Source organism: Nelumbo lutea, chromosome 5 (genome assembly GCF_056320005.1).
Source record: "Nelumbo lutea isolate HS-2025 chromosome 5, American lotus-T2T, whole genome shotgun sequence".
Classification (NCBI taxonomy): Eukaryota; Viridiplantae; Streptophyta; class Magnoliopsida; order Proteales; family Nelumbonaceae; genus Nelumbo; species Nelumbo lutea.
In genome coordinates, this window is record NC_142688.1 from 66,513,193 (window position 1) to 66,585,281 (window position 72,089).

Genomic DNA, 72,089 nt, shown 5'->3' on the forward strand with positions numbered 1-72,089 from the left:
GATGCATCGATCTCCTCCTCCCTGTTTGATTGTGCCGTATATTCCAGCTCATCGTCCATGTCCTCCTCTTGCACAACCAAATTGATAGTATCAATAGAACAGATCGAATGACACTCACTAGGATATTTTGGTCCATGTCCTCCTCGACGGAGAGGGTACCCTCGTCCACATCTATTTTGGTCTTGGCCATTTTCATGAATGGCTGACCTAATAGAAGAGGGGCTGAACTCGTGGTTGTGTCTTCTTCCATCTTTAGGATGTAAAAATCAGCTGGAAAGATCAAATCGTTAACCTACACTAATACATCCTCAACAATCCCTTCTGGGTATGCATTAGAATGATCAGCCAATTGAATAACAACTCTAGTCTCTTTTAAAGGACCTAGTCTCAATGCATAGTAAATCGAGTATGGCATGACATTAATAGATGCACCTAAGTCCAGTATGGCATGCTCGATTCGTTTATTGCCAATCATACAGGGTAGGGTAAACATACCTGGATCAGCACGCTTTTCTGGCAGGGTCCTCTTGATTATGGCTGAAACGTTCTCTCCCACTCTTACCTTTTCATCAATTCGCAGCCTCCTCTTGTTAGTGCATAACTCTTTAAAAAATTTTGCATATTCAGGGATTTGTTTTATTGCATCTAGCAAGGGAATGTTGATCTCCACCTTCTTGAAGGTTTCTAACACTTCTTGTTCATATTCCACTTTCTTTGAACTTGCCAACCTGTTAGGAAAAGGTGGTACAACATTAGTAACCTTAGGGAGAGGGGGGTCCGATTTTACCTCAATGGGGCTGTTGTTTGACCCTTGTCCTTCCTCTTCCTTGGCTGCCTTCGATGGTGAACTTGGTTGGGACTGCAACTCTCTTCCACTCCTCAACACCACCGCACTTGCATTCTCTTTCGGATTAACTACCGTTTGTGAGGGTAGTTTCCCAGAGTTCTGCGCATCCAACTTGCTGATAGAAGTGGCAAGTTGGCTAATCTGGTTCCCCAAATTCTGAATGCTAGCTCTCGTTTCCTGCTGAAATTGCTGAGTATTAGTAGCGAGAGCCTTAACTATATCATCCAAAGACATACCTGAATTCGAGGGTTGGCCTTGCATTGTGATGAGTGTTGAAAACTAGGGCTGTTGACTGAAATACTGGGGATGATATTTCTGCTGTCCTCCTTGGTTCCCGTAGCTTAGATTTGGATGATCTCTCCACCCCGGATTGTAATGATTGGAGTAAGGATCATACTTTCGTTGGGGCTGGCCCGGGAATCCTCCCACGACATTGACTTACTGCATCGGGCCATCTTGTAGTGATGGACACATGTCCGTAGGATGTCCAGGGATTGAACAAATACCACACACCCTGGTAGTTTGTAATTGTCCTGTTGCGAGCTGCTTAACTAAATCAAAAATCTGGTTTTCTAAATTTGCATGGCTTACCTCGTTAACCCTTCTAATGGTACCTTTTGTCCTTGTACCGAATTGCTGAGAATTTTCGGCCATATTGGAGATTAATTCCCTAACCGTTTCAGGTGTCTTGTTCACTAGATCTCCTCCACTGGCTGCATCGACCATACTTCTATCCATGGGCTGAAGCCCTTCATAGAAGTATTGGATTAACAATTGTTCAGGAATTTGGTGGTGGGGATAACTAGCAACAAGTTGCTTAAACCTTTCCCAATATTCATATAATGTCTCACCACCAAACTGCCAAACTCCACATATTTCTTTTCTTATATTCACAGCCCGGGACGCAGGAAAATATTTATCTAAAAATATCTTATTCATTTTATCCCATGTGCGTACTGAACCGGGAGGGAGAATATACAACCAATCCTTTGCTTTATGTCTTAAAGTAAATGGAAAAGCTATGAGTTTTACCTGGTCCTCAGTCATACCGTGGGGTTTCATGCTTGAACAGACGACATGAAATTACTTTAGATGTTTGTGAGGATCCTCACCTGGGAAACCATGAAACAGAGGCAATAGTTGAATCAAACTTGATTTGAGTTCAAAGGCTACCTCAAGAGTGGGGTACGTGATGCATAAGGGTTGTTGGTTCATAATCGGTGCAGCCAACTCCCTCAATGTCCTCTTTCTATCAGCCATTTTTTCTCCTTCTTCGAAGATAGGAAAATCACAAGTGGGCAATTCGCAATCTGAGTTCACCCTTTTTGGTGAACAATCCTTCCTTTGCTTCGAATCCCACAGGGAGAAATTCAGTAATCTCTTAGCTGAATGGATAAAGTAATTGTGTGGGAAAATTTAATACTAAAATTAGAAGAATAACAACTAAGCAAACAAGAGAAAAATCAGTCTTACCAAATTCTAGTTCAAGGGTTCGGGTTGAATCGATTGGCCATCGATCCTAGGTACAATTCAGCATTCTTGCAATTCAAGCATTTAACTTTAGATTTACTATGATAGCCATAATAAACCTTGTATTTTCCTAAATCAGTTGACCAAACCCAGCATTCGATCAACACTTATCACCACTCAACTGGGTACAATAGCGTTCCATGTTAAACAATGATAGCATTAAGATTTGTGAAAACAGTTAAACCAAAATAACAATAATTGAGATAGCTGCAATTATTGAATTTTGTTCCATTGATTCTTTTAGGTTGAACCATGATAAAACATTGGTCAAAGGTTGTCATGAACAATTGACCCAAAAAGATATCAACCTAATTGCTACTTGTACCATTATTCGTGACAATTACGGTTCACCGAAATCATGGATAGCAATAGGAAAATCAAAATTAATTCAGTTTGTCAAACTAATTAACATCAACATCCAATAGAAATATGCATAAGAATCAATGGATACTTGAATTAGAAATCAGGAAAATAAAATAACTACAGAACCTCACAATGACACAATCAAACCTCCCCCCTTGAACCAGAAAAAGAAGCTTAGGTACTCATGATCTGCGCAATCTCCATGTCTTTCTTCTCCATAGCCAAACTGCTTCCTTGATCTTCTTGGCCTCTTGATGATCTCTTGGATCTTGGAATGAGTGATTGCTAGAGCTGGTTCACCCCCCTCTTTATATAGCCAAAGGAGAGGGCTGTTTTCCAATTCCTTCTAGGAGATCATCTTATCTTTAGGGAGTCTTGATCCTATCCTATCTCTTATCTAATCCCCAACCTTCTTATCCTTATAGGATTACATTCAAAGTGTAGATCTAATAATACTCTCTCTCTCTTGGGAGATTACATTCGAATTAGGACTCTAGACTCTTGCATCCGAGTTGGGCTTCTCTGCTACTTGGGCTGCTTCCTGGTTCTTCTGCGAGTTGGGCTTCAACTGTTAAATGGGCCTGGCTGCGAATTGCCCAATTCGGAGTACGGACCGAATCAATCAAAACCCAAAACATAAAAGATGTGGGCCTTTCTTTTTTCTTTCTAATGCTTTTTGAATTGCCCAATTCGGAGTACGGAATTTTGAGTTAGGCCCAGATCACTAACTGTCGCCGAAATTGTGCAAAATCACCCGAATTGGCCTGTTTCCTTCCAATTGCCCTTTTTATTGCCCTGAATCGAAATACAAGAGTAATGAGTGCATTTATGTGCTAAAGTAGTGTAAAAGGATGAAAAATAGGGTTCTTTTCAGTCTCATCGCAGATCAATATAGGTAGATGGTAGATGCATCATGTGGGGGGCATTTATGAGCAAGAGTGGGAGAATTTTGGAAGACCCATATGAGAAAGAAAGTAAAGAAGAAGAAAAGGAGTACAAAATCCCTAAGTTAGGGGGGGGGGAGAAGAAGAAAGGAAAACCTAGAAAAAGAGCCTAAAGTAAACCAATCTGTAGTCTCCTTTCCTACCGCACTCATAGCTGGGCCATCACAGAAAAAGAAAGAGATTCACAATGAGGAGATTAGGGAACTTTTCAAACAAGTATACATTAACATCCCGCTCCTCGATGCGATTCAACATGTCCCGGCTTATGCAAAATTTCTGAAAGAGCTATGCACCCATAAGAAGGAGACACGATCGGCCCCACAAAATGTGATGCTCTCAGCAGATGTGAGTGTGGTCCTCCTGAACCAACTTCCCCCAGAAATGAAAGACTCGGGTGCTCCTCTTATTAGTTGTATAATTTCTGGAATCACCTTTGATAGGTCCCTATTATATATAGGGGCTAGTGTGAACCTACTTCCGTCTATTATTTATGAAAGGTTTAGGGTCAGCGAGTTGAAACCTACCCTAATAATTCTGCAACTCGTTGATCGGTCGGTTAAGACACCTTGATGTTTCATCGAGGATGTCATTGTTAGGATAGAAAACTGTTATTTCCCTATAGATTTTGTTGTCCTAGACATGACCCCAACCGAAGAAGTGAACCACAACCCGATAATCTTAGGATGACCATTTTTAGCAACGATTAATGCAAATATCAATTGTAAATTGGGGAAAATGAACAACTCATTTAGGGAGAAGAAGGTCCAATTGAATGTTTTTAATGCCTCTAAGAATCCAAACCTAGGGTAAGATGAAGGCAGTGTGGACATAGTGGACAATCTCGTGAATGACCTACCTACCCCTTGGTTAGCCCGATCTGGTCCTGGTTGGTATGAAAATGAAAGTGAGTATGATAGTTTAGATGAGAGAGATGAATAGTTGCATCTGACTAAAGACGTTAAACTTAGCGCTGGTTGGGAGACAACCCAACGTAATTTTTTTCAGTTAGTTTTAGGATTAGAGTTTTTTTCTTGATTCAAGACCAGGTGGCATACCTTGAACCCCTCAAGAAAACCCTGCACATTGTTCCCTTTGGCCTATATCTTCTTTGCATCATTCTAGTCATGCCATTAGGGACAATGCATTTAAGTTGGGGGGGTGAGGAAAGAGAGAGAAAAATTGAAAAAAAAATTGTGAAGCTAATCCTTTAAAGATGCAAAATTAAAATTTCACTAAAATTTTTAAAATTTTCCATTAAAAGAGATTCCCAAACAGAAAAAGTTAAGGAAACTGATAAAAGAATATTGAATTCTGTAGAAATTGGTAGTAAGTGACAGGAGTCAAAATGGGTCCTATTTGAATATTGTCGAAACCATTTAGAAATCGGAAAATACTCCCAAATTTGCCCCTGTCAAAATAAGAAGAGAAAGATTGAGAAATTAAACAAAAAATTCTTCAAATTGTTAAGAGACAATGGACTACACTAAACAATTCTGCAAAAAAGAAAGAGGGAGAATAAAAGGTCAATGGACACCCTAGACTTAGTAACCGAGTCTCTTCACCTAAGTCAAGTGTCGAGATTGACGTAAAACGGTGAAAGGTAACAATAAAAATAAGTTCAGGGGTAGAAATCCGCTGTTAGAAATAATAAGAAGAATACCTGTTTGATTTTAAAATCAATCTCATCTTATCAAGACAGTTTCCAAACGGTAGGGTAAATATGATTTTTAAGCCACATTTTTGTAATATTCAAAATAAGACAGTTTTACCCCTAAAGCCCAATATCAATCTAAACAGAGTTTGAGAATGTTAGAATCAAGATGCTTGATTAATTATATTAGGGATGGCCTTGTAATGGGAAAGATCTATATACTCAATGTAATTTTATGGCTATATTGCTAAAAGACTAGCAATGTTTAAGTTGGGGGTGTGATAACCCTGCATTTTGATGCCTTAAAGGCATCAATTTAGGGGTATTTTCAGCCTTAGAATAGCGAAAGTGTACCCTTTTCACAGTTAAAATTAATTATGTGACCTCTGAGGGTCTCTATGCAAATTATGTAAAAAACTAGGAAGTTTTCTAGGCTGAAGTGCAGTTTTTTGGAAGCTGGTGTGAAGTCCAGCTGAGAGAGGGTTGTTTTGTAAAGAACTGAGAACAAGAGGGCGCCTCCTATCTGCTAAACCCAGTTGTCACCCATTCTATTGTATTACCATTCTCCCCTCTACTTAGCAAACCCTAGGGAGCCTTTTTAACCTAATCTTTTCACTCTTAGCAAACCCTAGCCGCCCCTAGGTGTTTAATCTCCACCCTCCACCTCTTTTAATCTCAACCACTCATTTTAAGGCTCTCCTTTATAGCTTTTAAACCCTAGGGCGCCACCTATTATGCTAATCCTCACCATTCAGCCCCTTACCTCCGAATCTCAGCCACTCCCTCCATCCTATATCCCAACCATTCAATCTAGGACACCACCTATTCTTTTAATCTTAACCCTTCAACCCTAGATGTTCTAATCTACACCCTCCATTTCTTGGTGCCCAAATCTCAACCCTACATAATATTGGGCACACTCTCCTTTTATTTTCAGCCATAGGATCACCCCAAGATCATCTTAGCCATCTATTAGAAACCTAGCGCGTCCCTAACTTTGCTAAATCTCAGCTGTTGCCCCCCATCTTTCTCCCTATTTCCAATTGTGTCCACCCTTCTCTATAAAAAGGGTGTCAGGGGCCCTGTAGAAGGGGTTGGTCAATTCACCCAGGTAAGAAGGAAGGCTGATCTTGAAAAGTTTGAGGGTAGAGGAAGAGGAGGACGCCCAGGCAAGAGGAGGGGTTCCTACTTGTAGTTCGCCAACACCACTACTACAACCTTTGGATTTGAATCCCAACCAATTTTTCTTTAGGTTTGGAATTACTTTTTGTTCTTTAATTTCTAGTTTAATTTTTCCTTCCTGCAAATTTATTTTTATTAGATTTAATTTGTGTTTTATTTCTTTTCTGTAGATCTAACATTTTGCCAGGTAAGACGAAAGGCCTAGCTCCAGAAGTTCGAGGGTCGAAGGAGAGATCTGGAGACTACTACCTCTGATCAGATTCTCAAACATTTTTATTCCATTCCTTTTATTTATTTTTTTGTTATTTATTTATTTTTATGCACTTGTTATTCTCAGTACTATTCAAATTTGGTTTTATTGAATTTTATTTTTTAATTAATTAATTTTATATTTCTACAACTCTCCTTTGTGTTCTCTCTACTGGATCTAAGTACGTAATTATTTTTCCCCTTCTTCCCTGTGGATACGGACCATTCTCATCTCTTTACTGCGTTAGTAATTGTTTAAGAATGGAAAAATTTTATAAATAATTAAACTGATGTTTCAAAGTGATTAACAACATGCTTCCCGACACACCAAAAAGCCCTTCATGGCACTAAAGGTCCTCGTAGCAAAAAACCAATGTTTTACGGATAATTACATTGTGGCATAGCATGACATTTGATAATTACATCACAACTTATCACACATCAAATTTCAAAATCATTTGTTAAAATCATTCATCTAAGTCAGTTTCAAATTCCTTTGTGGCATCAAAGTCCATTGTGGCACCAAAGTTTGTTACAGCATTAAAGTCCTTCATGGCACCAAAGTCCCTCTTGGCAGAATATTGAATTTTTGTAGATAATTGTATCATGGCATAGCATGAAATTTGATAATTACCTCACGGCTTATCATGCATTAGATTTGTTAAAATCATTCATTTGAATTATATCAGTGTCAGAGTCCCTTGCGACATTGAAGTCTGTTATGGCATCTAAAACCCTTCATGGCCCTTCATGGCACCAAAGTCCCTTGCGGCATTAAAGTCCATTATGGCACCAAAGCCCTTCATGGCACTAAAGTTACTCATGGTGGAGTATCAATGTTTCGTGACTTAACGCACATAGACGTTATCTAAATCTTATTTAAATCATACCATTATCAAAGCCCCTCACGGTGTCAAAGTTCCTTGCGGCTTTGAAGTCCATTATCGCATCTAAAGCCCTTCATGGCGCCAAAGTCCCTTGCGGTTTCTAAAGCCCCTCATGGCACTAAAGTCCCTCACGGCACTAAAGTCCCTCACGGCACTAAAGTCTCTCATACAATCAAAGCCCCTTGTGGCAAAGAGGTTAATAATGTTAGACAGTTTTGTATGCCCTTAGCTTCAATCAAATTGATGTACTTTATGAGTTTATTGTAAATGAATAAAAGTGCATATTTGATTCATGTTCCCTTGGTATGTTTCTATGTAATACCCTTAAACTGGACACTTATTGAGACTCGTGTTAGTTTAGAAAGTTCACAGCCAGTGGGTCGGTCTAGGGAGGCCTATCCTGACAAGGCTGACATTGTGGTGCCATCAAGTCGGTTGAGGTGGCTTGTCTCAGCTACCGGGGTGAGACCCCAGGCACATACAGTGTGGGATTAATTGAATCGTTGAACTGGAGCAAATTTCCAGTATTGCCCTGGACCTTGGAGATTGATGGGCAAAACTGGAAAATTACACCCGACCCCAAGACTTGATTATGATACTGCACTAGGTGTCGGATCGGGGTGTCTTTGATGTACCAATCAGTGAGATCCTTAGCGGGGGTCAAAACCTGGGTATGTTGGGACAATCCGAGAATTCATCTGAGTGGGTGATCATAGTGACAGGATCATCCCCTTTGTCGGACAAAGGTAATGATCGGGGATGCGCTCTCACTGTTGGAAACCAAGACTGCCGGCAGCCGATTTCAACCGTTGAAATTTGTTTTTGCGAAGTATATTTTATATGAGATATAAAAGTATATATATTATGGTTTCTAAAATGTTTGCAAAAAGGTTTTAATTCCTGGGATCCATATAAGTGGAGAGTGCAACACTGTTCCTTGCAGCCGAGGGAGAGGTCCTCTCTTGTCGGGCAGTGTATGATCATTAAGGGCTGAGAGGTTAAGTGTAAGACCATTGAGGATAATACCTGATGGGCTAATCTTGCATCTGCCCACAGTCCCTGGGTGTTACAAGGTGGCTTGGCCCAGGGACCACTTAGGGTAAGTGTTGGGCCCATAGAGCCCATTTGATGGGTTTCAGGGGGTGCACTGTCTTAACAGTGTATTCGACCAGGCCTTGTAACAAAGGCTGGGCTGAACCCATGTGGCTGATGTGTAGATCAATGCTTGGATCCCACGCCATACAGGGAAGCCCAACTGGGCAGCAATTAGGAAGGTTAAGTGAGCACATAAGCTTGATGAGCTTGAAGCCCATTTCGAACTGGGCTATTTATTTAGTTAACTAAAGTGGCGAATTCTGAGATGGATTAGCAGATAGGATAGGGTCTTAATCCTATCCACTCAGAGAGTCCAGATCTGAATGTGATTCAGATCTAGAAACCTCCTAATGGGATTAGGATAAAGCTAATCTAATCTACAGATAAGATAAGGGTTTATCCTTATCACTAGAAGAGAAGGCTGATCCAAATATGATTTGGATAAGCACCTCCTAATGGGATTAGGAGCTGATCTTTTCAAGTTAACAAAAAGAAGGAGGGGGCGGCAGCCTAGAGAGAGACCAAGAAACGCATCAGATCCTCTTTAGTGCTGAAATCATGAAGAGAGAATTCTGCACCCTATGAATACTCTCTTGCCACCTCCATGCTCTAGCCGCCCTGTTTGCCAGTTCGATCTCCAGCTGTGGGAGAAGTCAAGATTGGATCTTGACATCAGTTCTTTGAGAAAGGATTGAAAAGGAAGCTGTGCTCATGTTCCATCCTACTGTTTCTTGCGAAGGACAGAGTTCTTGGGGAAGAACACTGCTGATTCTGCTCCATCCTGCACTGCGCTATCTTCAGTTTGAGCAGTCTTTGGATCCTTCCTTGGGCGTGAACACCTTCGTTAGGAGATATTACTTCTCCATATTTGGTATTATTCTCTCCCATTCCTTTTGGTTCAGATCTGGTTCAGTTTAAGGTTCAAGATTGATCCTTGAAAATATGATTTTCTAAATTGGGACAATCTGAGAATTCATTTGAGTGGGTGATCATAGTGACAGGATCAACCCCTTTGTCGGACATAGGTAATGATCGGGGATGCACTCTCACTGTTGGAAACCAAGATTGCCGGCAGCCGATTTCAACCGTTGAAATTTGTTTTTGCGAAGTATATTTTATATGAGATATAAAAGTATATATATTATGGTTTCTAAAATGTTTGCAAAAAGGTTTTAATTCCCGGGATCCATATAAGTGGAGAGTGCAACACTGTTCCTTGCAGCCGAGGGAGAGGTTCTCTCTTGTCGGGCAGTGTATGATCATTAAGGGCTGAGAGGTTAAGTGTAAGACCATTGAGGATAATACCTGATGGACTAATCTTGCATCTGCCTACAATCCCTGGGTGTTACAAGGTGGCTTGGCCCAGGAACCACTTAAGGTAAGTGTTGGACCCATAGAGCCCATTTGATGGGTTTCAGGGGGTGCACTGTCTTAATAGTGTATTCGACCAGGCCTTGTAACAAAGGCTGGGCCGAACCCATGTGGCTCACACTAGCACCCAAATCACACAAAGCTTTCTCAAACTCAGTATTTCCTATGGTGCAAGGAATAGAAAAACTACCTGGGTCTTTGAGCTTTGGTGGATGTTTATGTTGGATTATAGCACTGCACTCCTTAGTAAGTGCAACAACAGCATTGTCTTCAATCTTCCTTTTATTGGACAATAATTCTTTAAGAAACTTCACATAAGTTGGCATTTGAGCAAGTGCTTCTGCGAAAGGGATATTTATGTGAAGCTGATTGAAGATGTTCAAAAACTTTTCATTTTGTTTGTCCAATTTCTGCTGCTTTAGTCTTTGAGGAAAAGGAACAGGTGGTAGATAAGGCTTGACCTGTGGTGGTTTAGACAACTCTTCTTTCTTCTCTTCTTCAGCTTGGTCATTTGGAATTTCTGTTGAAGCTTCACCACTCTCTTCTTCTACTCTCTTTGGCATCACTTCCTCAAGTTGTTTGGCACTTCTCAAAGTAATTGCCTTGCAATGCTCCTTGGGATTGACTTCAGTTTTGCTAGGCAAAGTACCTTGAGCTCTTGCATTGAATGAACTAGCCATTTGATCTATTTGCATCTCCAAGTTCCTATTTTGGCTAGCCATTTGATCAACCTTTGCCTCCAACTTGTCATATTGCTTTTCCATCTTCTCAAACCTTTCAGAAGTAGCCTCAGTGAATTTCTCTAAAGTTGTTTCATAGGAGGGTCTGTTTTCTTGTTGTGCTTGGGGATGATTTTGATTCCTCCCTTGAAAGTTATTTTGGAAAGGTTGCCTTTGATTGCCTCCTTGGTTTCCTGGATTTTCCCATGCTAAGTTGGGGTGATTCCTCTATCTAGAGTTGTAAGGATTCGAGTAAGGGTTGTTTGGTTGCCGATTTGGATTATTGACAAATTGGACTTGCTCCATCCCAAGACAATCTGAATTATGGTGATTTCCCCCACAATATTCACACACTTTTGGATGGTTGGAGAGAACATTGATGTTCACTCATTCCAAGGTCTTGGCTATCGCATCAACTTTGGAAGCAAGTAGAGAATACCCATCCATGTCATAAACACCAGCAGCCTTTTTTGTAATGCTTCTTTCATTAGACCAATGGTAGTTATTAGTTGTCATTTCTTCAAGGAGAACATTTGCATCTGTAGCATTCTTGTTCATGAGAGCCCTACCAGCTGCTGCATCAATAGTACTTCTCATTTGAGGGGAGAGACCATTATAGAACGTCTATACTATCAACCAATCTAGGATACCGTGATGAGGACACTTTCTTTGCAAGTCTTTGAACCTTTCCCATGCTTCATAGAGAGTCTCTCTATCAAACTGAGTGAAACTGGTGATGTCATGCCTCAATTTAGTAGTTTTTCCTGGTGGGAAGTATTTTGCTAGAAATGCCTTTGTGAGCTGATCCCATGTAGTAATTGATCCTGAAGCTTGAGAGATTAACCATGTTTTGGCTTTGTCTCTAAGAGAAAAAGGTAAAAGCCTCAGTCTAATGGCATCATCAGAAACGCCATTCATTTTGAAGGTATCACAGATCTCCAAGAAATTTGCCAAATTCGCATTGGCGTCTTCCATAACTCCTCCCTCAAACTGAGACTGCTGAACCATTTGAATGATTGCTCATTTGATCTCAAAATTATTAGCTGCAACCATTGGCCTTTCAATGCTAGGCTGAATGGTCGAAGTTGGTATGGAAAATTTGTGCAAGGATATGTTAGCGTCGTTTGCCATCTCTTCTTCTTTTCTTACTCCCTCAAAAGCTTCTTGATTAATTTGTGTTCCTCCTTCCTGACTTTCTAGCTCCCTATCCCTGCCTTCTTTCTCCTTTCTGAGCCTCTCATTTTTGGCTTTAGTTAAAGTTTTGCACCTACGGTCATTTTCAAGATCTAGATCTTCTAATTGGGCGTTTGGATCGCTTCGCATAAACACCTAAAAGGCTATGCAATGAGAAACACAAAAGATAGTTTTTTTTTAAAGAATAAGAGGTCTAAAGTAATAGAGTGTATCAAAATTTTTTTGATATTGACAGTATTGCCTTTCCCAGCAGCGGCGCCAAAAAATTGTATGATTTCTGCAAGTATACAGATCATGGGCAAGTAATAGTGTGTGAATAGTGTCAATCCCACAGGGAAGGTGTTGTCAAGTACCAAATTTTAAGATTTCTCTATTATTTAGAAATTCAATTCTCAAGCCAAATTAAAGAAATGATAATGCAAGTAAATAGGTTTAATTCAGAATATTATAAAAAGCCTAAGATTCGGGTTTCATCAAATGATTACCTATGACATACTTATGTTTTCTTAGATTGGTTTATTGTTGTAGGAATTTATGATCAGATTTCCCCAAATTATATGAAGTTCTCTCTCAATATACAACACATGTGTTTATGCTAACCGCATGTCTACTCCCGTGATCACAGGCAATGAACACGAACCCATTAAGATCAATGGAAATCAGTTTAACAATCACAAAGGAGTGTTCTTATCTCTAAGCAACACTTACCCTAGGTTAATTATCTCAATGAACTAGTATTATGCTTCCACTCTCGCTACTTCACACAATACCTTAATTCAAGTAATTAATGGCCAATTAATTACTAGCATTAAGCCCTAAGATAAAAGATAAATCCAAACAATCAACGACCCAATCAATTAAACAAAATCTATCATAGGAAAATCAAAAGACTACATCCAAATCCTAGATCAAGAAATTTAGCTACTCATATTATTAATGAAAAGAATCATTCCAATAATAAAATTTAGATTAAACATAAGTGAAATCGAATAATAACAGAGAGTAAAGTTTGAAGAAAAAAAACTCTTGAATAGGAGTTGATTGAGGGGAACTCCTCGCCCTTGAATCTTCAATTCTCCTCTTCGTCGCCTTTCTTCTCCTCCTAGGTTACTAACTACTTCTTTGGAGGTTGAAGCTCTCTTGGAGGATTTTTCCTTGCTTCCTTGATTGATTGATTGGTTGATTCCTTGATTGATGCCTGGTGCTAGTCTGCCCCCCCCCCCCACCCCTTTATATAGCTTCAAGAGGAGGGGTTGTTTCCAACTCCTTTTTGGAGTTCTTTCTCAAAACTAGAAAGTCCTAATTCCTAATGATTAGCTTAGATCTAATCCTATCCTATCTCTTATCTGGTAATCTCACTCTTTTATCTTTCTAGAATTACATCAGAAAATTGAATCTGATAGGACTCTTTGCAGTTTCGTATTTGGCTTCCTTAATGAATTGGGCCGCTGCAAAGCTTCTCTATGAATTGTGCTTTTGTTGCAAATTGGCTTCTGCTGCGAACTGGGCTTCTCTACGAATTTGTTTAGACTTTGGGACCAATTTTTACTTTGATGCAGTCCAAATCTATCAAAACTCAAAACATGAAAGTTGTAGAGTTTTTCTTTATCTTTCCAATTCATCTTGAATAATCTCAATCAAAGTCCGGATGGGATATTTATGCTCAGATTACTATGCGGCACTAAAACTATGCAAAATTACCCGATTAGCCTTGTTGTTCTCCTGATGCCTTCTTTCATGCCCTGAATCGAAATACAAGAATAATGAGTGAAATTAAGTATAAAAGACTGAATATTTAGGGATAAAAATATGATAACTTTTATTCTCATCATCTTGATAATGAACAAGTTGGTTGAAGATAGGGTGATTAATTTGCCACCACCACCAGCAGGAGTAGACCTATTGAAAGACAGACATGGCCGAAGGTGGTACAATTATCACCAGTCGTCACACAAAGATCTGATGAATTGCTTCTCTATAAGAAAGCTATTTGTGCAAAAGGTAAAGTTAGATGGGTTTGTGAAAAGAGACCTGGTGTGGGTAGAAGTGTTAGACAGTTTTGTATGCCCTTAGCTTCAATCAAAATCGATGTACTTTATGAGTTTATTGTAAATGAATAAAAGTACATATTTGATTCATGTTCCCTTGGTATGTTTCTGTGTAATACCCTTAAACTGGACACTTATTGAGACTCATGTTAGTTTAGAAAGTTCACAGCCAGTGGGGCGGTCTGGGGAGACCTATCCTGACACTATGGTGCCATCAAGTCGGTTGGGGTGGCTTGTCGCAGCTACCGGGGTGAGACCCTAGGCACATACAGTGTGGGATTAATTGAATCTTTAAACTGGACCAGATTTCCAGTATTGCCCTGGACCTTGGAGATTGATGGGCAAAACTGGCAAGTTACACCCGACCCCTAGACTTGATTATGATACTGCTCTAGGTGTCGGATCGGGATGTCTTTGATGTACCAATCAGTCAGATCTTTAGCGGGGGTCAAAACCTGGGTATGTTGGGACAATCCGAGAATTCATCTGAGTGGGTGATCATAGTGACAGGATCAGCCCCTTTGTCGGACAAAGGTAATGATCGGGGATGCGCTCTCACTGTTGGAAACCAAGACTGCCGGCAGCCGATTTCAACCGTTGAAATTTGTTTTGCAAAATATATTTTATATGAGATATAAAACTACATATATTATGGTTTCTAAAATGTTTGCAAAAGGTTTTAATTCCCGGGATCCATATAAGTGGAGAGTGCAACACTGTTCCTTGTAGCCGAGGGAGAGGTCCTCTCTTGTCGGGCAGTGTATGATCATTATGGGCTGAGAGGTTAAGTGTAAGACCATTGAGGATAATACCTGATGGGCTAATCTTGCATCTGCCCACAGTCCCTGGGTGTTACAAGGTGGCTTGGCCCAGGGACCACTTAGGGTAAGTGTTGGGCCCATAGAGCCCATTTGATGGGTTTCAGGGGGTGCACTGTCTTAACAGTGTATTCGACCAGGCCTTGTAACAAAGGCTGGGCCGAACCCATGTGGCTGATGTGTAGATCAATGCTTGGGTCCCACGCCATACAAGGAAGCCCAACTGGGCAGCAGTTAGGAAGGTTAATTGAGCACATAAGCTTAATGGGCCTAAAGCCCATTTCGAACTGGGCTATTAATTTAGTTAATTAAAGGGGCGAATTCTGAGATGGATTAGCAGTTAGGATAGGGTCTTAATCCTATCCACTCAGAGAGTCCAGATCTGAATGTGATTCAGATCTAGAAACCTCCTAATAAGATTAGGATAAAGCTAATCTAATCTGCAGATAAGATAAGGGTTTATCCGTATCACTAGAAGAGAAGGTTGATCCAAATATGATTTGGATAAGCACCTCCTAATGGGATTAGGAGCTGATCTTTTCAAGTTAACAAAAGGAAGGAGGGGGCGGCAGCCTTGAGAGAGAACCATAAACACATCAGATCCTCTTTAGTGCTGAAATCATGAAGAGAGAATTCTGCACCCTACGAATATTCTCTTGCCGCCTCCCTTTTCTTGCCACCCTGTTTGCCAGTTCGATCTCCAGTTGTGGGAGAAGTCAAGATTGGATCTTGACATCAGTTCTTTGAGAAAGGACTGAAAAGGGAAGCTGTGCTCACGTTCCATCCTGCTGTTTCTTGTGAAGGACAGAGTTCTTGGGAAGAACACTGCTGATTCTGCTCCATCCTGCACTGCGCCATGTTCAGTGGGAGTAGTCTTTGGATCCTTCCTTGGGCGTGAACACCTTCGTTGGGAGATATTACTTCTCCGTATCAGGTATTATTCTCTCCCATTCCTTTTGGTTCAGATCTGGTTCAGTTTAAGGTTCAAGATTGATCCTTGAAAATATGATTTTCTAAATAGGGAATGTGATTCCCAGTTGAAGGGAGAAAAAAAAATTTTGAAATTTGCCCCTTATTCTGCAATCTTTTGGCGTCCATGGGATGGATCTCTCAACCCTTCAGTGGTATCAGAGCCATAGGTTCAAATCTTGAACCATTCTGTTTCAGATCTGAACCTGCGCAATTAGGGAGAAGGCATTCTACCCAATTTGCGCAGATTTGGTTTTGGGGAATTTGTTCCCAAAACAGATGGGCAAATAATCTAAAATTAATTTTAAATAAATCTGATTATTATTTAGAATTGTTCTTTATAATTTTCTTGATTTATGCGTTGTTCGTATAAGAGGTGATCGAATTCTTGGTTTGCGCAGGGAACCTGCGATTTTGCAGTTCTTGACTTATTTTGGGTCTGTAAATATATTTTTTATTTTCTAGACTCAATGTATAGGTATTCGATCTGATGTAATTATTAATAGAAATAGGATTTCTATTTATTTTTATTTTGGACCGAAGTTGGCGGTGCAGAAAAGGAGATTTCGCAGAAAAGGAAATTTCGCAGATGAGAGAAATGCTATCTGCGATTTGAAGTTTGTGAAACTGCATTCTGTGATCTAACCTCTGTTTTGCAGGAAGGATTGTGTGAACAGCCCTGTTTGACTGATTCTTGTTTTTCCTTTTATCAGTATTTAATTTCAGATTATTTTCTTGAATTAAGGATTTAATTAAAAATCAAACACTAGACCCATTCGAACCAAGATTGGTTGAAAACTGTTTGGACCAATTCTAGGGTTTAATCAAGGCTGAATGTCAGCCCTAATTTCCCACTAATGGGCCTAAGGATTGATATTTAATTAAATGGTTAATTCGGCCCAGCCTGTAAAGGCCCAGTTTTAAATAGTTAAAACTACAAAAGCCCATTTTAAAGGATAAAGCTATATGGGCCGAACTAGGTAACCCTAATTCAGTCCATATACCTAGATAATATTAATGGTTAATATTATGGAATTTTAACGGGCTTCCAACGGGCCATAAGTACTTGGCCCATGCTCATTCTACAGTGGCTCTTGTGCACACCATGGCTGAATGCACATCATTGCCATGGTGTCCCTATTGGTCATTGGATGACTTTCCTCAGTGGTGGGCCCCACACCACATCAAGAGGTTGCGTGCGGAACCCTAGCCGATTTAAGGCCCACCGAAATCTGGCTTTATGAAAGTCAATGGGAGCCACTTTGGTTTGACCTAAATCAAACTAGGGTGTAATTGTGTTCCCTCCAGCTAATATGAGTGCATGTGATAGGGAGATTCATATGATGAACTCTCTAAAGGCCTTCCATCATTAGCATGAGGATGGGTCCTTCAGTAATGAGGAAACACACCAGAAAATGGGCTATCCATTTGCTGTTGGGCTTGTCTGAGTGTTTCATAAGATGATAGGGGCGTCATAGACCGATGTGGGAGGGGCTTCACTAGAGAATGGGAACTCTCTCACGGTACCTTGGCATTCAAGAATATGATGGGTGAGCACTCACTGGACAGAAAGGTTTACCTGAAAAAGGCTCTGAACCATGTCTGACAAAGGCCAAAGGGAAAACTCATATGATGAGTGGATGTGATCCTTCACAAAAGGGTGGTGGGGTTATGCAGCTGAAACAGTTGGCTCCATGCACCCTATGTGATTTCCCACATTTCCAGAGACAACCCGTAGTCTCCGTCACTGAGAAAGGAGGAAAATCTCAGAGACGAATAAATGGAAATGGATCGTAGATTAAAATCCATATCTATGAAATGAACATGAATCAAATTAGGTTGTGGACTGATGTTTGCTCTTTTATCAGAAAATGGCAAACGGATCTTTTGCAAAACTACTTGATGACAAGAAGTTGAAGGGCCCAAACTATGTTGACTGGTACAAGAACCTTATGCTGGTCCTAGCTTCTGAAAAGCTGGACAAAGTGGCAAAGAATCCTGCCCCGGAGCGTCCGGGTGATAGGGCTTCTGAGGCCCGAAGGAGAGACTATCAAGAATGGGAGGAGAAAAACTCCCTTGTCCGGTGTTACATCATTGCCTCCTTAGACAATCCGATACAGAGGCAGTTCGATCAGATCGAACTTGCCAAAGACATATTTGACAGTCTCAGGACAATGTATGAAGAGCAGAATCGTTCTACTCGACAAAAGGTCTTGAAACAGTTCATGACCGCACAAATGTCCAAGGGTCAACAAGTTCACGACCATTGTCTTCGGAAGATGGGATACATCAACGAACTAGAGGCTCTTGGATCCGGGCTGGACCTTGCTACCCAGATAGATGTTATGCTTAACTCTTTGCCTCCTTCCTTTAATCCGTACATCATGAACTATAACATGAACAAGCTGATTGTCAGTTTACAAGAGCTCAGCAATATGTTGCAAAGAGCTGAGGAACTGATTAGAAAGGATGAGCCTGTAGCCATGCTTGTTGAAGCTGGCAAGACAGGCAAGAGAAAGAGGAAGGCAAAGAAGCCTCAGAAGAAAGCCACTAAGAGCAAGAAGCAGAAGAAAGACAAAGCATTGGATGCCTGTCACTTCTGCAAGAAGACCGGCCACTGGAAAAGGAATTGTCCTGCCTACCTGGAATCCAAGAAAGGTAACTTCGAAATTTGTGTTATAGAAACCAATTTGTTGGTAGCTTCTGCTTCCTGGTGTATTGACTCCGGGGCTTCGACTCATGCTTGTAACTCACTGCAGGGGTTCAAGGTAAGCAGAAGGCTGAGTGAAGGAGAAGTCACACTCTTCTTGGGGACTACTACAACTGTTGCAGCCGTGGCCATAGGAACCGTGGAATTAATTTTTAGAGAAGGAATAATTGTACTGAAAGATTGTTTTTATGTACAAAATTTAAGGAGAAATTTGATTTCTGTCTCAAAACTATGTGCAAATGGTTATTCTGTCTTCTTTAGTAATACAATTACTATTAAAAGAAACAACAGATTCATCGCATACGGGGAACTGGAGAACGGTCTCTATGTTCTACATCCTTCTCTAAAAACTAACATAACCGAAACTACGTCGGCTGAAATCCCTAAGAAGAGAGCTCGTGATACAGTTAATCCCACGTGTCTGTGGCATTATCGACTTGGCCACATCGCTGTTGACCGAATCACAAGGTTGGTAAAGGATGGTCCTTTGGATTTTCTAACTGTAGAAGACCTTCCCACTTGTGAGCATTGCCTACAAGGCAACATGACGAAACGGCCATTTAACGGTAAGCCTGAAAGATGTACGGGCACACTTGACCTAATACATACTGATGTATGTGGTCCCCTGAGTGTTAGGACACGAAATCAACACGTGTATTTCATCACCTTCACAGATGATTTTTCACGATACGGTTACGTGTACCTAATGAGACACAAGTCTGAATCCTTTGAAAAGTTCAAAGAGTTTAGACAAGAGGTCGAGAAACAGTTAGGGAGAGAGATTAAGGCCCTTCGATCAGATCGAGGTGGCGAGTATCTCTCTGACGAATTCAGGGACTACTTAAAGGACAATGGGATAGTATCACAATTAGCTCATCCTGCTACACCACAACTTAATGGTGTTTCGGAGAGGAGGAATAGGACCTTATTGGATATGGTCCGGTCGCTTCTCATACGCTCAGAGTTACCCACATCCTTTTGGGGTTACACATTAGAGACTGCGATTTATGTGCTGAATCGGGTTCCAACCAAATCGGTTCCGAATACTCCATATGAACTTTGGACCGGAAAGAAACCAAGTGTCAGACACTTGAAGATTTGGGGTTGTCCAGCACACGTTAAAAGAACGAGTACAGACAAGTTGGAATCCAAGACCAGCCGTTGCATATTTGTAGGCTACCCAAAAGGCTCTGTAGGTTACCTATTCTATGACCCAAGTGAGCAGAAAGTGTTCTGCAGTCGTAATGCGCAATTCTTGGAAACTGACTATATCCTGGACACCCATCGTCAGGAAGTTGTTCTTGATGAGGAGAGCTCAGGAGCAGTGGGAGATGTCCCACAAGTTCCAGGTAGTGACCAACCTAGAAGATCCACTCGGGTATCCAGGCCACCAGTCCGTTATGGTTATGACCAGGATAGTTACCTGGTGGAAACCTTGACTAGTGAGGAAGATCCCGTGACTTACACGGAAGCTATGTTGGACATAGATTCCCAAAAGTGGGTGGAGGCCATGAGAGCAGAGATGGACTCAATGGAGACCAATGGAGTCTGAACTCTAGTAGATCCGCCCTCCGGGGTAAAAGCAATCGGTTGCAAATGGATTTACAAGAGGAAGAAGGGCCCCGATGGTAAGGTTGAGACCTTCAAGGCTCGTCTGGTGGCGAAAGGGTATACTCAGAAAGAGGGCATCGATTATGAGGAAACCTTTTCGCCTGTGGCCATGCTTAAATCCATTCGGATCCTGCTAGCTGTAGCAGCATACCATGATTATGAGATTTGGCAAATGGATGTCAAAACTGCATTCCTGAATGGAGATCTTACTGAAGATATCTACATGCAGCAGCCACAAGGCTTCATTGCTGCAGGTCAGGAAAACATGGAATGTAAACTTAATAGATCCATTTATGGACTTAAGCAAGCTTCTAGAAGTTGGAACATCCGTTTTGACTATGCCGTCAAATCGTTTGACTTCGAGCAGAATCCGGATGAACCCTGTGTTTACAAGAAGTACAGTGGAGATAAGGTTACCTTCTTGGTTCTGTATGTAGATGACATTCTACTCATTGGGAATGATGTAGGTATGTTAACTACGGTGAAAGTATGGTTATCACAGCAATTCTCCATGAAAGATCGTGGAGAAGCATCCTATATACTGGGTCTTCGACTCTATAGAGATAGATCAAAGCGGATAATAGGATTATCCCAATTTTCTTATACTGACAAAATAGTCAAGAGATACAGCATGGAAAACTCCAAGAAAGGAAATGTTCCTTTCAGTCACAAAGTCACTCTCTCCAAGAAGATGTCTCCCAAGACTTCTGAGGAGATTGTTGGCATGAAAGACGTTCCCTATGCCTCTGCCGTAGGGAGCATCATGTATGCCATGCTGTGCACTCGTCCTGACATAGCTCAAGCAGTGAGTGTAGTAAGCAGATTTCAGGCCAACCCAGGGCAGGAGCATTGGACTGCTGTGAAAAACATACTTAAGTACCTTCGAAGGACAAAAGAGTTTTGTCTAGTATTCGACGGTAGCTCACTACAGATCCAAGGGTATACAGATGCCGATTTCTAGTCTGACCCAGATGATAGAAAATCTACATCTGGATATGTTTTCACGATAGGATCGTCTGCTGTTTGCTGGAAAAGCAGCAAATAGGGGTCCACTGCAGACTCCACGACCGAGGCCAAGTACATTGCCGCAAGTGAGGCTGCCAAAGAAGCCGTATGGATGAAGAAGTTCATTCATGAGTTGGGAGTAGTTCCGTCCGACACATCACCCATCCCATTGTTGTGTGACAACAATGGAGCCATTGCTCAGGCTAAGGAGCCACGAGCCCACTCGAAGTCGAAGCACACCGAGAGGAAGTACCACGTACTACGGGAGATTGTTGGTAGAGGGGACGTCTTGATTCAAAAGGTAGCGTCAGCGGATAATGTAGCAGACCCATTGACAAAGCCACTATCACAGAAAGTGTTTGAGAAACACGTGGAAAGCATGGGACTCCGGCTAGTACCTGATTGGACCTAAGTGCAAGTGGGAGCTGTTAGACAGTTTTGTATGCCCTTAGCTTCAATCAAAATCGATGTACTTTATGAGTTTATTGTAAATGAATAAAAGTACATATTTGATTCATGTTCCCTTGGTATGTTTCTGTGTAATACCCTAAAACTGGACACTTATTGAGACTCGTGTTAGATTAGAAAGTTCACAGCCAGTGGGGCGGTCTGGGGAGACCTATCCTGACAAGGCTGACACTGTGGTGCCATCAAGTCGGTTGGGGTGGCTTGTCTCAGCTACCGGGGTGAGACCCTAGGCACATACAGTGTGGGATTAATTGAATCTTTGAACTGGACCAGATTTCCAGTATTGCCCTGGACCTTGGAGATTGATGGGCAAAACTGGAAAGTTACATCCGACCCCTAGACTCGATTATGATACTGCACTAGGTGTCAGATCGGGCTGTCTTTGATGTACCAATCAGTGAGATCCTTAGCGGGGGTCAAAACCTGGGTATGTTGGGACAATCCGAGAACTCATCTGAGTGGGTGATCATAGTGACAGGATCAGCCCCTTTGTCGGACAAAGGTAAATGATCAGGGATGCGCTCTCACTGTTGGAAACCAAGACTGTCGGCAGCCGATTTCAACCGTTGAAATTTGCTTTGCAAAATATATTTTATATGAGATATAAAAGTACATATATTATGGTTTCTAAAATGTTTGCAAAAGGTTTTAATTCTCGGGATCCGTATAAGTGGAGAGTGCAACACTGTTCCTTGCAGTCGAGGGAGAGGTCCTCTCTTGTCGGGCAGTGTATGATCATTATGGGCTGAGAGTTTAAGTGTAAGACCATTGAGGATAAGACCTGATGGGTTAATCTTGCATCTGCCCACAGTCCCTGGGTGTTACAAGGTGGCTTGGCCCAGGGACCACTTAGGGTAAGTGTTGGGCCCATAGAGCCCATTTGATGGGTTTCAGGGGGTGCACTGTCTTAACAGTGTATTCGACCAGGCCTTGTAACAAAGGCTGGGCCGAACCCATGTGGCTGATGTGTAGATCAATGCTTGGGTCCCACACCATACAAGGAAGCCCAACTGGGCAGCAGTTAGGAAGGTTAATTGAGCACATAAGCTTAATGGGCCTAAAGCCCATTTCGAACTGGGCTATTAATTTAGTTAATTAAAGGGGCGAATTCTGAGATGGATTAGCAGTTAGGATAGGGTCTTAATCCTATCCACTCAGAGAGTCCAGATCTGAATGTGATTCAGATCTAGAAACCTCCTAATAAGATTAGGATAAAGCTAATCTAATCTGCAGATAAGATAAGGGTTTATCCTTGTCACTAGAAGAGAAGTCTGATCCAAATATGATTTGGATAAGCACCTCCTAATGGGATTAGGAGCTGATCTTTTCAAGTTAACAAAAGGAAGGAGGGGGCGGCAGCCTTGAGAGAGAACAAGAAACACATCAGATCCTCTTTAGTGCTGAAATCAAGAAAAGAGAATTCTGCACCCTACGAATACTCTCTTGCCGCCTCCCTACTCTTGCCGCCCTGTTTGCCAGTTCGATCTCCAGCTGTGGGAGAAGTCAAGATTGGATCTTGACATCAGTTCTTTGAGAAAGGACTGAAAAGGGAAGCTGTGCTCACGTTCCATCCTGCTGTTTCTTGTGAAGGACAGAGTTCTTGGGAAGAACTCTGCTGATTCTGCTCCATCCTGCACTGCGCCATCTTCAGTGGGAGCAGTCTTTGGATCCTTCCTTGTGCGTGAACACCTTCGTTGGGAGATATTACTTCTCCGTATCAGGTATTATTCTCTCCCATTCCTTTTGGTTTAGATCTGGTTCAGTTTAAGGTTCAAGATTGATCCTTGAAAATATGATTTTCTAAATAGGGAATGTGATTCCCAGTTGAAGGGAGAAAAAAAAAATTTTGAAATTCACCCCTTATTCCGCAATCTTTGGGCGTCCATGGGATGGATCTCTCAACCCTTCAAGAAGCTGATCCCTTCCTGACCCATGCTCAGCGGAAGTGTCAACGTGGTAGGAGAATCAGGCCAATATCAGCCTGGTGCACTAATAGAAAGGCTTGAACAAAGCCAAGAGTTCCAACACTTCTTCAATAACCAGGAGAAAAGCACTTTGACGAGGATGTTGCTATTAAATTGCTAGCGAAGGTCTTTAGGAGACCATTAGAACCTTACCAGCCCGACCGAACCAGTGTACAGTTCTCACCGGAAGACATGTTATCTGTAGACCCCCACCATAATCGACCCTCTATACGTTTCATCACGGGTGGGGGTTTCGAGGTGAGAAGATCCATGATCGATCCTGGAAGTTCTGTCAAATTGATCTCCATCCATACACGGATGCTGATGAACATACAGTGGGAGACAGTCAAAGGGTTAACTGTGGAGGTAACTAATTTTAATGGGAATGCATCCATCATAGAAGTATCCATCAAACTATCGGTAGCGAATAGGTCATTCTCCTTCTTAAAGGAATTCCAGGCCATCTCAAGAAGGACCCCTGGCCATCTTAGGAAGGACCACCTATCATGTCCTCCTAGGACGTCCCTTGATACACGGCCTAGCCTTGGTGCCACCAACATATAACCAATGCATAAAGACCAAGCATAAGGGGTGCATGATTAGGATTCTGAAAACTAGAGTTCCCTTTGACAAGTCAAAGGCTCACCTACAGGATGTGATCTATTACACGGAACTGGCAGATGAAGGGGAAACAAGAATAGCCAAGGTAGAGGGAATGAAGCTACCAGACCTCGCATACAATAAGCCTCCAATGGCGGTAGAAATGAAAAGGAGAACTAGATGTGTGTGGGTGATCGACAGCAACAGGAAAAGCTATTACACCATCATCGCATATTGTGAAGTTAAGGAGCCACTAGTAACTAAGAAGGCCATTCCCAAGGTATGAATGCGTGTGGCATTTTGTGTTTATGTTATCACTTACTTTATAGCATTCCAATGTATGTTGAGTTTATCATAAATTATTATTATTGAACCATTTCCAAAAGCATATATATGAATTCTTTCTTTTCAGCCAAACTAACTTCTAATAACATGAGTAATGCAATCACAATTCCCCCTCTAACAAGACTCTAAGTAATGCTTCAACCAGAATTATTTCATTGGACAATTTCCGCAAAATGGTATCACTGTAATTTCATCATTGAACGATACATCGCAACCCAAACATGAATCGCAAACATCAGAGGAATGACAATAAAATGTATTAGACTCATGATTAATAATAGACACAAAAAGACTTTGAGTAACTCTTACAATGAAAAGAGCTATGATGGGAAACCTTAGAATATAGTGATGAAGTTCAAGCACCTTGTAGGTGCATGACAAATTCCATCGACGTAGTGGAAGAACCCTTAGAGGAGATAAACCTGGTAGTGGAAGGAATAGAGAAGAAACCACTATACATATCGGCCAGGTTAGGACCAGAAGATAGAGAAACACTGATCGCACTACTGAAAGGTAAAGACCTTTCTTTATCACAAAACACTAAAACTGGTTAAAAGAATCTATTAAGTGTTCACTTTCACAAAATTTCAAGATGTCTTTGCTTGGTTGTACAACTAGATGCTAGGCCTAGACCTAGACCTTGCCAGGCATTCATTGTGCATAGATCCCAGGTTTAGGTCCATAAAGTAACCATAGAGGATCTTTAAACTAGAAATAGCCCTGAAGATTAAAGAGGAAGTTGAGCGACTCTTGAAAGTGAGGTTCATCAAACCCATAGTGCACCCTCAATGGCTTGCCAATATAATTCCAGTAAAAAAGAAGAACAGGAAGCTCAAGTTAGTACTTCTAGCTTAGTTACCTAATCCTAGTGCATCATTGGAAACTAACCTATCCCAACCTTATCGCATGTGTTGTGTCGACTTTAGGGACCTAAATAAGTTTTACCCCAAGGATGAGTTTCCCCTATCAAACATGGAGTTCTGATAGACTCGACGACGGGAAACCAACTCTTCTCCTTTTTAGATGCCTACAATAGGTACAACCAAATCTTCATGGACCTTGCAGATGCACCTCACACGGCCTTTAGGATACCAATAGGGAACTTCCACTACAAGATGATGCCCTTTAGCTTGAAGAATGTCGGGGCTACGTATCAGAGGGCCATGACAAGTGTCCTCCGTGACATGTTGCATAAGGAAATTGAGTGCTATGTGGATGATATAGTTGTCAAAGCAATGAAGCGGGAAGACCATCCCGATGTGTTGAGGAAAGTGTTTAGTTAGTGTAGAAATTTCAATTTGAGGCTCAATCTGTTGAAGTGTTCGTTCGAAGTGCAATATGGAAAATATTTGGGATACAGAGTGGACTAGATGGGGATACACCTAGATGAGAACAAGGTGAAAGTAGTCTTAGATCTCCTGCCTCCAGTTAATGAGTCCTAATTAAAAACCTTCCTAGGAAAAGTCTCATACCATAGGAGGTTCATCCTGGTCTTGCACATGCAGTGACACAACTGATGAAGCTACTTAAGAAATCTATAGAATTCAAGTGGATCGAGGAGCACCAACAGACTTTTAAGTAGTTGAAGAGTTCCCTGGCTAAGGCCCCAACCATGTCACCACCCAAGGAAGGAAATGAATTCAGGATATACATAACATCAGGTTCGGAGGCAATAGTATGTTTGTTGGCACAAGAGCACGACGAAGGAGTCGAGTGTCTGATATACTACGCTAGTAGAACCCTCAAACCAACCGAGAAGAATTACTCTCACATGGGACAACAGTGCCTCGCATTGGTGTTTTCCGCACAAAAATTCAAAAATTACATCCTGGGTCAAAAGGTGAGGCTTATCACATGAAGTGACCCAATCAAGTTCTTCATGGATAGGCCTCCTCTTTCTGGAAAAATGGTCAAATGGATGATGCAGCTGAGCGAGTACATGATTGAGTACACTCAACCTAGGGCTATTATGTGTTAGGCAGTGGTAGACCTCCTAGCCACCTTTCCCTCTAATGGTGACTTTCTCATATTAGATGAAATTCCTGGGGACATACCCACGATCGCGGTAGCCGAAGGAAGATAGTGGATTATGACTTTTGATGAAAGTAGTACTAGTACTTCAGCCGGTGACGGAGTCACCTTAACTTCACCTAACGGTCACACCTCTGCTTACTTGTTCAAACTCCAGTTTCTCTATTCCTATAATATAGCCGAATATGAAGCCATAGTTTTGGGTTTAATCAAGGCAATAGAGTCTGGAGGAAAGAAGATTAAGGTGACTGGCGATTATAAATTGGTAATCGGCCAACTTGATGGAAGCATGGCAATCAAAGAGTTAACAATCCTACCATATAGGACCTTGATTCAGAGATTAATCTATGGCCTGGAGGTGGACTTCAAACACCAAAATAGAGTCAAAAACAGGTTTGCTGATGCACTAGCTGCGTTGGGATAAAAAATACAATCCAGTAGAGACCCAATCGAAATTACCAACTAGACACTTGGTAAACCGTCAATTGTCACATTAGGGGACTGGGTGGAAAAGGAAGATGAAATCATGCCAGATGATTGGAGACACGACATAATTCAAAAACTAAGCAGCCCGACAATGGGGACACAAGATAGCAAAGTGGTCTTGAGGTTTCAATTGGTGAATAATGTGTTGTACCATCGACAAGCGGATGGGGTCAGAACAAGATACTTAGGACCAAGAATGGCGGAGGCAATCCTAAATGAAACCCATAGAGCCCATTGTGGATATATCACCAACACCTTGTACAAAAAATTACAAAGGTTGGGTTACTACTGGCCTGTGATGAAGTCAGATGCAGCCAGAGTACAACACGACTATAAAAAGTGTATCCCGGAGGTGGATGGGAAAGAATTCCTCGTGATAGGAAAGGAAAATTGGAGGAATATGTATATAAGTTATTTAGAAGATAACACATTGTCGATAGACCTTACTGTGAGAAGGAAACTCCTATCCAAAGCTAAGCGGTTCTACCGCTATGATGCTTGTTCAGTGAAGAGATTGAAGAAGTGTTGGAAGCAGCCCACAGCTCTGAACCTGCCCCACACCAAGGGCAAGTGGCCCTATACAACCACATCCTACACTTAGGTTTCTACTGGCCCACAATGGTAGAGGATACTTAGAAACATGTGTGCAGATGCCATAAATGCCAGATACACACTAAAAAGACACACAAGCCCGCCAACAACCTCCATCCCATCATCATGCCTTGGCCTTTCCACACCTGGGGAGTAGATCTCATAGGCAAAATCCACCCACCTTTTAGAGGATACTGTTTCATCATAGTGGCCATAGACTACTTCACCAAGTGGGCAGAGGTTGTACCTTTGCGAAGGATTTATGCAGAAAACATAGTGAATTTCCTAAGGCAACACATAGTTCACTGGTTTGGAGTCCCAATGAGGATTTTGACAAACAACGGCGATTAAGAATCAGGAAGTTCAAGACCTTTTAGGATAGTATGGTGCAAGATTGTGAATGTCTACGACATATTACCCACAAGGAAATGGCTAAGCAAAAGCCACCAATAAGACCTTATTGAGGATGTTGAGCAAAATGGTGGACGATAATCAAAAAGATTGGTCAAAGAAGTTATCAAAAACTCTCTAGGCTTATCACACCATGATCAGAAAAAGCACACAAGTGACACCTTATTCACTAGTGTATGGCCAAGAAGCAGTATTACTAGTAGAGATACGGGCAATGTCTGCCCGTTTAGCCTTTGTTATGGAATAAAGGATGAAACCAAAAGACATGGATCAACTCCTCACAGAAAAATTGGAGGGCATAGATGAGAGCAGGGAAAAGGCATTATAAAGACAAATCAAGTACAAGCAAGCCTTAGCCACAAATTTTAACAGACTATTGAAACCTAAGAAGTTTAGAGAAGGAGGAGATAAGATACTTAAGACAACACTACATGTTAGATAGTGCAATTTTGCTAGAAAATTTGCCCCAACATGGGAAGGTACGTATATGATTAAAGAGGTTCATTCATCTAGCTACTATGTATTAAAAACTATAGATATAGGGGAGCAGGAAGAAACAATAAACGACTACTGGTTGAAGCCTTACTTTAAGTAACAATGTACAAGATATAATTTTACTGTCTCATGTATATGATTTAAAGATGAATGTATCAAATATATTGTCCATGTTTTTTTTTTAAGTACTAAGCATTATTATGTGTACCTTGCTTATAAATAAATTGCGATGATTTCTCGATGACCCATGTTCACAGCTCATATTTTGTGATAAAGTTGGTTTCATAGTTTCTGCAATGAAGTCTTTATTTATCCATATATTTTGAAATTGTGAGAAATTTATAACTTTCTATTTTGATCAATACTTCTTGTGTACTAATCCTTGGATATGTTTCCCACATATACATATCTCTTGGCAACCCCAATATTGCACTTTTATTCCCTGGCAACCCTAGGCGCACTCAAATTCCCTGGAAACCCTGGGAAGGCCCTGGCAACCCCAAGTGCACTCACATTCCTTGGCAACCCCGGGAAGGCCCTGGCAAACCCATGCACACTTAGATTCCGCAACAACCCTAGGATGGCCTTGACAACCCCAGGCACACTCACATTCTCTTGGAACCCCAGGAAGGCCTTGGTAACCCTAGGCACACTCAGATTCCCCGGCAACCCCGGAAAGGCCCTGGCAATCCTTGGTGTCCTCACATTCCCTGGAAAATCTAGGCGCACTTAGATTCCCTGACAACTCTGAAAAGGCCCTTGCAACCCTAGCTGCACTCACATTCGCTGGCAACCCCAGGGAGGCCCTAGCAATCCCAGGCACACTTAGATTCCTCGACAACCCCGAAAAGGCCATAGCAACCCCAGGCACGCTAACATTCCCTGGTAACCCTCAAGCACACTCAAATTCCCCAGCAACCCCGGGAAGGCCCTGGCAACCCCATACGTGCTTATATTACCTAGCAACCCCAAGCTTCCACTTAGATTCCCCAGCAACCCCAGGAAGGCCCTAGCAACCCCAAGCGCACTCACATCCCCAAGCAACCCTTGAGGGGCTTCGGCGACATTAGGTATGTTAGACAGTTTTGTATGCCCTTAGCTTCAATCAAATTGATGTACTTTATGAGTTTATTGTAAATGAATAAAAGTGAATATTTGATTCAGGTTCCCTTGGTATGTTTCTGTGTAATACCCTCAAATTGGACACTTAATGAGACTCGTATTAGTTTAGAATGTTCACAGCCAATGGGTCGGTCTGGGGAGACCTATCCTGCCTGACAAGGCTGACACTGTGGTGCCACCAAGTCGGTTAGGGTGGCTTGTCTCAGCTACTGGGGTGAGACCCTAGTAGAACAATATCAACCCCATTTTTTCAGTCGACAGTCCTAGTTTTCAGCACCCATCACAGTGCAAGGCCAACCCCCGAATTCAGGTACGTCATTAGAAGATATAGTTAAGGCTCTAGCTACTAATACTCAGCAATTTCAACAGGAAACGAGAGCCAACATTTAGAATTTGGGGAACCAAATCAGCCAACTTGCCACTGCCGTTAGCAAGTTGGAGGCGCAGAGCTCCGGGAAACTACCATCACAAACGGTAGTCAACCCCAAGGAGAATGTAAGTGCATTGGTGTTAAGAAGCGGGAAGGAACTGCAGCTAGAACCTACCTGACCAAGGAAGGCGGATAAAGGACAGGAAGAAGAAGAGGGACAGGACTCAAGAGTTAGAGAGAATGTTTCAGCCGTGATCAAGAGGACCTTACCAGAAAAATATGCAGATCCAGTTATGTTCACCCTACCTTGTGTGATTGGCAATAAGCGAATCGAGTATGCCATGCTAGACTTAGGTGCATCTATAAATGTCATGCCATACTCGATTTACTATGCTTTGAGATTAGGTCCTTTAAAGGAAACTAAAGTTGTTATCTAATTAGTTGATCGTTCTAACGCCTACCCAGAAGGGATTGTTGAGAATGTATTGGTGCAGGTTAACGATTTAATTTTTCCAGCTGATTTTTACATTCTGAAGATGGAGGAGGACACGATCGAAAGTTCAACCCCACTTCTATTAGGCAGGCCATTCATGAAAATGGCCAAGACCAAAATAGATGTGGATGAGGGTACCCTCTCCGTCAAGTTTGATGGGGAGACAATTAAATTTAATATTTTTGAAGCTATGAAGTACCCAAATGAAGACCATTCAATCTATTTGGTTGACACTATTGATCCAACTGTGCAGAAAATTTTTGAAAAAGATATGAATGAGGAGCTAGAATCGAGTGCACAATTGGATACGAAGGCCCTTATAACAGATTTGAACCCGCCCATGATGGATGGAAGGGGAGCACACCGGAAGCTGCAACCACAAGAGTTAAAATAGCAAAGGAGGACGTCGAGCATAATGACGTTAAACAATTGTGCTTGTGGGAGGCAACCCATTGTGTTTAGTTAATTTTGTTATTTTGTTTGGTTTTGATCTTTGTGTTTAGCAGGAACCCAACAAGACAAACAGGGAAGTACCCCCAAATCCTTCTACTTTATGCATAATCTCATACATTGGGGACAATGTATAACTTAAGTGTGGGGGGATTAGGAAATCTGATGGAAATTTGGGATACCTTACCTTCTTGAAATTTCTGCTCCCTGGAAACTTATCCTTGAATGATTCCAACTTATCAGGAATCATGTATTTAGGCTAAATGGATAAGATAGGATGCAAGCATGACTAACTGAATCATATATTTAGGCTAAATGGATAGGATAGGGCACCACCTACTCTTTTAATCTTAACCCTTCAACCCTAAATGTTCTAATCTACACCCTCCATTTCTGAACGCCCAAATCTCAGCCCTACATAATATTGGGCGCCCTCTCCTTTTATTTTCGGCCATAGGATCACCCCAAAACCATCTTAGTCATCCATTAGAAACCTTAGGGCATCCCTAACTTTGCTAAATCCCAACTGTCGCCCCCCATCTTTCTCCTTATTTCTAGTTGTGTCCACACTTCTCTATAAAAAGGGTCCCAGGGGCCCTGTAGAAGGGATTGGTCAATTCACCCAGGTAAGAAGGAAGGCTGATCTTGAGAAGTTCAAGGGTAGAGGAAGAGGAGGATGCCTAGGCAAGAGGAGGTGTTCCTACTTGTAGTTTGCCAACACCACTACTGCCACCTCTAGATTTGAATCCCAACCATTTTTTCTTTAGTTTTAGAATTACTTTCTGTTCTTTAATTTCCGGTTTAATTTTTTCTTCATTTAAATTTATTTTTATTAGATTTAATTTGTGTTTTATTTCTTTTCTACAGATCTGAAATTTGGCCAGGTAAGATGGAAGGCCTAGCTCAAGAAGTTCGAGGGTCGAAGGAGAGATCCAGAGGCTACTACCTCTGATCGGATTCTCAAGCATTTTTATTTTGTTCCTTTTATTTATTTGTTTCTATTATTTATTTATTTTTATGCACTTGTTATTCTCAGTATTGTTCGAATTTGGTTTTAATGAATTCCATTTTTTAATTACTTTCCATTTTTTAATTTCCAGTTTAATTTTTTCTTCTTGTAAATTATTTTTATTAGATTTAATTTGTGTTTTATTTCTTTTTTGTAGATCTGAAATTCGGCCAGGTAAGATGGAAGGCCTAGCTCAAGAAGTTCGAGGGTCGAAGGAGAGATCCGAAGGCTGCTACCTCTGATCAGATTCTCAAGCATTTTTATTTTGTTCCTTTTATTTATTTGTTTCTGTTATTTATTTATTTTTATGCACTTGTTATTCTCAGTAAAGTTCGAATTTGGTTTTAATGAATTCCATTTTTTTAATTAATTAATTTTATATTTCTGCAACTCTTCTTTGTGTTCTCTCTCCCGAATCTAAGTATGCAATTATTTTTCCCCTGTTTCCCTATGGATATGACCCGTTCTCATCCCTTTATTGTGTCAATAATTGTTTGAGAATGGAAAAATTTTGTAAATAATTAAACTGGTGTACCAAAGTGATTAACGACATGCTTCTGGACACACCAAGTTTTTGGCGCCATTGCCGGGAAAGCACAGAGAAAATTTTTTATTTACTTTCTCTAGATCTGTTTCATTATTTTTTCTTTATTGCTTTATTACTTGATCCGTTATCTCAGTTTAGTTCTTATTTTTCTTTGATCTTACAGGACGGAATTGCGAAAGGTGGGGTACCGAAGTGTTGCGGGGCTGCGGGACAGAAGAGAAGAGAAGAGAAATTGGATTGTGTTTCAGGTGTAGTCGTTCCATTTTATTTTTAATTTTCTTATTTTTATTTTCAAACTCTTTTTTTCATAGAATAGTGATTTTTGAATTTTTTTAATTAATTTTTTTCTAGATCTGATTTTTTTAGTATTATTTTGCTTCCATTTTGTTTCTAGATCTAATCTTCTTTGTTTTTTTAATTTCTTCTCAATTTTTTTTTGCTTTATTAGGTTTGTGTTTTTCTTTTATTTCAGATAAAAAAACAAAAAAAAATCGTTTATTTTATTTTATTTTATTTCTTGCAACATAATTTTCTTTTGTTTATTTTATTTTGTTTTATTTTCAGTTAAAATTTTAGATTCGTTTTTTTCTTTTATTTCAGATAAAAAATAATAAAAAAAGAAAAAAATATTTCGTTCATTTTATTTTATTTATTTTTTCTGCATATTTTTCTTTCATTAATTTTATTTTCGTATTATTTTTAGATTTGTGTTTTTCTTTTATTAGAAAATAAAAAATACATAAATAAAAAAATTCAGCATATTTTTTTCTTTTGTTTATTTTATTTTCGATTTAATTTATTTTATTTGTATTTTTTCTGTTATTTTATTTATTTCTTGCATAATTTTCTTTTTGTTCATTTTATTTTCAGTTTAATTTTTAGATTAGCAATTAGTTTGTTAGAATTTATTTTTGGTAGTTGTTAATTCTGTTTAGCACAATTAATTGTTGTTTTATTTTCTGTTTGCAATTTTTATTTGTTGCTTTATTTAATTTCTTTTCTTTTAGTTTTTTAATTGAATAATTAATTGCTAAATAGGAAATTGTTGAAATTTTCGAATTTGAGTATAAATTTCAAAATTTGAATTTAAATTTTAATTTTAATTCTAATTTGAATTTGAATTTGAATTTAAAATTTTGAAATTTAAATTTTAAAATTTCGAATTTAAAAAATATTAAAAGAAAAAAAATAAAAGAAAGTTAAAAATTAAAAAAAAAAAATCAAATTTAAATTTTAGGAATTTAAATCTCAAAATCTGAATTTGAATTTAAACTCCTAAAAGTTTAAATTTTGAATTAAAATATATATACATATATATAAATAAAAGATTGAATATTTCTCTTGCATTTTCATTCCATTATTTAGGGTTTTATATTTTAGAGCATGCATCATATAGGTTTATTTATGTGCTGAAATTATTATTGTTAGTTGTGAATGTGTTAGGTGTCCTTTTTATTATTTTAATTGTTCCTTTTTCTTAGTTTGTTTGCTTTATTCTTTTAGGTTTATTACTGAATCGCATTTGAGAAATAATTGTTCATGTATTGTAATTAGTTGCATTTTGTTGTGTTTATTTTGTCTTTCTGTTAATTCATTTAAGGGCGTCCAACCTAAATAAGATAAGGTGGGGATTTCATCACCCTTCATTGACCCAAAAATCACCACCATTCACGTGTGTCTCACCCTAACCCTAATTTAAAATTTGGCTAGAAAGATCCTTTAGGGAAGCCTCACATTTGGTTCAAAGGTGTGTTGACTTTTAGGAGAGCTTGAAATTATTTTCCATAACCGGCGGTTGGTGTTTAAGGAAAGAGGTTAAACGGCTAAGCCTAAGCGGGTTTTGTGGTTACTTAATTAGGTCCTTGCGAGAGCGAAGGGAGCCTCTCACATTCCCACCTCTTACCTGGCTAACCAAAAGAAGTGGTGTAATTCCATGTGAACCTAAAAGGATTCACATTGGTTGAACCATTAGTTTAGGAAATCCTAGGTCAGCCCCTAGGTCGTGTGGTTGATTTGTTTGCCTTTAAAAAATAAATAAATAAATAAAAGAAAAAATAAAAGTAATTAAAAATTCCAAATTGAATTTAAATTTCAAAATATGAATTTGAATTTAAATTTAAAAAATTTAAATTTCGAAAAAAATGTAAAAAAATCAAATTTGATTTTAAATTTCAGAATTTAAATTTCAAGATCTAAATTTGAAATTAAAATTCAAAATTTAAATTTCAAATTTCAAAACAAAAAAAAAAGAAGAAAAAAATTTTAAAAATTCCAACTTGAATTTAGATTTTAGGAATTTAAATTTCAAAGGCTGAGTTTAAATTTAAAATTCAGAAAAAAAAAGAGGGTTTCAAAAGTTGAGTTTAAATTTCAGAATTCAAGTTGCAAAATCCACATTTGAAATTAAACTCAAATTTTAAATTCAAATATGAAGAAAATGGACTTCTTTGTTGTATATTGGGAAGGAGATCTCTAAGGAGAGAAACTGTAGAACCTATACCTGAAATAGAGTGATACCTCCATTATCAACACCAAAATCAAATGGCCAGAATCAATGATGTCCAACCTAGAAAGTTGATAGAATACTTCAATCCAACACAATACAATCCTTTATCTTGCATTCATTTACCTAGTACTCAGGCCTTATAGTAAGAAATTAAGTCAAGTACAATCCAGATGCTCCCATCCTTCAACGGGAACCCAAGTGAGGACCCATACAAGCACATAGATGAGTTTCTGGAAATATGCTCAATTGTAAGGATTCGGAATTTCAAAGATGATGCCCTTAGATTGACTCTTTTCCCCTTCTCCTGGAAGGATAAGGCCAAGCATTGGTTAGGGACTATAGGGAGACCCATTAGGACTTGGACAGAAATGCAACAAGAATTCCTTAGGAAGTTCTATCCTATGCTGAACCAATACCATGAGGAGAGCTATCACGGGATTCACCCAAACACCGGGTGAACAAATTCATGGGACTTGGGAGATGATGAAAAGTTAATGAGAAAATACCCACACCATGGCTTGTCCCAGTGGCAAATTGTCTAGGCCTTCTATGGAGGCCTAACAGATTAACGGGTTTGTCGATGCCCTCAAAATTAGTACTAGTCCCACAATAAAATATTTGTAGTAAAAGTGATACTAGGTCGAATCCCACAGGGAGCAATTTAGTAATCTCTTAGCCGAATGGATAAAGTAATTGTGTGGGAAAATTTAATACTAAAATTAGAAGAATAACAACTAAGCAAACAAGAGAAAAATTAGTCTTACTGAATTCTGGTCCAAGGATTCGGGTTGAATCGATTGGCCATCGATCCTAGGTACAATTCAGTATTCTTGTAATTCAAGCATTTAACCTTAGATTTACTAGGATATCCATAATAAACCTTGTGTTTTCCTAATTCAGTTGACCAAATCCAGCATTCGATCAACACTTATCACCACTCAACTAGGTACGATAGCGTTCAATGTTAGACAATGATAACATTAAGATTTGTGAAAACAGTTAAACCAAAATAACAATAATTGAGATAGCTGCAATTATTGAATTTTGTTTCATCGATTCCTTTAGGTTGAACCATGATAAAACATTGGTCAAAGGCTGTCACAAACAATTGACCGAAAAAGATATCAACCTAATTGCTACTTGTACCATTATTCGTGATAATTATGGATCACCGAAATCATGGATAGCAATAGGAAAATCAACATTAATTCAGTTTGTCAAACTAATTAACATCAACATCCAATAAAAATATGCACAAGAATCAATGAATACTTGAATTAGAAATCAAGAAAATAAAGTAACTACAGAACTTCACAATGACACAATCGAACTTCCCCCCTTGAACCAAAAAGAAGCTTAGGTACTCATGATCTGTGCAATCTCCATGTCTTCCTTCTCCATAACCGAACTGCTTCCTTGATCTTCTTGGCCTCTTGATGATCTCTTGGATCTTGGAATGAGTGATTGCTAGAGCTGGTTAGCCCCCCTCTTTATATATCCAAAGGAGAGGGCTGTTTTCCAACTCCTTTTAGGAGATCATCTTATCTTTAGAGAGTCTTGATCCTATCCTATCTCTTATCTAATTCTCAACCTTCTTATCCTTATAGGATTACATTCAAAGTTTAGATCTAATAAGACTCTCTCTCTCTTGGGAGATTCCATTCAAATTAGGACTCTAGACACTTGCATCCGAGTTGGGCTTCTCTACTACTTGGGCTGCTTCTTGGTTCTTCTGCGAGTTGGGCTTCTGCTGTTAAATGGGCCTGGCTGCGAACTTGCTCTGACTTTGGGCCCGGTTTCGTACTCGATGCGGACCGAATCAGTCAAAACTCAAAACACAAAAGATGTGGGCCTTTCTTTTTTCTTTCTAATTCTTCTTGAATTGCCCAATTCGGAGTACGGAATTGTGAATTAGGCCCAGATCACTGACTGTCGCCAAAACTGTGCAAAATCACCCGAATTGGCATGTTTCCTTCCAATTGCCTTTTTTATTGCCCTGAATCGAAATACAAGAGTAATGAGTGCATTTAAGTGATAAAGTAGTGTAAAAGGATGAAAATTAGGGGACAAAAATAGGGTTCTTTTCAGTGTCATCAAATCCCCCCACACTTAAACTTTGCCCGTCTTTGGGCTAGGCAAAACTCAAGCAAAGCAAGAGAACCTAACTACTGATTTTCAATCTTTGTTTTTCTCTACATGAGGCCTGGTTCATTGCATGCTTTAATTCAGACTTGGTAACCTTCCCTCTTTAAATCTCTTTCTCCCCTTCTTCTTGTCCAAGAGTGATTGCAAATCACCATTCCCCATAGTCCCAGGTTAAATCGATAGTCCAGGAGACAAGCCTTACCGGCTGAAGCATCCTTGGCTGAATGGGTACTCATTGCTTTAACAAACCAATTCAGCCAGATGCAATTACTTTTCTTTGAATCAAAACAAGGTGTGCTTATTGCCATAAGCTTGCTATGTATCACATATCCACCACTTAGTGTGAATTCCTAGGATCTGAAGGTGAGAATGGGGTTGGGGTTCTAGGGTGAGTGCATTTTATGCTCCATCTCACCCTTGCTTTCTTTTCAAGATGTGAGTGCTTTTTATGCTCCATCTCACATTAGTCACGATTTTATTTTCAATTTTTTTTTGCACAAGAATCACAGGGTTTCGTCACCTGATCCATGAATTCATTGATCGTGGTCTCAATATGCCTGACACAGCAAGTTCTAGAATAATCAAACCATGTTTGATAGATAATTATGAGAAAATCAATCAAACTCTTATGCATCTTGCCTATTGATCGATTAAAATCATGAAGTACCATATGCAGCCAAGAAAGATTCAGTTAGTTATGCTTGCATCTTATCTTATCTATTCAGCCTAAGCACATGATTCCTGATAAGTTGAAATCGTTCAAGGATAAATTTCCGAGAGCAGAAATTTTAAGAAGGTAAGGTATCCCAAATTTCCGTCAGATTTCCCTAATCCCCCCACACTTAAGTTATACATTGTCCCCAATGTATGTGATTATGCATAAAGTACAAGGATTTGGGGGTACTTCCCTGTTTGTCTTGTTGGGTTCCTGCTAAACACAAAAATCAAAACCAAACAAAATAACAAATTAACTAAACATAATGGGTTGCCTCCCAGAAGCACAATTGTTTAACGTCGTTATGCTCGACATCCTCCTATTGCTCCTTTAATCCAAAGAATACCGTGGAATGTCCAATGAGATGTCTACCATAGAGAGGACATTTGCATCCTCGTGGAACAACTTCAATCAATGTCCATTCACCTTGAAGATCTTACCTGTGTCGAGACTTTTGATCTCTATTGCACCATAGGGAAAAACATTAGTCACAGTAAATGGACCCATCCACCTGGAACGCGGCTTACCTGGCATGAGTTGAAGTCGAGAATTATACAATAAGACCTTTTGTCCAATTTTAAATTGTTTTCTTAAGAGTGCATTGTCATGGAACGATTTGGTCTTTTCTTTGTAGATTCTTGAATTCTCGTATGCCTCTAACCTCAACTCTTCCAACTCTTGCAACTAGAGCTTCCTTTCCTTCCCTGCTTCTTCCATGTTCATGTTGCATTGCTTGATTGCCCAATAGGCCCTATGTTCAATTTCCACCGGCAAGTGGCAAGATTTGCCAAAAATTAACCTATAAGGGGACATACCTATTGGGGTCTTATAAGTTGTCCGATATGCCCAGAGAGCATCATCTAGACGTATGTTCCAATCCTTCCTTCCTGGATTCACTGTCTTTTCCAAGATGGACTTTACGTCTCTACTGGAAATTTCAGCTTGCCCATTAGTCTGGGGATAATAAGCAGTGGCAATTCGGTGATGCACCCCATATCTTCTCGACAAGGCTTCAACTGTACTATTGCAAAAATGGGTCCTTTGATCGCTTATGATGGCTCGAGGAATGCCAAACCTACTAAAGATGTTAGACTTTATAAACCCTACAACACATTTAGAATCATCAGTTTTGGTGGCTTTGGCTTCCACCCATTTTGAGACATAATCGACTGCCAAAAGCATGTAAGAAAAACCACAAGAAGGGGGGAAGGGTCCCATGAAATCAATGCCCCAAACATCAAATATTTCACATATAAGAATGGGGGTTTGGGGCATCTCATTCCTGCGAGATAGTGTACCTGTTTGTTGACATCTTTCACAATTTTTACAAAACAAGTAGGCATCTCTAAATAGGGGGACCCAATATAGCCCACTATCCAAGACTTTTCGAGCAGTCCTCTTTGGCCCAAAATGGCCCCCACAAGCATAATTGTGACAACACCTTAGAATCGACATTTGCTCCTCCTCAGGGACATATCTCCTAATCATTTGGTCAGAACAAAATTTTCATAAGTAGGGTTCATCCCATACATAATATTTCGCCTCATACCTGATTTTATTCTTTATGGATCTGCTAAGGTCATTAGGCAAAATTCCAGTAACCAAGTAATTCACAATGTCAGAATACCATGGAGTCCTACCTCTTACGTGGAACAACTGCTCATCAGGAAACAACTCACAGATGGGAGAGGAGTCCTCGTCTTTCACCATCCTACTTAGGTGATCAGCCACCAAATTTTCAGCTCCCTTTTGATCCTTGATTTCTAAATTGAGCTCTTGGAGCAAGAGTATTCACCTTATCAGCCTCGGTTTCAACTCCTTCTTTGCTAGTAGGTATCTCAAAGCTGCATGGTCAGAAAAAACAATCACTTTAGAGCCAAGCAAATATGACCTAAATTTGTCTAAAGCAAACACAATAGCTAATAGCTCTTTTTCAGTGGTTGTGTAATTGCTCTGTGCAGCATTCAACGTTTTGGGAGCATAGTGAATGACATGGCTCTTCCCATTTATTCGCTGCCCTAGAACAGCCCCTATTGCATAATTGCTTGCATCAGTCATGATCTCAAAGGGCAAGTTCCAATTGGGTGGTTGAATGATGGGTGCAATGGTTAATAAATTTTTAAGCTTGTTAAATGCTTCCTTGCATTCATCATCAAAATCGAAAGGCACCTCTTTTTGCAACAAATTAGACAATGGCAGGGCAATTTTTGAAAAATCTTTGATGAACCTGTGATAGAAACCTGCATGTCCAAGAAAAGAATGAACCTCCCTAACATTTGTAGGGTAAGGTAAACTCACAATCAAATAAATTTTTGCCTTGTCGACTTCTATTCCTCTAGCTGAAACTACATGTCCCAACACAATACCCTCCTTCACCATAAAATGACATTTTTCATAGTTTAAGACAAGATTTTTCCACACACCTATTCAGAATTTTACTTAAACTATTCAAGCAGTCATCAAACGAATCACCATAAACAGTAAAATCATCCATGAACACTTCAATGCATTTTTCAATAAAATCATAAAATATGCTCATCATGCATCTTTGAAAAGTGCCCGGAGCATTACACAAACCAAAGGGCATTCGTCTGTAGGCGAAAGTGCCGAATGGACAAGTGAATGTCATTTTCTCTTGGTCCTCCTGTGCAATAACAATCTGATAATACCCAGAGAATCCATTGAGAAAACAGAAGAAAGCCTTACCTACCAGCCTCTCTAGCATCTGATCAATGAAGGGTAGGGGAAAATTGTCCTTTCGAGTCGCCAAGTTGAGTTTTCGAAAATCTATTACCATTCGCCACCCACCTTGTACCCTCATGGGAATTAGTTCATTATTTTTATTTTTTACTACAGTCATCCCAGTTTTCTTAGGCACAACATGAATAGGACTTACCCATTTGTTATCTGAAATTGGATAAATTATCCCTTCATCTAATAGTTTAAGCACCTCTTTCATTACTACCTCTTTCATTACCAGGTTGAGTTTCCTTTGTGGTTCTCTAACCGGTTTGGCATCATCTTCCAAAAGGAGTCTATGCATGCAAATCGAGGGGCTGACCCCTTTTATCTAGGCTAGGGTCCAGCCAATCGCCTCCTTATGGTCCTTTAGGGCTTCGATGAGCCACTCCTCTTGTTCCTCAGTCAACCCTTTTGCAATGATCACAGGCAGTGTCTCTTTTTTGCCCAAGTAGGCATATTTTAGGTGATTAGGTAGGGCCTTTAGTTCCAGCTCCGGAGCCTATAAAACAGAGGGCAATAGCCTTGTGTGAGAAACTTTCGATTGAACATCAGAAGTACTTACCTCCTGTTCAGGTTCCGGAGTATCATAGGATGCATCGATCTCCTCCTCCCTGTTTGATTGTGCCGTATATTCCAGCTCATCGTCCATGTCCTCCTCTTGCACAACCAAATTGATAGTATCAATAGAACAGATCGAATGACACTCACTAGGATATTTTGGTCCATGTCCTCCTCGACGGAGAGGGTACCCTCGTCCACATCTATTTTGGTCTTGGCCATTTTCATGAATGGCTGACCTAATAGAAGAGGGGCTGAACTCATGGTTGTGTCTTCTTCCATCTTTAGGATGTAAAAATCAGCTGGAAAGATCAAATCGTTAACTTACACTAATACATCCTCAACAATCCCTTCTGGGTATGCATTAGAATGATCAGCCAATTGAATAACAACTCTAGTCTCTTTTAAAGGACCTAGTCTCAATGCATAGTAAATCGAGTATGGCATGACATTAATAGATGCACCTAAGTCCAGTATGGCATGCTCGATTCGTTTATTGCCAATCATACAGGGTAGGGTAAACATACCTGGATCAGCACGCTTTTCTGGCAGGGTCCTCTTGATTATGGCTGAAACGTTCTCTCCCACTCTTACCTTTTCATCAATTTGCAGCCTCCTCTTGTTAGTGCATAACTCTTTAAAAAATTTTGCATATTCAGGGATTTGTTTTATTGCATCTAGCAAGGGAATGTTGATCTCCACCTTCTTGAAGGTTTCTAACACTTCTTGTTCATATTCCACTTTCTTTGAACTTGCCAACTTGCTAGGAAAAGGTGGTACAACATTAGTAACCTTAGGGAGAGGGGGGTCCGATTTTACCTCAAAGGGGCTGTTGTTTGACCCTTGTCCTTCCTCTTCCTTGGCTACCTTCGATGGTGAACTTGGTTGGGACTGCAACTCTCTTCCACTCCTCAACACCACCGCACTTGCATTCTCTTTTGGATTAACTACCGTTTGTGAGGGTAGTTTCCCAGAGTTCTGCGCATCCAACTTGCTGATAGAAGTGGCAAGTTGGCTAATCTGGTTCCCCAAATTCTGAATGCTAGCTCTCATTTTCTGCTGAAATTGCTGAGTATTAGTAGCGAGAGCCTTAACTATATCATCCAAAGACATACCTGAATTCGAGGGTTGGCCTTGCATTGTGATGAGTGTTGAAAACTAGGGCTGTTGACTGAAATACTGGGGATGATATTTCTGCTGTCCTCCTTGGTTCCCGTAGCTTAGATTTGGATGATCTCTCCACCCCGGATTGTAATGATTGGAGTAAGGATCATACTTTCGTTGGGGCTGGCCCGGGAATCCTCCCACGACATTGACTTGCTGCATCGGGCCATCTTGTAGTGATGGACACATGTCCGTAGGATGTCCAGGGATTGAACAAATACCACACACCCTGGCAGTTTGTAATTGTCCTGTTGCGAGCTGCTTAACTAAATCAAAAATCTGGTTTTCTAAATTTGCATGGCTTACCTCGTTAACCCTTCTAATGGTACCTTCTGTCCTTGTACTGAATTGCTGAGAATTTTCGGCCATATTGGAGATTAATTCCCTAACCGTTTCAGGTGTCTTGTTCACTAGAGCTCCTCCACTGGCTGCATCGACCATACTTCTATCCATGGGCTGAAGCCCTTCATAGAAGTATTGGATTAACAATTGTTCAGGAATTTGGTGGTGGGGATAACTAGCAACAAGTTGCTTAAACCTTTCCCAATATTCATATAATGTCTCACCACCAAACTGCCAAACTCCACATATTTCTTTTCTTATATTCACAGCCCGGGACGCAGGAAAATATTTATCTAAAAATATCTTATTCATTTTATTCCATGTGCGTACTGAACCGGGAGGGAGAATATACAACCAATCCTTTGCTTTATGTCTTAAAGTAAATGGAAAACCTATGAGTTTTACCTGGTCCTCAGTCATACCGTGGGGTTTCATGCTTGAACAGACGACATGAAATTACTTTAGATGTTTGTGAGGATCCTCACCTGGGAAACCATGAAACAGAGGCAATAGTTGAATCAAACTTGATTTGAGTTCAAAGGCTACCTCAAGAGTGGGGTACGTGATGCATAAGGGTTGTTGGTTCATAATCGGTAAAGCCAACTCCCTCAATGTCCTCTTTCTATCAGCCATTTTTTCTCCTTCTTCGAAGATAGGAAAATCACAAGTGGGCAATTCGCAATCTGAGTTCACCCTTTTTGGTGAACAATCCTTCCTTTGCTTCGAATCCCATAGGGAGCAATTCAGTAATCTCTTAGCTGAATGGATAAAGTAATTGTGTGGGAAAATTTAATACTAAAATTAGAAGAATAACAACTAAGCAAACAAGAGAAAAATCAGTCTTACGAAATTCTAGTTCAAGGGTTCGGGTTGAATCAATTGGCCATCGATCCTAGGTACAATTCAGCATTCTTGCAATTCAAGCATTTAACATTAGATTTACTATGATAGCCATAATAAACCTTGTATTTTCCTAAATCAGTTGACCAAACCCAGCATTCGATCAACACTTATCACCACTCAACTGGGTACAATAGCGTTCCATGTTAAACAATGATAGCATTAAGATTTGTGAAAACAGTTAAACCAAAATAACAATAATTGAGATAGTTGCAATTATTGAATTTTGTTCCATTGATTCTTTTAGGTTGAACCATGATAAAACATTGGTCAAAGGCTGTCATGAACAATTGACCCAAAAAGATATCAACCTAATTGCTACTTGTACCATTATTTGTGACAATTACGGTTCACCGAAATCATGGATAGCAATAGGAAAATCAAAATTAATTCAGTTTGTCAAACTAATTAACATCAACATCCAATAGAAATATGCATAAGAATCAATGGATACTTGAATTAGAAATCAGGAAAATAAAATAACTACAGAACCTCACAATGACACAATCAAACCTCCCCCCTTGAACCAGAAAAAGAAGCTTAGGTACTCATGATCTGTGCAATCTCCATGCCTTTCTTCTCCATAGCCAAACTGCTTCCTTGATCTTCTTGGCCTCTTGATGATCTCTTGGATCTTGGAATGAGTGATTGCTAGAGCTGGTTCACCCCCTCTTTATATAGCCAAAGGAGAGGGCTGTTTTCCAACTCCTTCTAGGAGATCATCTTATCTTTAGGGAGTCTTGATCCTATCCTATCTCTTATCTAATCCCCAACCTTCTTATCCTTATAGGATTACATTCAAAGTGTAGATCTAATAATACTCTCTCTCTCTTGGGAGATTACATTCGAATTAGGACTCTAGACTCTTGCATCCGAGTTGGGCTTCTCTGCTACTTGGGCTGCTTCCTGGTTCTTCTGCGAGTTGGGCTTCAACTGTTAAATGGGCCTGGCTGCGAACTTGCTCTGACTTCGGGCCCGGTTTCGTACTCGATGCGGACCGAATCAATCAAAACCCAAAACATAAAAGATGTGGGCCTTTCTTTTTTCTTTCTAATGCTTTTTGAATTGCCCAATTCGGAGTACAGAATTATGAGTTAGGCCCAGATCACTAACTGTCGCCGAAATTGTGCAAAATCACCCGAATTGGCCTGTTTCCTTCCAATTGCCCTTTTTATTGCCCTGAATCGAAATACAAGAGTAATGAGTGCATTTATGTGCTAAAGTAATGTAAAAGGATGAAAAATAGGGTTCTTTTCAGTCTCATCGCAGATCAATATAGGTAGATGGTAGATGCATCATGTGGGGGGCATTTATGAGCAAGAGTGAGGGTGAAGCTTATAATCTTTTCAAAACCTTGAGTGAGAATTCTATCAATAATGCATTGTTGTATTCCTATGATAGGTCGATGGGACCCTCAAAGAGGGCAGGGCTCTATGAGGTCAGAAATAATATAGTGCTCGAGGCAAAAATGGACTTGAATGCCATTTCTAGAAAGTTGGATAGGGTAGACCTTCTAGCCTAGAAACTTGACCAGTTTTTCACTCTTAACTAGCAATTGGGCCCCTTTATCTCTTATCCCAAAGTATACTCCATTTGTGCTAGCTTGGCCAACCAGGTTGATGACTGTCCTACTGCAGCCCTGTTTCTGCTATTAATCCAAGAACAAGTTTAGGCGGCCCAAAGTTTCTCAAGGCCCAATAATGATCCATATTCTAATATTTATAACCCTGGGTGGACAAACCATCCTAACTTTTCTTGGAGAACACATCAACTCAATGTATAGTCCCATCAGCATCTGTCCAACTCCATGGGCCAACAGTTTTAGAGGCCAGTAGTACAAAACCAGTTCCAACAGGTGTACCGTAGGAGTCAACTGGCCCAACCATGTTAGGGCTACCCACAACCCCCTCAATCTCGATCAATAGACAATCAATTTATGCAGCTAGAGCAGTTGATCCTAAATCAACAGCAATCCATTGCTAGGTTAGAAAGACAAATAGGACAGCTAGCTGAAGCTAATGCAAGGAGAGTAGTGGGGCAACTACTGAGTCAACTAGTTGCAAACCTAGGAATCAGCCAACGGGTTTTTCTCAGCAAATTCAACCACCTCCTCAGAATCCCGAATTCAAAAATGCTAAAGATATAACAACTTTAAGGAGTGGGAGAATTTTGGAAGACCCATATGAGAAAGAAAGTAAAGAAGAAGAAAAGGAGTACAAAAACCCTAAGTTAGGGGGGGGGGGAGAAGAAGAAAGGAAAACCTAGAAAAAGAGCCTAAAGTAAACCAATCTGTAGTCTCCTTTCCTACCGCACTCATAGCTGGGCCATCACAGAAAAAGAAAGAGATTCACAATGAGGAGATTAGGGAACTTTTCAAACAAGTATACATTAACATCCCGCTCCTTGATGCGATTCAACATGTCCCGGCTTATGCAAAATTTCTGAAAGAGCTATGCACCCATAAGAAGGAGACACGATCGGCCCCACAAAATGTGATGCTCTCAGCAGATGTGAGTGTGGTCCTCCTGAACCAACTTCCCCCAAAAATGAAAGACTCGGGTGCTCCTCTTATTAGTTGTATAATTTCTGGAATCACCTTTGATAGGTCCCTATTAGATATAGGGGCTAGTGTGAACCTACTTCCGTCTATTATTTATGAAAGGTTTAGGGTCAGCGAGTTGAAACCTACCCTAATAATTCTGCAACTCGTTGATCGGTCGATTAAGACACCTTGATGTTTCATCGAGGATGTCGTTGTCAGGATAGAAAACTGTTATTTCCCTATAGATTTTGTTGTCCTAGACATGACCCCAACCGAAGAAGTGAACCACAACCCGATAATCTTAGGATGACTGTTTTTAGCAACGATTAATGCAAATATCAATTGTAAATTGGGGAAAATGAACAACTCATTTAGGGAGAAGAAGGTCCAATTGAATGTTTTTAATGCCTCTAAGAATCCAAACCTAGGGTAAGATGAAGGCAGTGTGGACATAGTGGACAATCTCGTGAATGACCTACCTACCCCTTGGTTAGCCCGATCTGGTCCTGGTTGGTATGAAAATGAAAGTGAGTATGATAGTTTAGATGAGAGAGATGAATAGTTGCATCTGACTAAAGACGTTAAACTTAGCGCTGGTTGGGAGACAACCCAACGTAATTTTTTTCAGTTAGTTTTAGGATTAGAGTTTTTTTCTTGATTCAACACCAGGTGGCATACCTTGAACCCCTCAAGAAAACCCTGCACATTGTTCCCTTTGGCCTATATCTTCTTTGCATCATTCTAGTCATGCCATTAGGGACAATGCATTTAAGTTGGGGGGTGAGGAAAGAGAGAGAAAAATTGAAAAAAAATTGTGAAGCTAATCCTTTAAAGATGCAAAATTAAAATTTCACTGAAATTTTTAAAATTTTCCATTAAAAGAGATTCCCAAACAGAAAAAGTTAAGGAAACTGATAAAAGAATATTGAATTCTGTAGAAATTGGTAGTAAGTGACAGGAGTCAAAATGGGTCCTATTTGAATATTGTCGAAACCATTTAGAAATCGGAAAATACTCCCAAGTTTGCCCCTGTCAAAATAAGAAGAGAAAGATTGAGAAATTAAACAAAAAATTCTTCAAATTGTTAAGAGACAGTGGACTACACTAAACAATTCTGCAAAAAAGAAAGAGGGAGAATAAAAGGTCAATGGACACCCTAGACTTAGTAACCGAGTCTCTTCACCTAAGTCAAGTGTCGAGATTGACGTAAAACGGTGAAAGGTAACAATAAAAATAAGTTCAGGGGTAGAAATCCGCTGTTAGAAATAATAAGAAGAATACATGTTTGATTTTAAAATCAATCTCATCTTATCAAGACAGTTTCCAAACGGTAGGGTAAATATGATTTTTAAGCCACATTTTTGTAATATTCAAAATAAGACAGTTTTACCCCTAAAGCCCAATATCAATCTAAACAGAGTTTGAGAATGTTAGAATCAAGATGCTTGATTAATTATATTAGGGATGACCTTGTAATGGGAAAGATCTATATACTCAATGTAATTTTATGGCTATATTGCTAAAAGACTAGCAATGTTTAAGTTGGGGGTGTGATAACCCTGCATTTTGATGCCTTAAAGGCATCAATTTAGGGGTATTTTCAGCCTTAGAATAGCGAAAGTGTACCCTTTTCACAGTTAAAATTAATTATGTGACCTCTGAGGGTCTCTATGCAAATTATGTAAAAAAGTATGAAGTTTTCTAGGCTGAAGTGCAGTGTTTTGGAAGCTGGTGTGAAGTCCAGCTGAGAGAGGGGTGTTTTGTAAAGAACTGAGAACAAGAGGGCGCCTCCTATCTGCTAAACCCAGTTGTCACCCATTCTATTGTATTACCATTCTCCCCTCTACTTAGCAAACCCTAGGGAGCCTTTTTAACCTAATCTTTTCACTCTTAGCAAACCCTAGCCGCCCTAGGTGTTTAATCTCCACCCTCCACCTCTTTTAATCTCAACCACTCATTTTAAGGCTCTCCTTTATAGCTTTTAAACCCTAGGGCGCCACCTATTATGCTAATCCTCACCATTCAGCCCCTTACCTCCAAATCTCAGCCACTCCCTCCATCCTATATCCCAACCATTCAATCTAGGACACCACCTATTCTTTTAATCTTAACCCTTCAACCCTAGATGTTCTAATCTACACCCTCCATTTCTTGGTGCCCAAATCTCAACCCTACATAATATTGGGCACACTCTCCTTTTATTTTCAGCCATAGGATCACCCCAAGATCATCTTAGCCATCTATTAGAAACCTAGCGCGTCCCTAACTTTGCTAAATCCCAGCTGTTGCCCCCCATCTTTCTCCCTATTTCCAATTGTGTCCACCCTTCTCTATAAAAAGGGTGTCAGGGGCCCTGTAAAAGGGGTTGGTCAATTCACCCAGGTAAGAAGGAAGGCTGATCTTGAAAAGTTTGAGGGTAGAGGAAGAGGAGGACGCCCAGGCAAGAGGAGGGGTTCCTACTTGTAGTTCGCCAACACCACTACTACAACCTCTGGATTTGAATCCCAACCATTTTTTCTTTAGGTTTGGAATTACTTTTTGTTCTTTAATTTTTCCTTCCTGCAAATTTATTTTTATTAGATTTAATTTGTGTTTTATTTCTTTTCTGTAGATCTAAAATTTTGCCAGGTAAGACGAAAGGCCTAGCTCCAGAAGTTCGAGGGTCGAAGGAGAGATCTGGAGACTACTACCTCTGATCAGATTCTCAAACATTTTTATTCCATTCCTTTTATTTATTTTTTTTGTGATTTATTTATTTTTATGCACTTGTTATTCTCAGTACTATTCAAATTTGGTTTTATTGAATTTTATTTTTTAATTAATTAATTTTATATTTCTACAACTCTCCTTTGTGTTCTCTCTACTGGATCTAAGTACGTAATTATTTTTCCCCTTCTTCCCTGTGGATACGGCCCATTCTCATCTCTTTACTGCGTTAGTAATTGTTTAAGAATGGAAAAATTTTATAAATAATTAAACTGATGTTTCGAAGTGATTAACAACATGCTTCCCGACACACCAAAAAGCCCTTCATGGCACTAAAGGTCCTCGTAGCAAAAAACCAATGTTTTACGGATAATTACATTGTGGCATAGCATGACATTTGATAATTACATCACAACTTAACACACATCAAATTTCAAAATCATTTGTTAAAATCATTCATCTAAGTCAGTTTCAAATTCCTTTGTGGCATCAAAGTCCATTGTGGCACCAAAGTTTGTTACAGCATTAAAGTCCTTCATGGCACCAAAGTCCCTCTTGGCAGAATATTGAATTTTTGTAGATAATTGTATCATGGCATAGCATGAAATTTGATAATCACGTCACGGCTTATCATGCATTAGATTTGTTAAAATCATTCATTTGAATTATATCAGTGTCAGAGTCCCTTGCGACATTGAAGTCTGTTATGGCATCTAAAACCCTTCATGGCCCTTCATGGCACCAAAGTCCCTTGCGGCATTAAAGTCCATTATGGCACCAAAGCCCTTCATGGCACTAAAGTTACTCATGGTGGAGTATCAATGTTTCGTGACTTAACGCACATAGACGTTATCTAAATCTTATTTAAATCATACCATTATCAAAGCCCCTCACGGTGTCAAAGTTCCTTGCGGCTTTGAAGTCCATTATCGCATCTAAAGCCCTTCATGGCGCCAAAGTCCCTTGCGGTTTCTAAAGCCCCTCATGGCACTAAAGTCCACCACGGCACTAAAGTCCCTCACGGCACTAAAGTCTCTCATGCAATCAAAGCCCCTTGTGGCAAAGAGGTTAATAATGTTAGACAGTTTTGTATGCCCTTAGCTTCAATCAAATTGATGTACTTTATGAGTTTATTGTAAATGAATAAAAGTACTTATTTGATTCATGTTCCCTTGGTATGTTTCTATGTAATACCCTTAAACTGGACACTTATTGAGACTCGTGTTAGTTTAGAAAGTTCACAGCCAGTGGGTCGGTCTGGGGAGACTTATCCTGACAAGGCTGACATTGTGGTGCCATCAAGTCGGTTGAGGTGGCTTGTCTCAGCTACCGGGGTGAGACCCCAGGCACATACAGTGTGCGATTAATTGAATCGTTGAACTGGAGCAAATTTCCAGTATTGCCCTGGACCTTGGAGATTGATGGGCAAAACTGGAAAATTACACCCGACCCCAAGACTTGATTATGATACTGCACTAGGTGTCGGATCGGGGTGTCTTTGATGTACCAATCAGTGAGATCCTTAGCGGGGGTCAAAACCTGGGTATGTTGGGACAATCCGAGAATTCATCTGAGTGGGTGATCATAGTGACAGGATCATCCCCTTTGTCGGACAAAGGTAATGATCGGGGATGCGCTCTCACTGTTGGAAACCAAGACTGCCGGCAGCCGATTTCAACCGTTGAAATTTGTTTCTGCGAAGTATAGTTTATATGAGATATAAAAGTATATATATTATGGTTTCTAAAATATTTGCAAAAAGGTTTTAATTCCTGGGATCCATATAAGTGGAGAGTGCAACACTGTTCCTTGCAGCCGAGGGAGAGGTCCTCTCTTGTCGGGCAGTGTATGATCATTAAGGGCTGAGAGGTTAAGTGTAAGACCATTGAGGATAATACCTGATGGGCTAATCTTGCATCTGCCCACAGTCCCTGGGTGTTACAAGGTGGCTTGGCCCAGGGACCACTTAGGGTAAGTGTTGGGCCCATAGAGCCCATTTGATGGGTTTCAGGGGGTGCACTGTCTTAACAGTGTATTCGACCAGGCTTTGTAACAAAGGCTGGGCCGAACCCATGTGGCTGATGTGTAGATCAATGCTTGGGTCCCACGCCATACAGGGAAGCCCAACTAGGTAGCAATTAGGAAGGTTAAGTGAGCACATAAGCTTGATGGGCTTGAAGCCCATTTCGAACTGGGCTATTTATTTAGTTAATTAAAGGGGCGAATTCTGAGATGGATTAGCAGATAGGATAGGGTCTTAATCCTATCCACTCAGAGAGTCCAGATCTGAATGTGATTCAGATCTAGAAACCTCCTAATGGGATTAGGATAAAGCTAATCTAATCTGCAGATAAGATAAGGGTTTATCCTTATCACTAGAAGAGAAGGCTGATCCAAATATGATTTGGATAAGCACCTCCTAATGGGATTAGGAGCTGATCTTTTCAAGTTAACAAAACGAAGGAGGGGGCGGCAGCCTAGAGAGAGACCAAGAAACGCATCAGATCCTCTTTAGTGCTGAAATCATGAAGAGAGAATTCTGCACCCTATGAATACTCTCTTGCCGCCTCCATGCTCTTGCCGCCCTGTTTGCCAGTTCGATCTCCAGCTGTGGGAGAAGTCAAGATTGGATCTTGACATCAGTTCTTTGAGAAAGGATTGAAAAGGAAGCTGTGCTCATGTTCCATCCTACTGTTTCTTGCGAAGGACAGAGTTCTTGGGGAAGAACATTGTTGATTCTGCTCTATCCTGCACTACGCCATCTTCAGTGGGAGCAGTCTTTGGATCCTTCCTTGGGCGTGAACACCTTCGTTAGGAGATATTACTTCTCCATATTTGGTATTATTCTCTCCCATTCCTTTTGGTTCAGATCTGGTTCAGTTTAAGGTTCAAGATTGATCCTTGAAAATATGATTTTCTAAATTGGGACAATCTGAGAATTCATTTGAGTGGGTGATCATAGTGACAGGATCAGCCCCTTTGTCGGACATAGGTAATGATCGGGGATGCACTCTCACTGTTGGAAACCAAGATTGCCGGTAGCCGATTTCAACTGTTGAAATTTGTTTTTGCGAAATATATTTTATATGAGATATAAAAGTATATATATTATGGTTTCTAAAATGTTTGCAAAAATGTTTTAATTCCCGGGATCCATATAAGTGGAGAGTGCAACACTGTTCCTTGCAGCCGAGGGAGAGGTCCTCTCTTGTCGGGCAGTGTATGATCATTAAGGGCTGAGAGGTTAAGTGTAAGACCATTGAGGATAATACCTGATGGACTAATCTTGCATCTGCCTACAATCCCTGGGTGTTACAAGGTGGCTTGGCCCAGGAACCACTTAGGGTAAGTGTTGGACCCATAGAGCCCATTTGATGGGTTTCAGGGGGTGCACTGTCTTAATAGTGTATTCGACCAAGCCTTGTAACAAAGGCTGGGCCGAACCCATGTGGCTCACACTAGCACCCAAATCACACAAAGCTTTCTCAAACTCAGTATTTCCTATTGTGCAAGGAATAGAAAAACTACCTGGGTCTTTGAGCTTTGGTGGATGTTTATGTTGGATTATAGCACTGCACTCCTTAGTAAGTGCAACAACAGCATTGTCTTCAATCTTCCTTTTATTGGACAATAATTCTTTAAGAAACTTCACATAAGTTGGCATTTGAGCAAGTGCTTCTGCGAAAGGAATATTTATGTGAAGCTGATTGAAGATGTTCAAAAACTTTTCATTTTGTTTGTCCAATTTCTGCTGCTTTAGTCTTTGAGGAAAAGGAACAGGTGGTAGATAAGACTTGACCTGTGGTGGTTTAGACAACTCTTCTTTCTTCTCTTCTTCAGCTTGGTCATTTGGAATTTCTGTTGAAGCTTCACCACTCTCTTCTTCTACTCTCTTTGGCATCACTTCCTCAAGTTGTTTGGCACTTCTCAAAGTAATTGCCTTGCAATGCTCCTTGGGATTGACTTCAGTTTTGCTAGGCAAAGTACCTTGAGCTCTTGCATTGAATGAACTAGCCATTTGATCTATTTGCATCTCCAAGTTCCTATTTTGGCTAGCCATTTGATCAACCTTTGCCTCCAACTTGTCATATTGCTTTTCCATCTTCTCAAACCTTTCAGAAGTAGCCTCAGTGAATTTCTCTAAAGTTGTTCCATAGGAGGGTCTGTTTTCTTGTTGTGCTTGGGGATGATTTTGATTCCTCCCTTGAAAGTTATTTTGGAAAGGTTGCCTTTGGTTGCCTCCTTGGTTTCCTGGATTTTCCCATGCTAAGTTGGGGTGATTCCTCCATCCAGAGTTGTAAGGATTCGAGTAAGGGTTGTTTGGTTGCCGATTTGGATTATTGACAAATTGGACTTGCTCCATCCCAAGACAATCTGAATTATGGTGATTTCCCCCACAAGATTCACACACTTTTGGATGGTTGGAGAGAACATTGATGTTCACTCATTCCAAGGTCTTGGCTATCGCATCAACTTTGGAAGCAAGTAGAGAATACCCATCCATGTCATAAACACCAGCAGCCTTTTTTGTAATGCTTCTTTCATTAGACCAATGGTAGTTATTAGTTGTCATTTCTTCAAGGAGAACATTTGCATCTGTAGCATTCTTGTTCATGAGAGCCCTACCAGCTGCTGCATCAATAGTACTTCTCATTTGAGGGGAGAGACCATTATAGAACGTCTATACTATCAACCAATCTAGGATACCGTGATGAGGACACTTTCTTTGCAAGTCTTTGAACCTTTCCCATGCTTCATAGAGAGTCTCTCTATCAAACTGAGTGAAACTGGTGATGTCATGCCTCAATTTAGTAGTTTTTCCTGGTGGGAAGTATTTTGCTAGAAATGCCTTTGTGAGCTGATCCCATGTAGTAATTGATCCCGAAGCTTGAGAGATTAACCATGTTTTGGCTTTGTCTCTAAGAGAAAAAGGTAAAAGCCTCAGTCTAATGGCATCATCAGAAACGCCATTCATTTTGAAGGTATCACAGATCTCCAAGAAATTTGCCAAATTCGCATTGGCGACTTCCATAACTCCTCCCTCAAACTGAGACTGCTGAACCATTTGAATGATTGCTCATTTGATCTCAAAATTATTAGCTGCAACCATTGGCCTTTCAATGCTAGGCTGAATGGTCGAAGTTGGTATGGAAAATTCGTGCAAGGATATGTTAGCGTCGTTTGCCATCTCTTCTTCTTTTCTTACTCCCTCAAAAGCTTCTTGATTAATTTGTGTTCCTCCTTCCTGACTTTCTAGCTCCCTAGCCCTGCCTTCTTTCTCCTTTCTGAGCCTCTCATTTTTGGCTTTAGTTAAAGTTTTGCACCTACGGTCATTTTCAAGATCTAGATCTTCTAATCGGGCATTTGGATCGCTTCGCATAAACACCTAAAAGGCTATGCAATGAGAAACACAAAAGATAGTTTTTTTTTAAAGAATAAGAGGTCTAAAGTAATAGAGTGTATCAAAATTTTTTTGATATTGACAGTATTGCCTTTCCCGGCAGCGGCGCCAAAAAATTGTATAATTTCTGCAAGTATACAGATCATGGGCAAGTAATAGTGTGTGAATAGTGTCAATCCCACAGGGAAGGTGTTGTCAAGTACCAAATTTTAAGATTTCTCTATTATTTAGAAATTCAATTCTCAAGCCAAATTAAAGAAATGATAATGCAAGTAAATAGGTTTAATTCAGAATATTATAAAAAGCCTAAGATTCGGGTTTCATCAAATGATTACCTATGACATACTTATGTTTTCTTAGATTGGTTTATTGTTGTAGGAATTTATGATCAGATTTCCCCAAATTATATGAAGTTCTCTCTCAAGATACAACACATGTGTTTATGCTAACCGCATGTCTACTCCCGTGATCACAGGCAATGAACACGAACCCATTAAGATCAATGGAAATCAGTTTAACAATCACAAAGGAGTGTTCTTATCTCTAAGCAACACTTACCCTAGGTTAATTATCTCAATGAACTAGTATTATGCTTCCACTCTCGCTACTTCACACAATACCTTAATTCAAGTAATTAATGGCCAATTAATTACTAGCATTAAGCCCTAAGATAAAAGATAAATCCAAACAATCAACGACCCAATCAATTAAACAAAATCTATCATAGGCAAATCAAAAGACTACATCCAAATCCTAGATCAAGAAATTTAGCTACTCATATTATTAATGAAAAGAATCATTCCAATAATAAAATTTAGATTAAACATAAGTGAAATCGAATAATAACAGAGAGTAAAGTTTGAAGAAAAAAAACTCTTGAATAGGAGTTGATTGAGGGGAACTCCTTGCCCTTGAATCTTCAATTCTCCTCTTCGTCGCCTTTCTTCTCCTCCTAGGTTGCTAACAACTTCTTTGGAGGTTGAAGCTCTCTTGGAGGATTTTTCCTTGCTTCCTTGATTGATTGATTGGTTGATTCCTTGATTGATGCCTGCTGCTAGTCTGCCCCCCCCCCACCCCTTTATATAGCTTTAAGAGGAGGGGTTGTTTCCAACTCCTTTTTGGAGTTCTTTCTCAAAACTAGAAAGTCCTAATTCCTAATGATTAGCTTAGATCTAATCCTATCCTATCTCTTATCTGGTAATCTCACTCTTTTATCTTTCTAGAATTACATCAGAAAATTGAATCTGATAGGACTCTTTGCAGTTTCGTATTTGGCTTCCTTAATGAATTGGGCCGCTGCAAAGCTTCTCTGTGAATTGTGCTTTTGTTGCAAATTGGCTTCTGCTGCGAACTGGGCTTCTCTACGAATTTGTTTAGACTTCGGGACCAATTTTTACTTTGATGCAGTCCAAATCTATCAAAACTCAAAACATGAAAGTTGTAGAGTTTTTCATTATCTTTCCAATTCATCTTGAATCATCTCAATCGAAGTCCGGATGGGATATTTATGCTCAGATTACTATGCGGCACTGAAACTATGCAAAATTACCCGATTAGCCTTGTTGTTCTCCTGATGCCTTCTTTCATGCCCTGAATCGAAATACAAGAATAATGAGTGAAATTAAGTATAAAAGACTGAATATTTAGGGATAAAAATATGATAACTTTTATTCTCATTATCTTGATAATGAACAAGTTGGTTGAAGATAGGGTGATTAATTTGCCACCACCACCAGCAGGAGTAGACCTATTGAAAGACAGACATGGCCGAAGGTGGTACAATTATCACCAGTCGTCACACAAAGATCTGATGAATTGCTTCTCTATAAGAAAGCTATTTGTGCAAAAGGTAAAGTTAGATGGGTTTGTGAAAAGAGACCTGGTGTGGGAAGAAGTGTTAGACAGTTTTGTATGCCCTTAGCTTCAATCAAAATTGATGTACTTTATGAGTTTATTGTAAATGAATAAAAGTACATATTTGATTCATGTTCCCTTGGTATGTTTCTGTGTAATACCCTTAAACTGGACACTTATTGAGACTCGTGTTAGTTTAGAAAGTTCACAGCCAGTGGGGCGGTCTGGGGAGACCTATCCTGACACTATGGTGCCATCAAGTCGGTTGGGGTGGCTTGTCGCAGCTACCGGGGTGAGACCCTAGGCACATACAGTGTGGGATTAATTGAATCTTTGAACTGGACCAGATTTCCAGTATTGCCCTGGACCTTGGAGATTGATGGGCAAAACTGGAAAGTTACACCCGACCCCTAGACTCGATTATGATACTGCTCTAGGTGTCGGATCGGGATGTCTTTGATGTACCAATCAGTGAGATCCTTAGCGGGGGTCAAAACCTGGGTATGTTGGGACAATCCGAGAATTCATCTGAGTGGGTGATCATATTGACAGGATCAGCCCCTTTGTCGGACAAAGGTAATGATCGGGGATGCGCTCTCACTGTTGGAAACCAAGACTGCCGGCAGCCGATTTCAACCGTTGAAATTTGTTTTGCAAAATATATTTTATATGAGATATAAAACTACATATATTATGGTTTCTAAAATGTTTGCAAAAGGTTTTAATTCCCGGGATCCATATAAGTGGAGAGTGCAACACTGTTCCTTGCAACCGAGGGAGAGGTCCTCTCTTGTCGGGCAGTGTATGATCATTATGGGCTGAGAGGTTAAGTGTAAGACCATTGAGGATAATACATGATGGGCTAATCTTGCATCTGCCCACAGTCCCTGGGTGTTACAAGGTGGCTTGGCCCAGGGACCACTTAGGGTAAGTGTTGGGCCCATAGAGCCCATTTGATGGGTTTCAGGGGGTGCACTGTCTTAACAGTGTATTCGACCAGGCCTTGTAACAAAGGCAGGGCCGAACCCATGTGGCTGATGTGTAGATCATTGCTTGGGTCCCACGCCATACAAGGAAGCCCAACTGGGCAGCAGTTAGGAAGGTTAATTGAGCACATAAGCTTAATGGGCCTAAAGCCCATTTCGAACTGGGCTATTAATTTAGTTAATTAAAGGGGCGAATTCTGAGATGGATTAGCAGTTAGGATAGGGTCTTAATCCTATCCACTCAGAGAGTCCAGATCTGAATGTGATTCAGATCTAGAAACCTCCTAATAAGATTAGGATAAAGCTAATCTAATCTGTAGATAAGATAAGGGTTTATCCTTATCACTAGAAGAGAAGGTTGATCCAAATATGATTTGGATAAGCACCTCCTAATGGGATTAGGAGCTGATCTTTTCAACTTAACAAAAGGAAGGAGGGGGTGGCAGCCTTGAGAGAGAACCATAAACACATCAGATCCTCTTTAGTGCTGAAATCATGAAGAGAGAATTCTGCACCCTACGAATACTCTCTTGCCGCCTCCCTGCTCTTGCTGCCCTGTTTAACAGTTCGATCTCCAGTTGTGGGAGAAGTCAAGATTGGATCTTGACATCAGTTCTTTGAGAAAGGACTGAAAAGGGAAGCTGTGCTCACGTTCCATCCTTCTGTTTCTTGTGAAGGACAGAGTTCTTGGGAAGAACACTGCTGATTCTGCTCCATCCTGCACTGCGCCATCTTCAGTGGGAGCAGTCTTTGGATCCTTCCTTGGGCGTGAAAACCTTCGTTGGGAGATATTACTTCTCCGTATCAGGTATTATTCTCTCCTATTCCTTTTGGTTCAGATCTGGTTCAGTTTAAGGTTCAAGATTGATCCTTGAAAATATGATTTTCTAAATAGGGAATGTGATTCCCAGTTGAAGGGAGAAAAAAAAATTTTGAAATTTGCCCCTTATTCTGCAATCTTTTGGCGTCCATGGGATGGATCTCTCAACCCTTCAGTGGTATCAGAGCCACAGGTTCAAATCTTGAACCATTCTGTTTCAGATCTGAACCTGCGCAATTAGGGAGAAGGCATTCTACCCAATTTGCGCAGATTTGGTTTTGGGAAATTTGTTCCCAAAACAGATGGGCAAATAATCTAAAATTAATTTTAAATAAATCTTATTATTATTTAGAATTGTTCTTTATAATTTTCTTGATTTATGGGCTGTTCGTACAAGATGAGATCGAATTCTTGGTTTGCGCAGGGAACCTGCGATTTTGCAGTTCTTGACTTATTTTGGGTCTGTAAATATATTTTTTATTTTCTAGACTCAATGTATAGGTATTCGATCTGATGTAATTATTAATAGAAATAGGATTTCTATTTATTTTTATTTTGGACCGAAGTTGGCGGTGCAGAAAAGGAGATTTCGCAGAAAAGGAAATTTCGCAGATGAGAGAAATGCTATCTGCGATTTGCAGTTTGTGAAACTGCATTCTGTGATCTAACCTCTGTTTTGCAGGAAGGATTGTGCGAACAGCCCTGTTTGACTGATTCTTGTTTTTCCTTTTATCAGTATTTAATTTCAGATTATTTTCTTGAATTAAGGATTTAATTAAAAATCAAACACTAGACCCATTCGAAACAAGATTGGTTCAAAACTGTTTGGACCAATTCTAGGGTTTAATCAAGGCTGAATGTCAGCCCTAATTTCCCACTAATGGGCCTAAGGATTGATATTTAATTAAATGGTTAATTCGGCCCAGCCTGTAAAGGCCCAGTTTTAAATAGTTAAAACTACAAAAGCCCATTTTAAAGGATAAAGCTATATGGGCCGAACTGGGTAACCCTAATTCAGCCCATATACCTAGATAATATTAATGGTTAATATTATGGAATTTTAACGGGCTTCCAACGGGCCTTACAGATAATTAATTGATTGGATCAATTTATCCCTGCATGTGATGTATGGATGTGTGATGTGCTGCGTACATGGGCCATAAGTACTTGGCCCATGCTCATTCTACAGTGGCTCTTGCGCACACCATGGCTGAATGCACATCATTGCCATGGTGTCCCTATTGGTCAATTGGATGACTTCCCTCAGTGGTGGGCCCCACACCACATCAAGAGGTTGCGTGCGGAACCCTAGTCGATTTAAGGCCCACCGAAATCTGGCTTTATGAAAGTCAATGGGAGCCACTTTGGTTTGACCTAAATCAAACTAGGGTGTAATTGTGTTCCCTCCAGCTAATATGAGTGCATGTGATAGGGAGATTCATATGATGAACTCTCTAAAGGCCTTCCATCATTAGCATGAGGATGGGTCCTTCAGTAATGAGGAAACGCACCAGAAAATGGGCTATCCATTTGCTGTTGGGCTTGTCTGATTGTTTCATAAGATGATAGGTGCGTCATAGACCGATGTGGGAGGGGCTTCACCAGAAAATGGGAACTCTCTCACGGTACCTTGGCGTTCACGAATATGATGGGTGAGCACTCACTGGACAGAAAGGTTTACCTGAAAAAGGCTCTGAACCATGTCTGACAAAGGCCAAAGGGAAAACTCATATGATGAGTGGATGTGATCCTTCACAAAAGGGTGGTGGGGTTATGCAGCTGAAACAGTTGGCTCCATGCACCCTATGTGATTTCCCACATTTCCAGAGACAACCCGTAGTCTCCGTCACTGAGAAAGGAGGGAAATCTCAGAGACGAATAAATGGAAATGGATCGTAGATTAAAATCCATATCTATGAAATGAACATGAATCAAATTAGGTTGTGGACTGATGTTTTCTCTTTTATCAGAAAATGGCAAACGGATCTTCTGCAAAACTACTTGATGACAAGAAGTTGAAGGGCCCAAACTATGTTGACTGGTACAGGAACCTTATGCTGGTCCTAGCTTCTGAAAAGCTGGACAAAGTGGCAAAGAATCCTGCCCCGGAGCGTCCGGGTGATAGGGCTTCTGAGGCCCGAAGGAGAGACTATCAAGAATGGGAGGAGAAAAACTCCCTTGTCCGGTGTTACATCATTGCCTCCTTAGACAATCCGATACAGAGGCAGTTCGATCAGATCGAACTTGCCAAAGACATATATGACAGTCTCAGGACAATGTATGAAGAGCAGAATCGTTCTACCCGACAAAAGGTCTTGAAACAGTTCATGACCGCACAAATGTCCAAGGGTCAACAAGTTCACGACCATTGTCTTCGGAAGATGAGATACATCAACGAACTGGAGGCTCTTGGATCTGGGCTGGACCTTGCTACCCAGATAGATGCTATCCTTAACTCTTTGCCTCCTTCCTTTAATCCGTACATCATGAACTATAACATGAACAAGCTGATTGTCAGCTTACAAGAGCTCAGCAATATGTTGCAAAGAGCTGAGGAACTGATTAGAAAGGATGAGCCTGTAGCCATGCTTGTTGAAGCTGGCAAGACAGGCAAGAGAAAGAGGAAGGCAAAGAAGCCTCAGAAGAAAGCCACTAAGAGCAAGAAGCAGAAGAAAGACAAAGCATTGGATGCCTGTCACTTCCGCAAGAAGACCGGCCACTGGAAAAGGAATTGTCCTGCCTACCTGGAATCCAAGAAAGGTAACTTTGAAACTTGTGTTATAGAAACCAATTTGTTGGTAGCTTCTGCTTCCTGGTGTATTGACTCCGGGGCTTCGACTCATGCTTGTAACTCACTGCAGGGGTTCAAGGTAAGCAGAAGGCTGAGTGAAGGAGAAGTCACACTCTTCTTGGGGACTACTGCAACTGTTGCAGCCGTGGCCATAGGAACCGTGGAATTAATTTTTAGAGAAGGAATAATTGTACTGAAAGATTGTTTTTATGTACAAAATTTAAGGAGAAATTTGATTTCTGTCTCCAAACTATGTGCAGATGGTTATTCTGTCTTCTTTAGTAATACGATTACTATTAAAAGAAACAACAGATTCATCGCATACGGGGAACTGGAGAACGGTCTCTATGTTCAACATCCTTCACTAAAAACTAACATAACCGAAACTACGTCAGCTGAAATCCCTAAGAAGAGAGCTCGTGATACAGTTAATCCCACGTGTCTGTGGCATTATCGACTTGGCCACATCGCTGTTGACCGAATCACAAGGTTGGTAAAGGATGGTCCTTTGGATTTTCTAACTGTAGAAGACCTTCCCACTTGTGAGCATTGCCTACAAGGCAACATGACGAAACGGCCATTTAACGGTAAGCCTGAAAGATGTACGGGCACACTTGACCTAATACATACTGATGTATGTGGTCCCCTGAGTGTTAGGATACGAAATCAACACGTGTATTTCATCACCTTCACAGATGATTTTTCACGATACGGTTACGTGTACCTAATGAGACACAAGTCTGAATCCTTTGAAAAGTTCAAAGAGTTTAGACAAGAGGTCGAGAAACAGTTAGGGAGAGAGATTAAGGCCCTTCGATCAGATCGAGGTGGCGAGTATCTCTCTGACGAATTCAGGGACTACTTAAAGGACAATGGGATAGTATCACAATTAGCTCATCCTGCTACACCACAACTTAATGGTGTTTCGGAGAGGAGGAATAGGACCTTATTGGATATGGTCTGGTCTCTTCTCATACGCTCAGAGTTACCCACATCCTTTTGGGGTTACACATTAGAGACTGCGATTTATGTGCTGAATCGGGTTCCAACCAAATCGGTTCCGAATACTCCATATGAACTTTGGACCGGAAAGAAACCAAGTGTCAGACACTTGAAGATTTGGGGTTGTCCAGCACACGTTAAAAGAACGAGTGCAGACAAGTTGGAATCCAAGACCAGCCGTTGCATATTTGTAGGCTACCCAAAAGGCTCTGTAGGTTACCTATTCTATGACCCAAGTGAGCAAAAAGTGTTTTGCAGTCGTAATGCGCAATTCTTGGAAACTGACTATATCCTGGACACCCATCGTTAGGAAGTTGTTCTTGATGAGGAGAGCTTAGGAGCAGTGGGAGATGTCCCACAAGTTCCAGGTAGTGACCAACCTAGAAGATCCACTCGGGTATCCAGGCCACCAGTCCGTTATGGTTATGACCAGGATAGTTACCTGGTGGAAACCTTGACTAGTGAGGAGGATCCCGTGACTTACACGGAAGCTATGTTGGACATAGATTCCCAAAAGTGGGTGGAGGCCATGAGAGCAGAGATGGACTCAATGGAGACCAATGGAGTCTGGACTCTAGTAGATCCGCCCTCCAGGGTAAAAGCAATCGGTTGCAAATGGATTTACAAGAGGAAGAAGGGCCCCGATGGTAAGGTTGAGACCTTCAAGGCTCGTCTGGTGGCGAAAGGGTACACTCAGAAAGAGGGCATCGATTATGAGGAAACCTTTTCGCCTATGGCCATGCTTAAATCCATTAGGATCCTGCTAGCTGTAGCAGCATACCATGATTATGAGATTTGGCAAATGGATGTCAAAACCGCATTCCTGAATGAAGATCTTACTGAAGATATCTACATGCAACAGCCACAAGGCTTCATTGCTGCAGGTCAGGAAAACATGGTATGTAAACTTAATAGATCCATTTATGGACTTAAGCAAGCTTCTAGAAGTTGGAACATCCGTTTTGACTATAACGTCAAATCGTTTGACTTCGAGCAGAATCCGGATGAACCCTGTGTTTACAAGAAGTACAGTGGAGATAAGGTTACCTTCTTGGTTCTGTATGTAGATGACATTCTACTCATTGGGAATGATGTAGGTATGTTAACTACGGTGAAAGTATGGTTATCACAGCAATTCTCCATGAAAGATCTTGGAGAAGTATCCTATATACTCGGTCTTCGACTCTATAGAGATAGATCGAAGCGGATAATAGGATTATCCCAATCTGCTTATACTGACAAAATAGTCAAGAGATACAGCATGGAAAACTCCAAGAAAGGAAATGTTCCTTTCAGTCACGAAGTCACTCTCTCCAAGAAGATGTCTCCCAAGACTTCTGAGGAGATTGTTGGCATGAAAGACGTTCCCTATGCCTCTGCCGTAGGGAGCATCATGTATGCCATGTTGTGCACTCGTCCTGACATAGCTCAAGCAGTGAGTGTAGTAAGCAGATTTTAGGCCAACCCAGGGCAGGAGCATTGGACTGCTGTGAAAAACATACTTAAGTACCTTTGAAGGACAAAAGAGTTTTGTCTAGTATTCGACGGTAGCTCACTACAGATCCAAGGGTATACAGATGCCGATTTCCAGTCTGACCCAGATGATAGAAAGTCTACATCTGGATATGTTTTCACGATAGGATCGTGTGCTGTTTGCTGGAAAAGCAGCAAATAGGGGTCCACTGCAGACTCCACGACCGAGGCCGAGTACATTGCCGCAAGTGTGGCTGCCAAAGAAGCCGTATGGATGAAGAAGTTCATTCATGAGTTGGGAGTAGTTCCGTCCGACACATCACCCATCCCATTGTTGTGTGACAACAATGGAGCCATTGCTCAGGCTAAGGAGCCACGAGCCCAATCGAAGTCGAAGCACACGGAGAGGAAGTACCACGTACTACGGGAGATTGTTGGTAGAGGGGACGTCCTGATTCAGAAGGTAGCGTCAGCGGATAATGTAGCAGACCCATTGACAAAGCCACTATCACAGAAAGTGTTTGAGAAACACGTGGAAAGCATGGGACTCCGGCTAGTACCTGATTGGACCTAAGTGCAAGTGGGAGCTGTTAGACAGTTTTGTATGCCCTTAGCTTCAATCAAAATCGATGTACTTTATGAGTTTATTGTAAATGAATAAAAGTACATATTTGATTCATGTTCCCTTGGTATGTTTCTGTGTAATACCCTAAAACTGGACACTTATTGAGACTCGTGTTAGTTTAGAAAATTCACAGCCAGTGGGGCGGTCTGGGGAGACCCTATCCTGACAAGGCTGACACTGTGGTGCCATCAAGTCGGTTGGGGTGGCTTGTCTCAGCTACCGGGGTGAGACCCTAGGCACATACAGTGTGGGATTAATTGAATCTTTGAACTGGACCAGATTTCCAGTATTGCCCTGGACCTTGGAGATTGATGGGCAAAACTGGAAAGTTACATCCGACCCCTAGACTCGATTATGATACTGCACTAGGTGTCGGATCGGGCTATCTTTGATGTACCAATCAGTGAGATCCTTAGCGGGGGTCAAAACCTGGGTATGTAGGGACAATCCGAGAACTCATCTGAGTGGGTGATCATAGTGACAGGATCAGCCCCTTTGTCGGACAAAGGTAAATGATCAGGGATGCGCTCTCACTATTGGAAACCAAGACTGTCGGCAGCCGATTTCAACCGTTGAAATTTGCTTTGCAAAATATATTTTATATGAGATATAAAAGTACATATATTATGGTTTCTAAAATGTTTGCAAAAGGTTTTAATTCTCGGGATCCATATAAGTGGAGAGTGCAACACTGTTCCTTGCAGTCGAGGGAGAGGTCCTCTCTTGTCGGGTAGTGTATGATCATTATGGGCTGAGAGGTTAAGTGTAAGACCATTGAGGATAATACCTGATGGGCTAATCTTGCATCTGCCCACAGTCCCTGGGTGTTACAAGGTGGCTTGGCCCAGGGACCACTTAGGGTAAGTGTGGGGCCCATAGAGCCCATTTGATGGGTTTCAGGGGGTGCACTGTCTTAACAGTGTATTCGACCAGGCCTTGTAACAAAGGCTGGGCCGAATCCATGTGGCTGATGTGTAGATCAATGCTTGGGTCCCACGCCATACAAGGAAGCCCAACTGGGCAGCAGTTAGGAAGGTTAATTGAGCACATAAGCTTAATGGGCCTAAAGCCCATTTCGAACTGGGCTATTAATTTAGTTATATAAAGGGGCGAATTCTGAGATGGATTAGCAGTTAGGATAGGGTCTTAATCCTATCCACTCAGAGAGTCCAGATCTTAATGTGATTCAGATCTAGAAACCTCCTAATAAGATTAGGATAAAGCTAATCTAATCTGCAGATAAGATAAGGGTTTATCCTTGTCACTAGAAGAGAAGGCTGATCCAAATATGATTTGGATAAGCACCTCCTAATGGGATTAGGAGCTGATCTTTTCAAGTTAACAAAAGGAAGGAGGGGGCGGCAGCATTGAGAGAGAACAAGAAACACATCAGATCCTCTTTAGTGCTGAAATCAAGAAGAGAGAATTCTGCACCCTACGAATACTCTCTTGCCGCCTCCCTACTCTTGCCGCCCTGTTTGCCGGTTCGATCTCCAGCTGTGAGAGAAGTCAAGATTGGTTCTTGACATCAGTTCTTTGAGAAAGGACTGAAAAGGGAAGCTGTGCTCACATTCCATCCTGCTGTTTCTTGTGAAGGACAGAGTTCTTGGGAAGAACTCTGCTGATTCTGCTCCATCCTGCACTGCACCATCTTCAGTGGGAGCAGTCTTTGGATCCTTCCTTGGGCGTGAACACCTTCGTTGGGAGATATTACTTCTCCGTATCAGGTATTATTCTCTCCCATTCCTTTTGGTTCAGATCTGGTTCAGTTTAAGGTTCAAGATTGATCCTTGAAAATATGATTTTCTAAATAGGGAATGTGATTCCCAGTTGAAGGGAGAAAAAAAAATTTTGAAATTCACCCCTTATTCCGCAATCTTTGGGCATCCATGGGATGGATCTCTCAACCCTTCAAGAAGCTGATCCCTTCCTGACCCATGCTCAGCGGAAGTGTTAACGTGGTAGGAGAATCAGGCCAATATCATTCTGGTGCACTAATAGAAAGGCTTGAACAAAGCCAAGAGTTTCAACACTTCTTCAATAACCAAGAGAAAAGCACTTTGATGAGGATGTTGCTATTAAATTGCTAGCGAAGGTCTTTAGGAGACCATTAGAACCTTACCAGCCCGACCGAACCAGTGTACAGTTCTCACCGGAAGACATGTTATCTGTAGACCCCCACCATAATCGACCCTCTATACGTTTCATCACGGGTGGGGGTTTCGAGGTGAGAAGATCCATGATCGATCCTGGAAGTTCTGTCAAATTGATCTCCATCCATACACGGATGCTGATGAACATACAGTGGGAGATAGTCAAAGGGTTAACTGTGGAGGTAACTAATTTTAATGGGAATGCATCCATCATAGAAGTATCCATCAAACTATCGGTAGCGAATAGGTCATTCTCCATCTTAAAGGAATTCCAGGCCATCTCAAGAAGGACCCCTGGCCATCTTAGGAAGGACCACCTATCATGTCCTCCTAGGACGTCCCTTGATACACGGCCTAGCCTTGGTGCCATCAACATATCACCAATGCATAAAGACCAAGCACAAGGGGTGCATGATTAGGATTCTGAAAACTAGAGTTCCCTTTGACAAGTCAAAGGCTCACCTACAGGATGTGATCTATTACACAGAACTGGCAGATGAAGGGAAAACAAGAATAGCCAAGGTAGAGGGAATGAAGCTACCAGACCTCGCATACAATAAGCCTCCAATGGCGGTAGAAATGAAAAGGAGAACTAGATGTGCGTGGGTGATCGACAGCAACAGGAAAAGCTATTACACCATCATCGCATATTGTGAAGTTGAGGAGCCACTAGTAACTAAGAAGGCCATTCCCAAGGTATGAATGCGTGTGGCATTTTGTGTTTATGTTATCACTTACTTTATAGCATTCCAATGTATGTTGAGTTTATCATAAATTATTATTATTGAACCATTTCCAAAAGCATATATATGAATTCTTTCTTTTCAGCCAAACTAACTTCTAATAACATGAGTAATGCAATCACAATTCCCCCTCTAACAAGACTCTAAGTAATGCTTCAACCAGAATTATTTCATTGGACAATTTTCGCAAAATGGTATCACTGTAATTTCATCATTGAACGATACATCGCAACACAAACATGAATCGCAAACATCAGAGGAATGACAATAAAATGTATTAGACTCATGATTAATAATAGACACAGAAAGACTTTGAGTAACTCTTACAATGAAAAGAGCTATGATGGGAAACCTTAGAATATAGTGATGAAGTTCAAGCACCTTGTAGGTGCATGACGAATTCCATCGACGTAGTGGAAGAACCCTTAGAGGAGATAAACCTGGTAGTGGAAGGAATAGAGAAGAAACCACTATACATATCGGCCAGGTTAGGACCGGAAGATAGAGAAACACTGATCGCACTACTGAAAGGTAAAGACCTTTCTTTATCACAAAACACTAAAACTAGTGAAAAGAATCTATTAAGTGTTCACTTTCACAAAATTTCAAGATGTCTTTGCTTGGTTGTACAACTAGATGCTAGGCCTAGACCTGGACCTTGCCAGGCATTCATTGTGCATAGATCCCAGGTTTAGGTCCATAAAGTAACCATAGAGGATCTTTAAACTAGAAATAGCCCTGAAGATTAAAGAGGAAGTTGAGCGACTCTTGAAAGTGAGGTTCATCAAACCCATAGTGCACCCTCAATGGCTTGCCAATATAATTCCAGTAAAAAAGAAGAACAGGAAGCTCAAGTTAGTACTTCTAGCTTAGTTACCTAATCCTAGTGCATCATTGGAAACTAACCTATCCCAACCTTATCGCATGTGTTGTGTCGACTTTAGGGACCTAAATAAGTTTTACCCCAAGGATGAGTTTCCCCTATCAAACATGGAGTTCTGATAGACTCGACGACGGGAAACCAACTCTTCTCCTTTTTAGATGCCTACAATAGGTACAACCAAATCTTCATGGACCTTGCAGATGCACCTCACACGGCCTTTAGGATACCAATAGGGAACTTCCACTACAAGATGATGCCCTTTAGCTTGAAGAATGTCGGGGCTACGTATCAGAGGGCCATGACAAGTGTCCTCCGTGACATGTTGCATAAGGAAATTGAGTGCTATGTGGATGATATAGTTGTCAAAGCAATGAAGCGGGAAGACCATCCCGATGTGTTGAGGAAAATGTTTAGTTAGTGTAGAAATTTCAATTTGAGGCTCAATCTGTTGAAGTGTTTGTTCGAAGTGCAATATGGAAAATATTTGGGATACAGAGTGGAATAGATGGGGATACACCTAGATGAGAACAAGGTGAAAGTAGTCTTAGATCTCCTGCCTCCAGTTAATGAGTCCTAATTAAAAACCTTCCTAGGAAAAGTCTCATACCATAGGAGGTTCATCCTGGTCTTGCACATGCAGTGACACAACTGATGAAGCTACTTAAGAAATCTATAGAATTCAAGTGGATCGAGGAGCACCAACAGACTTTTAAGTAGTTGAAGAGTTCCCTGGCTAAGGCCCCAACCATGTCACCACCCAAGGAAGGAAATGAATTCAGGATATACATAACATCAGGTTCGGAGGCAATAGTATGTTTGTTGGCACAAGAGGACGACGAAGGAGTCGAGTGTCTGATATACTACGCTAGTAGAACCCTCAAACCAGCCGAGAAGAATTACTCTCACATGGGACAACAGTGCCTCGCATTGGTGTTTTCCGCACAAAAATTCAAAAATTACATCATGGGTCAAAAGGTGAGGCTTATCACATGAAGTGACCCAATCAAGTTCTTCATGGATAGGCCTCCTCTTTCTGGAAAAATGGTCAAATGGATGATGCAGCTGAGCGAGTACATGATTGAGTACACTCAACCTAGGGCTATTATGTGTTAGGCAGTGGTAGACCTCCTAGCCACCTTTCCCTCTAATGGTGACTTTCTCATATTAGATGAAATTCCTGGGGACATACCCACGATCGCGGTAGCCGAAGGAAGATAGTTGATTCTGACTTTTGATGAAAGTAGTACTAGTACTTCAGCCGGTGACGGAGTCACCTTAACTTCACCTAACGGTCACACCTCTGCTTACTTGTTCAAACTCCAGTTTCTCTATTCCTATAATATAGTCGAATATGAAGCCTTAGTTTTGGGTTTAATCAAGGCAATAGAGTCTGGAGGAAAGAAGATTAAGGTGACTGGCGATTATAAATTGGTAATCGGCCAACTTGATGGAAGCATGGCAATCAAAGAGTTAACAATCCTACCATATAGGACCTTGATTCAGAGATTAATCTATGGCCTGGAGGTGGACTTCAAACACCAAAATAGAGTCAAAAACAGGTTTGCTGATGCACTAGCTGCGTTGGGATAAAAAATACAATCCAGTAGAGACCCAATCGAAATTACCATCTAGACACTTGGTAAACCGTCAATTGTCACATTAGGGGACTGGGTGGAAAAGGAAGATGAAATCATGCCAGATGATTGGAGACACGACATAATTCAAAAACTAAGCAGCCCGACAATGGGGACACAAGATAGCAAAGTGGTCTTGAGGTTTCAATTGGTGAATAATGTGTTGTACCATCGACAAGCGGATGGGGTCAGAACAAGATACTTAGGACCAAGAATGGCGGAGGCAATCCTAAATGAAACCCATAGAGCCCATTGTGGATATATCACCAACACCTTGTACAAAAAATTACAAAGGTTGGGTTACTACTGGCCTGTGATGAAATCAGATGCAGCCAGAGTACAACACGACTATAAAAAGTGTATCCTGGAGGTGGATGGGAAAGAATGCCTCGTGATAGGAAAGGAAAATTGGAGGAATATGTATATTAGTTATTTAGAAGATAACACATTGTCGATAGACCTGACTGTGAGAAGGAAACTCCTATCCAAAGCTAAGCGGTTCTACCGCTATGATGCTTGTTCAGTGAAGAGATTGAAGAAGTGTTGGAAGCAGCCCACAGCTCTGAACTTGCCCCACACCAAGGGCAAGTGGCCCTATACAACCACATCCTACACTTAGGTTTCTACTAGCCCACAATGGTAGAGGATACTTAGAAACATGTGTCCAGATGCCATAAATGCCAGATACACACTAAAAAGACACACAAGCCCGCCAACAACCTCCATCCCATCATCATGCCTTGGCCTTTCCACACCTAGGGAGTAGATCTCATAGGCAAAATCCACCCACCTTTTAGAGGATACTGTTTCATCATAGTGGCCACAAACTACTTCACCAAGTGGGCAGAGGTTGTACATTTGCGAAGGATTTATGCAGAAAACATAGTGAATTTCCTAAGGCAACACATAGTTCACTGGTTTGGAGTCCCAATGAGGATTTTGACAAACAACGGCGATTAAGAATCAGGAAGTTCAAGACCTTTTAGGATAGTATGGTGCAAGATTGTGAATGTCTACGACATATTACCCACAAGGAAATGGCCAAGCAAAAGCCACCAATAAGACCTTATTGAGGATGTTGAACAAAATGGTGGACGATAATCAAAAAGATTGGTCAAAGAAGTTATCAAAAACTCTCTAGGCTTATCACACCATGATCAGAAAAAGCACACAAGTGACACCTTATTCACTAGTGTATGGCCAAGAAGCAGTATTACTAGTAGAGATACGAGCAATGTCTGCCCGTTTAGCCTTTGTTATGGAATAAAGGATGAAACCAAAAGACATGGATCAACTCCTCACAGAAAAATTGGAGGGCATAGATGAGAGCAGGGAAAAGGCATTATAAAGACAAACCAAGTACAAGCAAGCCTTAGCCACAAATTTTAACAGACTATTGAAACCTAAGAAGTTTAGAGAAGGAGGAGATAAGATACTTAAGACAACACTACATGTTAGATAGTGCAATTTTGCTAGAAAATTTGCCCCAACATGGGAAGGTACGTATATGATTAAAGAGGTTCATTCATCTAGCTACTATGTATTAAAAACTATAGATATAGGGGAGCAGGAAGAAACAATAAACGACTACTGGTTGAAGCCTTACTTTAAGTAACAATGTACAAGATATAATTTTACTGTCTCATGTATATGATTTAAAGATGAATGTATCAAATATATTGTCCATGTTTTTTTTTAAGTACTAAGCATTATTATGTGTACCTTGCTTATAAATAAATTGCGATGATTTCTCGATGACCCATGTTCACAGCTCATATTTTGTGATAAAGTTGGTTTCATAGTTTCTGCAATGAAGTCTTTATTTATCCATATATTTTGAAATTGTGAGAAATTTATAACTTTCTATTTTGATCAATACTTCTTGTGTACTAATCCTTGGATATGTTTCCCACATATACATATCTCTTGGCAACCCCAATATTGCACTTTTATTCCCTGGCAACCCTAGGCGCACTCAAATTCCCTGGAAACCCTGGGAAGGCCCTGGCAACCCCAAGTGCACTCACATTCCTTGGCAACCCCGGGAAGGCCCTGGCAAACCCATGCACACTTAGATTCCGCAACAACCCTAGGATGGCCTTGACAACCCCAGGCACACTCACATTCTCTTGGAACCCCAGGAAGGCCTTGGTAACCCTAGGCACACTCAGATTCCCCGGCAACCCCGGAAAGGCCCTGGCAATCCTTGGTGTCCTCACATTCCCTGGAAAATCTAGGCGCACTTAGATTCCCTGACAACTCTGAAAAGGCCCTTGCAACCCTAGCTGCACTCACATTCGCTGGCAACCCCAGGGAGGCCCTAGCAATCCCAGGCGCACTTAGATTCCTCGACAACCCCGAAAAGGCCATAGCAACCCCAGGCACGCTAACATTCCCTGGTAACCCTCAAGCACACTCAAATTCCCCAGCAACCCCGGGAAGGCCCTGGCAACCCCATACGTGCTTATATTACCTAGCAACCCCAAGCTTCCACTTAGATTCCCCAGCAACCCCAGGAAGGCCCTAGCAACCCCAAGCGCACTCACATCCCCAAGCAACCCTTGAGGGGCTTCGGCGACATTAGGTATGTTAGACAGTTTTGTATGCCCTTAGCTTCAATCAAATTGATGTACTTTATGAGTTTATTGTAAATGAATAAAAGTGAATATTTGATTCAGGTTCCCTTGGTATGTTTCTGTGTAATACCCCCAAATTGGACACTTAATGAGACTCGTATTAGTTTAGAATGTTCACAGCCAATGGGTCGGTCTGGGGAGACCAATCCTGCCTGACAAGGCTGACACTGTGGTGCCACCAAGTCGGTTGGGG

At 40.7% G+C, this 72,089-nt stretch overlaps 1 protein-coding gene and 2 non-coding genes across 3 annotated transcripts; 2 read left to right on the forward strand and 1 right to left on the reverse strand.

The window, feature by feature from the left end:
- Window positions 1–11,484: 11,484 nt before the first annotated feature.
- Window positions 11,485–11,591, forward strand: LOC148852760 (small nucleolar RNA R71). Its single transcript, XR_016100146.1, has one exon. It is a non-coding gene; the product is annotated as a small nucleolar RNA R71 (small nucleolar RNA).
- Window positions 11,592–49,347: 37,756 nt separating this feature from the next.
- On the reverse strand, window positions 49,348–53,258 carry LOC148852761 (uncharacterized). Its single transcript, XM_088945849.1, has 2 exons — window positions 52,353–53,258; window positions 49,348–49,449 (listed from the first exon to the last, which is right to left on the reverse strand). The coding sequence occupies exons 1-2, from the start codon at window positions 53,256–53,258 to the stop codon at window positions 49,348–49,350; spliced, it is 1,008 nt and encodes a 335-aa protein (XP_088801975.1).
- A 340-nt stretch (window positions 53,259–53,598) lies between these two features.
- On the forward strand, window positions 53,599–53,705 carry LOC148852762 (small nucleolar RNA R71). The gene has a single exon (XR_016100148.1). It is a non-coding gene; the product is annotated as a small nucleolar RNA R71 (small nucleolar RNA).
- The last annotated feature ends 18,384 nt before the right edge of the window (window positions 53,706–72,089 follow it).

Excerpts from the sequence above, each read along its gene's own strand:
- LOC148852761 (XM_088945849.1), bottom strand. The coding sequence starts at position 53,258 with ATGGAGCAAGTCCAATTTGTCAATAATCCAAATCGGCAACCAAACAAC. Across the intron at positions 49,450-52,352 it reads TGTGTGATTTGGGTGCTAGT|AGGGACTTTGGTGCCATGAA; the intron begins GTGAGCCACATG and ends TATTCTGCCAAG.